This window comes from Silene latifolia, chromosome 6, assembly GCF_048544455.1.
Source record: "Silene latifolia isolate original U9 population chromosome 6, ASM4854445v1, whole genome shotgun sequence".
Classification (NCBI taxonomy): domain Eukaryota; kingdom Viridiplantae; phylum Streptophyta; class Magnoliopsida; order Caryophyllales; family Caryophyllaceae; genus Silene; species Silene latifolia.
Genome location: NC_133531.1, coordinates 111,963,134 through 112,023,830, shown reverse-complemented (window position 1 = coordinate 112,023,830; position 60,697 = coordinate 111,963,134). Strand labels below are relative to the sequence as shown.

Here is a 60,697-nt window from a genome sequence, read left to right as displayed (position 1 = left end):
TTGGTAGATGTTTCCTTTTGTTATTAAGACTTAGTTGGATTTGTATGGTTGGCCATAAGGCCGGATTTCATATTCTAACTTTTGCAGGATATTAGGAGTCGGGGAGTCGTCCCGACTCAATTTTATATGATAAATATGCACATGGGTGTTAACTCGTAATAGGTTGTATGAGGAATTGGCCTGTAGGTACTCGACAGAGTACCCCGTACTCTATCGAGTAGCTACAGGATGGAATGAGAAAAAGTTTCTGATCTGTAGGCCACTCGATCGAGTAGCCAAGACACTCGATCGAGTAGCATGGCACTCGATCGAGTACCGCTACTTACTCGATCGAGTGGCACTGTTACAGGAGGTTTTTGAAAAATAAAAATGTTCAATTGTTTTATAATTACGAGTTTAATGTTTAAAGTAGTTGTGAGTACGTAATAACACCTTTGAACCGTTAATTTCATATGTTACAAGTCATGATTGAAGTTTTATAAGCGTATCTGTCACAATTAGTAAGCCGGTAATCATTTCTTGTTACTTTTATTTTGTATACGCCTCATTACGATCTATTTATCGGAATTTTAGCTTCTCGTACGTTTGTGCATACCATATTAATGTGTGTTATCAACGGTGACTAGTTATTCCGGTGGCGTGTGTATGATTTTAATTTAACGAGTGTACAATTAGTGAGTAATGTCCATAATAATGTGGTTCTCTTTCATGTTTTGATGCCCATAATGAGTAATACGTGTTGATATTTGGGTGGTGAACTTCGGGGACGAAGTTCCTTTTTAGAGGGGAAGAGTAATGTCGCGAAATAAAAAGGCTGTTTTTGAATAATGCTTTGTTTATTTATAATGTTGTCGGTATTATGTTTTGCTTGATTATAAAGTCATTGGTAGTTGTTTAGAATGTTGTTGGTATCATGTGTTAAAAAAAAAAAACGACTTACTTTCTTTCTTTAATGCTTCAAAGTGTGTGTGATCATATTTGAATCATGTTGCCAAGTAACATGGTGGCACTAGTGGTACCACATGGAAATTAATATGAAACATGTTCTCGATTGACAGTTCGATAGTTGTTATTGTATGTTGGAAGATCGTGAGCGACGATTCGCATCACGAGTCGGACGCTTTATATATATGTAAGATAACGGTCGACTGTGATAAAGGTTGCATAATAGTGGCAAGAATCGTTAGGTATAAATGTGGTCGGTGATGATGATGACATGAGGGGGAATGGTATTTTCAAGAGGTAATGGTTTGACCGGGAAGTTTGGTAAGGTTGTGTTGGTTCCGTGTCGTGAGCGGGAGAGGTGAGTTGAACTTCGGGGACGAAGTTCTTTTTAAGGGGGGAAGACTGTAATACCCGCCCTTTTTAGGACCCTTTGACCATCATTGACTGTCCTCGGGAACGGGAGTAATCTTAGAAAAGTATGCCAAAACCCGTTTGAGCTGCGTGTTAGGAGTGGTACTCGATAGAGTAGAGGCTACTCGATCGAGTAGCTAGGGCACTCGATCGAGTAGGGGGCCACTCGATCGAGTAGGTTGGGTACTCGATCGAGTGCCTGGTTTTCAGCGAGGGTTTTATATCGCGTTTTGTTAAATCCGCAAATCACTTCCGCCACTTTCCTCCTATCCTTCAGTCGCCTCTTTCCCTTCCCTTCACCTCAAAACCTCCATGGAAGCCTTTGTGAAGATCCTTGTGCCTTAGAAGAGCGTCCCTTGAGTCGGGTAGCGGTCTTTTGCCTTGTCTCTCCCTAATAGGTATGTCATAATCATCATCCGTGCCTTTGTTTCCATAGTTAGGGTTTTGCTTGTAGTAATAGATATTTGCATGATGCTAATAGGCTTTGCTTGTGCGCTGGATGCTGTGTTGGTCGGAAGGGATTGGTTGCGGATGCGTAAAGGTAGGTTCGCCTACTCAGTTGCTGTAGATCGTCTAGTGTGTCGGTCGTTGTTATAGTATTGTGGTTGCTTGACATAGTAATTGTATTGCGTTGTGGTTGTGGTCGCGATCGTTGTTGATGGTTCTCGAGGTGCGTCCTCGGCTGAGTGGGGTCACTTGCGGGAGTGATCTCACGCCCCAGTTTCGCCCTTCGTGGAACCCGCCACGGAAGGGGATGTGCACATTAATGAGCAGGGTTATCGCTCGTATGATGAGCGGGGCTTAGGTGGGAACGGCTGCGGTCCCCCACTGGCAGGGCTGGTCCAGTGGACAGTCAGTGGTAGATTTGGTTGGATTGTTATGATTATGGTTGAGACCGATGTCCTTGTTTGTGTTGTTGTTTGTAGTTGCCGTTGCCTTACCTTATCTCAGTACTGACCTTGTGTGGTTGTTTGTTTGTTATGTGTCTGCCGTGATCCCTTATGGTGAGCAGTCGGTCTTAGCAGGTGTTGGTGTTGATGATAGCTGGAGTCCGGGCAGGGATGAGTCTTCATGATATACGATGGTCATAGCGAGTAGTCTTTGAGTTGTACCTTGTATTGTATTTTGGTTTGAATCACTTGTAATATAACTTAATAGTTCTTTTATTGACGTTTGATAATCACTTTCCTCGGGTAACCGGGATGGTAACGCCCTTATATGCTAATGAAGGCCTAGTTAAGGCTCCTCTGAATATCGGGGTGTTACAACGTGAGGTCTAAAAGTCAATGTAGGTGGAGGTTGGCCGTCGACGGTGGCCAGAAAACAGGAAAATCGAAGCCCTAGTCGCAAACACCAGCCGCGTTTTTGCCCTAAATCGCGAAAAAAAAAAGGAAACAAGAAAACGCAGCAAAGCAGCACCAATACCAATGAACCGCCGGCGAGAAAGGGCCGATGGTGGTGGCAGCAGCACGCCGGGATGGTGGCAGCAGAACTCCGGTGAAGCAATTCGCCTGATTGGTCGCCTGATTGGTCGCCTCGAGTCGATTATTATTATTATTATTATTATTATTATTATTATTATTATTAATTATTAATTATTAATATTAGTATTAGTATTATTATATATTAGTGGTTCTCATGGTTCTCATCATCCTAGTGGTTCTCATATATGTACATATATATATATATATATATAGGCGGGATCCGGTGAGTCCACCTAAATATTTGAGTCCATGAGTCCATCCACAATATCACGCGTAAGGCAAAAGAATATCACGCTGAATATTGTGAGAAAAATGGCGCTTAAACTTCTAAAACCAAACAAAACCGTTCACTTTTTTAAAACTGTTTTCTCTCTAAAAATCACACCAAAACAAATACTCCCTCAAAAATCTCACTAAAAATCCGCAAAAATTTAAAAATTCAAAGACGATATCAACTTGATATCAATAATATAGATTGATCGTTCAATCCTTTGCATAATATCGTTGAATTTGAAATTAGGTTGAAAAATCGTCGAGGTACGCTCTAATCAGTTTCTATTACATTTTTGCGATTTTTGTTCATCTTTTTGCGATTTTAATTTGATTATACATATTGATTTTGTTCTTAATTACTGCAAATTGAGTTCAATTATATGATAAAAATAGCATTTAAGCACAAATTTTCGACTTGTTAATGAGTTTAAATGCTTACTTTCAAGTTGTTGTTGTATATTTATACAATGTCTTAGTTGTTAATGAGTTTAAACAGTATTCCGTGGATAACATGGATGCATTGAACAAAAAACTATGATCGATTGTAGTTGTAGAGGATTATTAGTTGTTTTGTTTGTTTCAATCGCGAAAAATAGGGTTAGCTATTGTTCAATGTGAAATTTAGTGTTAACCAAGTAAATTTGGACTTGTAAATGAGGAATGTCTCGTTTTTGTTGATACTATTAAGAGTAGGTAGTGATACTATTTAAATTGGATAGTTGTAGATGATTATTAGTTGTTTTGTTTGTTTCAATTGCGAAAAATAGGAATGTCTCGTTTTCTGTTGATACTATTAAGAGTAGGTAGTGATACTATTAAGAGTAGGTAGTGATACTATTGTTCAATGTGAAATCTAGTGTTGACCAGTAAATTTGGACTTGTTAATGAGGAAAGTCTCGTTCTCTGTTGATACTATTAAGTGTGATACTATTAAGAGTAGGTAGTGATACTATTTAATTTTGATAGTTTAGGTCAACTGAGAAACATTTCTTTAACCAAAGTGATATCTTTGTCTGACATGAGGTGTGACACTGTTAAGAATTGGTAGTGATACTATACTATAACTTGATACTGTTGTTTATATGATCTTATACTATTAACCACAGAATGTGATACTAATAAAATTTTAAATGCAGATTGTTACTAGCAAGAAAATGGAACTCGGCGATTCTGAGATGAACCTAACATAACCATTAGCGAAAAGAGGCCAATAGCAAAGCAATTCGTAATGTTGAAGAAACAACATTAAAGCAGTATAAACGTAGGAAAACAAAGAATAACAAGGAAAACAATACTATGGAGCTGGTAGAACAAAAAACGAACAAAGAGGTCGCAATTCAAGAAGTTGAGAAGACTAAACTACACAAAAAGAAGGGAACAGAATTTGGACTAAGTGTAGGCCAAAAAAATTGGTTGAGTTGATTAAGAACTTAAATGAAGAACAAATGTAAACGCTGTAAGGGATATTGGATTTGGAGGTTTGTTAATGTTAAAGGTAACTCAACTACCACATGGAATCCTGAATCGGGTCTTGAAAGCTTATGACTGTTCTAGCAATATGTTTAGAACAAAAAAGTTGGATTTTTCGCTTTCAAAGCATGATGTCCATGACATGTTTCTACTACCTAGGACAGGTGATAAAGTAACCACCACAAAAGGGGGAATGCCACTACTCTGATTGACACCAAAATGAAAAATGATTGGAGGATGAAGTTTGGTGTGAAAGGTACTTCTGCTCCAATTAATGTGAAGGATGTGCATGATAGATTGATGGCGTGAAACCGAGGCTGGTGATGAGTTTAAGAGAATGTTTGTTCTCTATAGCGTGTCTATTTTCCTAGCGCCAAATACAAATAAAACCCTAGATTTAAAACTTGTTAAGTACATTGCGGATGTGAATAAAATTAGAGACTATGATTGGTGTGACTATGTCTTTGAAGAGATGACTGCTAGTATTAAGGGATGGAAAGAAAAAAAGAAGTCGAATATCACCGGTTGCCTACTAGTGATTATGCTAGCCTACTTCCATAGGTTCAATTTTAAGGGCAATGCTATGAAATACACTCTACCGCTAATCCAACATTGGGATGATCAGACTCTGGCATCAAGAGTTGAAGATGAGAGACAAACAGCAATATTGGGGAATGCACCAATTTCGAAAATTGAGTACCCAATCTGTTTATCACATCAAGGTCAGGAGACAATACAACATTCCTATGTATATTTATGATTAAGTACTCAAGCTGTGAGTATGTTTCTTTGAGTCTTTGATGAAGATAAAATTTCGATTGCTAACAAGAGATGATTAATTTTTCGGAAGAACCGGAAATGAGACTTACACAAACCTCTCGAGAAAGATGATGGTGAAGTGAACCTGAAGCAAAAAGAGGGCTACATCATGATTAAGCTGCCTAAAGGAGTTGAAACTGATAAAGAAATCAAAGCAAGAGCAATGGATGTAAGTACTAATGTCTTTTTGTTGTCCTTACAGTTACATCTATTCCTTTTCTTCTTACTTTGATATTGTTTTGAACACATTGTGATACTTTTGTTTACCCAAGTTGATATTGTTTTACCATAATCTAAAAACTGCCAAGGAGACTAAATTTTGTTAATGATAATGATATTTTATCAAACTGTGATATTGTTCATTTAATCGTGATATTTATGGTGGCTATTTGTGATATTTTTTCATAATAGCAACCAATTGTAATGCTTATGATATTGATTCACAGTAAGACAAATAGAGTGATATTGTGACACATAAAGTGTGATATTGTAAAACAATATCACATGGGACACGTGATATTGTTTTAAGGAGCCACTTTGAATTTGAATTGAGATATGGTGAGACATTTCTACTTTTATCATTGATATTGTTATGTGTTATGTATGATATTGTTAGCAGTTAGTATTGATATTGTTCTTAAAAACAATTCTTAAATTCAACTGTGATATTGTGCATACTATTGTCTGATATTGTTACTTCTTAATTGTGATATTTTTTCATAATAGCAACCAATTGTAATGCTTATGATATTGATTCACAGTAAGACAAATAGAGTGATATTGTGACACATAAAGTGTGATATTGTAAAACAATATCACATGGGACACGTGATATTGTTTTAAGGAGCCACTGAATTTGAATTCACATATGGTGAGACATTTCTACTTTTATCATTGATATTGTTAAGTGTTATGTATGATATTGTTAGCAAGATTACTATTGATATTGTTCTTAAAAACAATTCTTAAATTCAACTGTGATATTGTGCATACTATTGTCTGATATTGTTACTTCTTAATTGTGATATTGTCTCCCAAAAAATGAAAATGAATCACTTTTTTTCCCTAACATCTACAAGCAAGTGTAATGTTGTGATATTATTAAAGAATAATGGTGATATTTTTTCAATAAATTATGATATTCTTTGTGATTAAATATTTAATACTCTTGTTTAATATTTTTATTATGTCATTTGGCAGAGTGCTCATGAAGCTTATCTGCGTATAAAGAGGGACAACGAGTTGTTCTTTTCAAGATTTGTACATAACATGAAGAAGTTCATCAAAACGAAACCCAACAATTCAATAGATGAAAGAACTACTTCTACCCAAACTCACGCCACAAAAGACTGTAGTAAAGATGTTGAAATCGAAAAAGAAGTCAAGACAACACGATAATTGTGATACATCGGAGAAGCAAGAACAAGATACTCCCAATACACAAACTTTGCCTTTCATGAAAGATATTGGATATCATGCCTTTATGGATGGGTTGGTAGCAAGGTCTTATGAAAGGGCGAAAGCAAGAGAAGGGCTTCCCTCGTTTGATGTACTAACTGACATGTTAAAAATTCAAGACGCGGAATTGAACAAAAAATATGGAGGATGTACAGATCAAGATCTTCAAATCGTGAAGTGATCACGAGGAAGAAGGTGAAGAAATTATTGATATTACAAACTTGGATACTGATGATGATGGAAAAAAAGATGATGAGGATTATGATATGTATTCAAATTTGAATGACATAGTAGACAATATTGTTTTTGGAGGAGGACGAGCTAGAGAGGATATGAATCGTGTTACAACTCCTAGAGCGCAAAGACGAAAACAGATAATGAAACCATTAATGAAGAGACAAATGTGTTGACTCAGTTGAATGAAAACATTAATTTGGAAACAAATGAAGGTTTGGGAGTTATGAAGACAGTCCAAGAGGCACACAATGAGGTGGGTAATAGTGGTTCAACAAATCAGGAGGACATTGAAAGAGAGGCTGGAAAAAATAACGAGAATGTTGAAGATGAGGTTATCAATAAGGAGGTAGATATTGCTACAGGGAAAAAAGCAGAGAAGGAGAAGGACAAACAGGTTACAAATGTTGTGACTCAATTGGAGGAGGTTCTTCCAAATGTTGATTTTGGAGTAACACAGCCTGTTGAAGACAAAACAAATGAAGACGTTCATCATGATACAACATATCAGCATTGTGTTGAAAAAGAGGCCGAGAAAGAGAAGGCCAATGAGGTTCAAGAAGTGACGACTCAATTGCACGAGGTCGTTAATCGTTCAATTCAGGGAAGGGAGTTGAAAAAGATGTTGTGATTGATAAGGAGCCTGTTAAAACAGTTGTTGTGGTTGATAAAATGAATGAGGATAGTAATGTGGTGACTAAATTAAAGGAAACTGGAACAAATGCTGGTTTAGATGCAGCAGGGAAGGAAAGTATCATTGAATATTTGTTGCACTCGAATGAGTACTGCTTCACCGATATGGTACCTCACAATTTGGGGTGTACTTTTCAAAGTGTGGTTTGCAGTCAAAGATGATATCCTTGTACCAGAATCGATGTTGAAGCAGCAATTTATTTGAACCTGTCTTGAAGAATCGGAAGGACGTCATGGATTATTGCTTCCTTACGGACCATACATTCAGCAATTTGTAAGTCACTCTTTAAACAATTTTTTAAATGTAAGACATGACTTAATTTGCACCATATTAGTACTTTAAAAAAATAACTAATATGCTAATATTTTTGCAAAATGGAATAGAGAAATTGTCTGCAACTTTGGAACTTTCCATTGTATACAAAGGGAAGATATTGAGTCCTTGTTGCCTAACACGAAGATAGAAGCAATGGTAATTGAAGCATGGGCAATATTGCTCAATGAGTTCCAAATTGCTCAAAAGGGAAACGACAAATTGACAAGAATTTTCTATGGCATTGCCCACTCGGTATGGAAACACACACACATTTATCATCTTTTAAATTAGGTATTGTAGAATGTGTTTTATGGAGACTAATAAGATGCCCTTATGAACAACAGGGTGATATAGAAAAAATCTTAAAATTCGATGAAGATAATATTGATGAATTGGCAAAACTTAAGCAAAAAAAGATATGATACATGGGACACGTGGTCACTCTTTTTAAGGAGCCGCTGAATTTGAATTCAGATATGGTGAGACTTTCTACTCTTATCAGTGATATTGTTATGTTTTATGTATGATATTGTTAGCGATTACTAATGATATTGTTCTTAAAAACAATTCTTAAATTGAACTGTGATATTGTGCATACTATTGTGTGATATTGTTACTTCTTAATTGTGATATTGTCTCCCAAAAAATGAAAATGAATCACTTTTTTTTCCCTAATATTTGACAGTGTGATATTATTATGTACAATGGTTGACATTGTTTTATAGCTTCTTAAAAATAACAACAATCGATAGGGATTTAAAAATCTGTTAACATTGATATTGTTTTAGTACAGAGACTACGATATTGTTGGATACATGGTTGATATTATTTTACAACATAAAAAAACTTCGAGGGACAAAAATATTATTAAGAATGATATTGTCTAGTATGTACTGTGATATTTTTATTCAGATTTTTGTTAAATTGTTTCCTAATATTATTTTCATCTAAAGGTGTTCATACCTTTGGTCTACGAAGAGCACTACGTCCAGTATCTGTGTTGATTTGAAGAGGCAGAAAATGTTCTATTTGGACAACAGAGAGTATGATGAATTCCAAGACGAGGAGCACGTACACATGGCTCATATGGCTGTAAGTACAATATTGAAAACAAAGAACTAATGGTATAATGGTTTTGTTCGATAAGCTTGAAATTGAAAAGTTGTTTACATTAATCATATACAGGCGACTCTTTATGGTGACTACCTCAACAAGAAAGGTATTGAAAGTGGGCTAAAGGTGAAGGACTACGAAATGAATAATGTGAAGTTTCATTGGCAATCGAAAGAGTTGAACCTGGACTGTGGACTATTCATGATGTTTCACATGATGTTCTTTGTTGGTGAGCCTTTCGATTGTGAACTAAGCGATGCAAACATGAGACAGTTATACAGGGGAGAGGTGGCAGCAACGCTCGTATTGAGTGATTTGAATAAAGATAGGAGTCAGGTCTGGAAGAGAGTTACGACCTTTACTGCCACAAAAGGTATACTTTGTTAACTAAGTTCTTTGGCAAAAAGACAAAGAGGGAAAAACAAAGCAAGAGAGAAAAAGGTGGGAAAAACAAGGTTCAGACCCCGCTATCAAAGATAAAAGGTTATATTTTTAAACACCGACTTCTACATTGAAATTTTTTATTATTATTATAAATACAAAATATGTATTAAATATCGTAATATTAAACGTTTCTAGCTACCGGAGAAGATGGTTCCGCCGTTGTCGTTGGTAGCGGTAAAAGGGGAAATCCGATGGCCTTGGATGCACGTTGAATCGTGGTGTGGCTGATCCTAAATTTGAGTTCGTCTCAAGATTTATGAAGTTAAACAAGTCATTTGTGTGCAAACATGTTGACTACGAGGAAAGAAGTGATTGACTATCGCCTATTGAGGACCCCGCTATCAAAAATAAAAGGTACTTTAAAACATATATTTTTTCGCAACTTTTTTTATTAATGGTCTGATAATATTTGCAATGATATCTAAGTTTGACAAAAGAATTACAAAAGGTGATATTGTTGCTAGTGTCATGTGATATTGTACGTTAATGGGTTTGATATTGTTTTAGAGTAGAAACTGGTATAAAAGCATGATATTGTATATAATCAAGTGTCACATAAAAGAAAGATGTTGTTCTGATTTTTGTACACTTTTTTTTGATATTGTTGTGGTACATAGTGTGATATTGTTACATACACAGTATGATATTTTTAAATTGATTCTGAAAAATAAGTAGGGCTTTTAAATTTATAAATGTTGTCAGTGACATGTGATATTTTTTTTAAATGATTGTGATATTGTTTCAAATTAGACACCTTTTAAATAAGTGATATTTTCTAGTATTGGGGTGATATTGTCTACAATCAAGTATGATCTTCTGATAGTGGTTCAGAAGGGCACCGATATTATTTAGCGTGGACTCGTGATATTATTTAGTGTGGACTGGTGTGATATTTTTTATCCGGATCACCTTTTAAATATGTGATATTGTTTAATTTTGATATTGGTTATCAATGTCACAGTTCATCTGACAATTTTTGAACATTGGTGTTAATGTTTTGAGCAGTGAGGTTGTTGCCAAGTTCAGTGATGATCAATACCTTGCAAGACAGGATATATTGTCGTTGCTTCCAATCGTACATGTCAACAACAATGTGATTGAATGTTGGTCACTAATTCTGAATCACATTGAGCACACAGAACCCTGTGAAACAAGTTTATTGTTTTTTGGAATTCGACACATGGTAAGCTGACATTCTGTTTTGATTTATAAATATTCACGCTTTGATTAAAAATATCAGTTATTTAAAATGTGATATTGTTGGGGTACATAGTGTGATATTATTGCATACACAAATTGATATTGTTTAATTGATGCTGAAATTAGATAGGGATTTAAAATTGATAAATGTTGCCAGCGACAAGTGATATTGTTTTTAAATGATTGTGATATTGTATCAAAGTACACACCTTTTAAATAAGTGATATTTTTTAGTATTGGGATGATATTGTCTACAATCAAGTATAATGTTCTGATATTCGTTCACATCCTTACTGATATTATTTACCATGGACTGTGATATTTTTTTAGTATGCACTGTGATATTGTTTATCAGGGTCACACTTCAGGAACTGTGATATAGCAAACGTAAAAGTGATATTGTTTATACATATTCACGTTCTGATTAGAATGTAGTAAATCTTAAATGTAAACGATTTCTTAACTTATATATATACATATATATACACTACAGGAATCAATAGTAGATGTTACTAAAGGCAAAGAAGCGAAGAGGGAAAAGATATTCGAAGAATGGGACAAATTCATAAGAAGAAACACAGTTCCATGTAACATGGAAGCATATTTGGTTTTTATTCCGATGGTGTTGCAAGAACACTACTTCTGTGTTTGTGTAAATTTCAAAACCGAGACGATTGAAGTGTTAGACAATACAGAGTACGACAACTGGGAGCAGACTGAAATATACAAGGCTGCAGATTCGGTGGTATGGTTTATTGATATTCTTGCTAGTGACATGTCATACAATTGTCTGATATTGTGGCTAGGATAGGTTGAGTGTATACAGTAAATGAATATGATTCTTTGACAAAATAATGCCTAATAGTATAACTAATTATTGTAGGCCTATCACATGAGTGATTTCCTAGCAGGGAAAAATGTTGACAGAGCGCATAACGTAATAGATTTTGATGTTGTCAACACGAGTTTCAATTGGCAAAAGAAAGAAGCAAACAATACTGAATCGGGAAACTTCTTAATGATGCACATGATTCGCTATGAGGGGCAGTTGTTTGAAGCTGATTTGCAGTCAAAAGTGCAGAGGCGCTACTACTGGTTAGAAATAGCAGCGGCATTACTTTTAGCTGACATAAATAACATGAGGACAGCGCTGATTGGGAAAGTTAAAGAATTTACAAATGGGGAAAGGGAGAGCTTTTAAATAGATTGAAGGAAATGAGGAAGAATAACGAAGATGCAAAAGGCAAGGGCAATAAGATAAAAGCCAAAGATAATGTTGTTGAGAAGGACAATACTGTGGAACAAGAAATAACAAAGGCAGAAGGTCCGCCAAAAGAGAAGCCCAATGTTCAAACAAAAGCCAAGGAGGATGCTACTAGAATGCCAACAATTAACACAGAATTACCCATTCTTCGCAAATCTCCAATCAAAAGGTAAAAACCAAAAACCCGACTTGTACATTTCTGATATACAATCATAGCATTACGTTTCTGCTTTTATTTGAAACAGACACAAAGGTAAAAATTTCACATAGAACCATAACATGGCATTTCTGTTTTTACAAAGCTACCGAATCCAAACAAGATGGTGAAGATGATGCAGAAAAACCCCAATCCAAGACAAACGATCAAGACAATCGCAAACCCTAATAATAGAGGAAGAGGGAGAGGTAGAGGTAGAGGAAGAGGACAAAAGTAGGGCTAGGAATGTATTGCTGGTAGGACAGACATGTGATATTGTTCCAGAAGTTGTGTGATATTGTTGTAGGTACAATGGTAGGAAATAGAACTTTTTTTTTTATCAACTCTTAGTAAACTGTGATATTGTTTCAGGAGTTGGGTGATACTTTGCTTAAGTTGTGGTGATATTAGTTCTCAGTAATAATAAAAGCAGTCAAGCTTCTTAAAATCTTTTTCTCTTTGATATTGTTTTGGTACCCAGTGTGATATTGTTCCGCAAACATGTTGATATTGTGGTATTTATTCTCTAAAATAAATCAGGGGGTAGGGTTTGAAAATTCCTGTTTAGTTGGATAAGTTGTGATATTATTGCACTCACTGGTTGATATTATTGCACTCACTGGTTGATATTGTCTAGTATGTACTGTGATATTTCAAGGGTTTGACAAAGTATAACTTCTTTTTGTTCAACTTCTGGAAAACTGTGATATTCTTTCAAGGGTTGTATGATATTATGTTTTAGTTCTTGTGATATTAATCCTCAGGAACAACAACAGTGGCTAAGGATATAAAAATCCTTTTGTTGTTTGATATTGTTGGGGTACATATTGTCATATTTTTGAGTACACGTGTTGACATTGTTTGAAAATTGTGATATTATTGCACTCAGTGGTTGATATTGTCTAGTATGTACTGTGATATTTCAATCATATTTTTGTAATATTGTTTCCTAAAAACATCCAATTGTAGTGGTAATATTTATGAATACTGGTGATATTGTTTCACTTGAAATGTGATATTCCTTAGAAGTATTGTACAATATAATACAATATAATAAAATACGTATACAAGCAAGTGTAATGTTGTGATATTGTTTAACTATTATGATGATATTGTTTTTGTATCAACTGTGATAAACCTTCAAATGAGGTGGGATAGTATTTAATAATGGAAACAAAACGACATTAGTAATTATGCGGTTTTTACAACGTTGATACCCAAAATGGAAAGAATACAAAATTGATGCCATTTGGAATGACATACAAGTAAAAATTGAATAGTATAAACAATGAAAATTCGATTTCGAAAGTTGATGATGTTAAATAAACTTCCTCAAAGATGCAGAAGCCCTTAATCACTATCAACAAGTGAAGAAATCTGCAAAACAAACGGACAAAAACAGTGACATAACGTTAGTAAGAAGTTTGACAAAGTATAACTTCTTTTTATCAACTTCGTAATCGTGATATTGTTTCAAGGGTTGAATGATATTATGTTTTAGTTGTTGTGATATTAATACTCAGGAACAACAAAAAGTGGGCTAAGGATATAAAAAACCTTTTGTTGTTTGATATTGTTGGGGTACATCTTCGTGATATTTTTGAATACACGTGTTGATATTGTTTGGTTGATTCTGAAAATAGATAGGGATTTAAAATTGATAAATGTTGCCAGTGACAAGTGATATTGTTATTAAATTATTGTGATATTGTTTCAAAGTAGACACCTTTTAATATTGGGATGATATTGGTTAACAAGGTGCGATATTATTTACCATGGAATGTGATATTTTTAGCGTGGACTCGATATTGTTTATCGGGTCACACTTCAAAGAATCGTGGTATAGCAAACGTAAAACTGGTATAATAAAAGGTGTAAGACAAATTACTTACATCGGATTCATGATCAAACGAGTGTTGTGATGTATCAACAAATTTGGATTAGGCAATTCCGCTTATCATGATGTGCCATTTGTTTACAATTATTGCAAAATCTTTTCGGCTTTTGTGCCTTTGCAAAGATCGATCTTTCTTGGACATCAACCTCTTGCCAGTACCCTTGTTTTTTGATTGAACAGGAGGTAGTATACGGACCTCAGATGAAGACTTAACCCCAAGGAGCATCTCCAACTCTTGGTGTTTAGTCAATTTTTCAAAGATCGACTTGAAATTTTGTCGAAATGTCTTCAGTAATGAAGTCAATTCATTTATGTGATTTTCAGGCAGAGATTTGAGCAGTGTTAATGTTGAGTAGAATTCAGACCAGACAGTCGAAATCTGAAGCTTAGTGACATCCGACGAAGTAAAATCATCCAACAATTGACCGTGAGCATCATACAAGGGCATTTTTTTAGTGTTCTTTGTCCACCTACTGAGAAGATACTTATCAGGTATCTTTTTGATCCCTTTACCTGATAAAATCCAGATGATGTGTTTACATATGTAGCCCTTCCTCTCAAACAGCTTGCAGGAACATGTTGCATCAAATGTTGAAGGATTAAATGCGACAGTGTAACTCTTATTGAAGATAGAATCTTCAACTTCTAGGAACCTTGTACTGCCCTCCCTTGAAGAATCACCAGCACTACATGAGTTTAGAGAATCAACGCACTGCTGTTGGAATTCATAAAAGAGAGCGTGCGTATAAACAGTCGATGCATGAACCTCAAGGCTAAGAAGGGTTTTGGTTTGAGGTAGGGAGTGATCACTATCTCTGTCAAGAGATTTTTGGGTGTAGCGTTGCTGATCCATAGCACTTTGAAAGCGCATCCAAAACTCAACAAGTGTGCCATGAGGATTCTCAAACCGCTTAAAGAAGTTGTTTGCGCTCTCAGAGCGTTGCGTTGTTCTTAAAAGACAACCAAGAGGAATATCACGATAATACGCCGGAATCCAACGTTGCCATATGGAAAACAGATATTGCAACCATGTATTATCTTCCAATTGAAACTCACTGATCAACGAACACCACCTTTCTTCGAAGTCGAAGGCTCTAACTCGAATCCCAAACAATGAACTCGACGAGTGACGAAGTCGATTTCTTTGGTCAATGTCGTGCCTACCTTTTCGGTAATTTCTTCATAATATGCCACATGCAATAGCGATGGGCGTGAATGAAAAGCGGAAAGCAGGACTGCAATTTTCATAGCAGGACATTGATCGGTAAAAAAGCAATGGGGTTCCTTCCCACCCATACAATCTAAAAATTTTGTGAAAATCCATTTAAAATTCTGGTCATTCTCCCTAGACATAAGCGAAGCACCAAAAGTGACGGACTTCTTGTGATGATCAACACCAGTGAAGGGAGCAAAGATCATGTCGTACTTATTAGTTGAATAGGTTGGGTCAAAAGTCACCGCCTCACCGTATAGAGCGTAATTACGACGTGCTGCTGCATCAGCCCAAAATACACGAAACAAACACTTATTTCGATCAATATCATAGGCAAAATAAAAACCTTCCGGGTTTCATGAAGGTGTTCCAACCGGTCTACAAACATTTGAGCATCCTTAAGACCTATAAAACACTTGATTTCCCTTCCAAAATTCTTAAACTCGGTCAAAGAAGCTCCAATATTTTCATAGCCGTCAACATATTCCTTGACGGACCTGAAAGTAGAGGTTGGGCCAATATTAACCTTGCAATTATCAACGATGGTTTGTTTATGTTGCAAAGCAAGGTTCCTACATTTTTTCTGAAATTCTCTATACTTGAGTGGAGAAAGACGGTGGTTATGGGCAGCATGAAACTGATCAACAACAAAGAGTGGCACTTGAACTTGGTCAATTTCTTTAATAACAAATCTAAAGAAAATCCTAGCTTTACAACCAATCCTAGTAACCTTAGTCTTCTTCGGATTAGAGGCCTTGACCATTGGCTCCTCCTCCTCACCAGTAATGGGTAATATTGTCGGCTTAGATAAATGATTCCAAGATCCAAATTCATATTAACTTGGGGCACGGTGTGCCGAAATACCCCTCATCAATATAACTCGGTGGATTAACTCTTTAATCGATTCTACTTTTAGATCTCTTGGTCGATAAAATTACATTAATATTTATCTTTAGCCCGAAACACATCCGGAAATCGTCGTGAATACTTTCGTTGAGTTCAACCCAAATTTCGAATAAATGTGTCCGTGATCCAAACCTATATCAACTTAGGGCACGGTGTGCCGAAATACCCTTCATTAACATAAATTCGGTGGATAGACATTTATCACCCCACTTCACCAACGTAACAAGGTTTGTCTTACGGTAAAGCCGGCTCAACTCCCTTGCGAAACTGGTACTTCATGGGTTTCTAATTTTTGGTAAGGCTAAGTCTCAATTGTTTATTTTTAGCGAGAGGTCATGTCAATTTATTATCTATCACGTTTTAAGTGAACTAAAGCGGTGAACTACGATAATTATAATTGACACGGTCGATATACTCGATAAAAAGATGATGCATGTTTTAGTTATTGCGATTTAGCGATGCATGCGACATATAAATAAAATGCAAAGCATAAATTAAATCCTAGTATGGCCTTCCTAAAATAGAAAATCTTATTAACTATTACATATTCGGAAACCAACTCCATTGGTCCCTTGAACTTCGGTTATGGCACGCATCTCGAGGTAACACCGTCTTTATGTATCGCCTTCTTGAAGAAATCCGTCTTTATGGAACTCCGGAATAAATAAATTTCATAATAAATTACATAATTTCCTATTATACATTGTAATTAAAATAAAATAAATCTATTAAATTACAAAACGGTGATACGAGATCACAATAAATTACAACCGAATCGATATTCCCATACATTTCGGGTAATATCAATTAAAAATTAAGGCCATACTAAGTAAAAATTACATAATTCAAAAATTACATAAAATAAAATTATGACAATCATAAATAAAATGCAGCATTATAATATGTATGAACATGCCCAATTTTATGCTAAATCGCCTTTAAGGAGCCAATATCGTATATTACACGGTTTTTACGGATTTGCGTGATTCAACGTTTTATAATCACAAAAATTACATAAATTCATATTTATGCACAAGTTAATTACCCTAACCAACTTAGGACTCAAAATTAGTCTCCACTAACTATTTGACCATAATTAACTCATAATTTCTAAAATTGTTCATTAATGGACCTAAAATTACAATAAAAATGCTATAAACTTCAAATAAATCACAAAAATTTCAAATAAATTTAAAATTTAAAATTTAAACTCATGAACATTCTGGAAAAAATATCATGACACTCATAGTGTTCAAAAACTTGGGTTAAAAATTTCGAAAGTTATCGGGAAAAACAATGTTGCGGTTTATCGGATTTATCAATAAAAATCATAAAAACATGAGAAAAATTATATTCATCAACTTTTCAATTTTAGATCTGAAAAAGATAATAAAATGCAACATGTGATGTTTTTCCTTAGTCATGAAGTATGTTTTAGCAATTTTTCACTAATTAAGTCACTATTTATGCTATTTTTCATCAAAAATCCATAAATCATGCATGAAGACTTCATTATAGCCTATTATTTTACACACATCTTGTAAAATTGCATGTGACAACATACTAAATTTCTATGACCATATTCTAAATATTTCTCATATTAACCTATTTTTCATTTAAATTCGATTTTTAACATGAAAAATCCATATTTCGAGCATAAAAACTCATAAAATTATGAAAATTTCCAGATCATCTAAAAATAATATGTGAAATCATATACAAAAACCACTGGAAAATTCGAAGTTTAGCTAATTTTCGTCCAAAAATGACATTTTTATCATAAAAATCACATTTTAATGCCAATATTATATATAAATTGAACAATAAAATCCATAAATTAAACCAAAATATCCTAAAATATTTTAGGACCAGAAACTTTAACATGCATAACAAATTTCGTGATATTTCATAATAAACACAAATTTATAAGTTTTGTTTGTTAATCATATAACTCGGAAAAACAATAACCGATTTGCATGGAAACAACCTTGTGCTCTTGATACCGCTTGTTAGAAATCTAGATCTCATTATACAACATATTCTTATATGTTTCAAATTTATTTAGTCATAAAATAAATTGTAGATCTTATGCATGCAAACTAAAAGATAAGAGAAGAAATCATGTTCCTTACTATAATAACTTCGGTCATCATATGGGCACCAACAAGATCTCCTTCTTGTTAGTTCTTGAGCTTTCCATTAATTGATGAACATTCATGACTTCAAATTAGAAGCCCTCCAATTAGTAGCACCCAAAACTATCCCTTAAATCCACAAACTAACATGTACTAGATGTTTGTCATGTAGTTTACCTTAAAATCTATTACTAATACTCATATACTACTTCTAGTATTATTAGTGTTTGATTTAAACAAATTTGATTCACAAAAAGAATTTTTATGAAGAACAAGAGAGAGAAGGGAGGTATTTTCATAAAAATGTAAGAATGAATAATTAGAGGAAAAATCCTCTCTTATTTTGCCTCACAAAACCGGTGGCCTCAAGTGTCCATAGACCATAATTATTTTTCTTTTTGTCTTCACAAGACAAATAGGTGTAAGGCTTTGTCATGGTCAAGTCACTATCAAGTGTCATAGATAAATGAATAAGACAAATGAACAAGACAAAATTTCTAAAGCCTTGTCCACCAATTTCGGTTTATGTAGTGTAATATTGAGTCCATTTTATTTTTGTCAATTGTACAATTGTATGTCATGAGACATGTGACATGTCTTATGTCATGTTTTAATTTAAAATGCATATTTAACTAATTAAATATCATTTAGAAATTAAATAAATCACATTTAACAATTGACTAGTAATATAAAATTACTTTCTCATAAAATGGTCATTTAATTACTAGTTAGTATAATTCACAATATCTTGTAATTATAACTAACTTATCATTCTCATCTCGCGTGTTTCGCAAACACCGATTAATATTAGTAATATAACTTCTTAAATTACTAAATAAAATCTTATTTAATCACATTATAATAAGATGTCACTTTTCTCTCTTATGATAATAATTTGTTCAATTTTAAGGAATTAATTAATCTGTATCGATATACAATTAATTAACCTTTTCAATTAAGGGAATCGTCCTTTAGGTGTGACCTCAAGGGATCAATCGATCACCACTGTCGCACGACAGTAATGTCAAACTCTAGCCAGCCAATCATTACCGATATGTGTGGACCAGTTGACTATATATATATGTATCATCCCTTCCGTATTCTTGAAATGAGATTTAATAATGATATTTAAATCATGTGACCGCACTATTATTGAGGACACATTTCCCAACAAAATCAACTCAAAATTCAAATCCCAACTCCAACAAAAAGTCAAACACAAAAAAACAAACCTCACACAATACTTCTATGCTAAGTATACCCGGTATACTTGGTGGTCAAGTACAATCATATCCTACAAAACCTAGGTTAGAACAAACCACAAATCCAAATGCGTGATAGAGACAAGACAACTCGAAGACCCGCGGACATGCACGCGCCTCTTCAAACAGCTTTTACAGCCACGTCTGTAACACCCCCATACTCCAAGTGACTTACCAGGACCACTTAAGGCATGGGAATGCTACCATCTCGGTTACCCGAGGCAATGAATATCAAATTGACCATAAAGAAACATACTTTAATAAATAAGTTTAAAGCGATACAAGTTCAAATCCCAAAACTGATAAAGTAAAATACAAATGTTCCTCAAAACTGTCAAACCAACTAAATCAATGTAAAAGAATGTTTTGACACAGTGGAAGACTTCTAAACAGCTCGTGATGACTCAACCCAACTATCCCATGCGCATCAACTCATACCTACTCAATAATTGCTCACCATCCCCGAATGGATCACCACAGTTTTTAAAATAATTTAAACGGGGTCAGTACTGATTACACAAAACAACACAGCTGCAATAAAAGCAATACTATAATCCAATCCAGCCAAACCAATCTCCATCATATCACCACACATCTGACTACACACTAAAGTGTGTAGTCCTGCTAGAGTACTCATCGCAACAAGTATTCCACACCGCCAGTGGGGGACCGCAGCCGTTCCCACCTAAGCCCCGCTCATCTCATCCGAGCGATAAACCCAAGTTCCTTGTACACATCCCTTCTATGGCAGGTTCCACAGAAGGCGAATAAAGGGCGTGAAGCCACTCCTGCAAGTGACTCCACTCAGCTGAGGACGCACCTCGCAAACCACCGACAATTATACGACAATCACATTATACTATCAACAATCACCAATTGCAAATCTAATACCAATATAATATACAACAACCAACTATCAACCATTCTATGTAAACGATACTGAGTAGGAAAACCTTATCTGGAATAGCAATCACACGAGACCGTCACAGCAGTTAATCAATAACTTTCTTCTACGAATCCTCCTCATATAACACATAATCACATAATTACCACCTAATCATCATAGTACACCCAAATCCCCCAATTCTACCCAATTAGGGTTTAAACAAACTTATCAATACATCATAAAAATTATACTATAAGCTTACCCTCGACCCAACGATCGCAACGGCGTAAAGAACGAGATAATCCGGCAAACCAAGCCTTGGGATTTGCTAATAATGCGATGAAAGCGAACTACATAACTCTTTTCTTTTCTTTGAAAGGTTAAAAAGTGATTAAGCAAAGTGACAGAAGCCCATTTATATTAATCTCGCATTATTAACAAGACCCGGCTAAACAACCCGTAACACGCACTTACTCGATCGAGTTCCCCTTACTCGATCGAGTGTCACACGTACTCGATCGAGTACCTATCAGGTCAGCTACTGTTTTGCGTAAAAACATACTTACTCGACAGAGTAAGTCCCACTCGATAGAGTACCCATAGACATAGAAAACCGTTGTATTACAGTCTTCCCTCCTTAAAAAGAAATTCGTCCCCGAAGTTCAACCCATACACAAAAACAAAACATACTATATCCACTCCGACACAACAACATAACCAAAACTCAAAACAAAACTCAAGACAAAACTCAAAACAAAACTCCCAACCAACACCCAAACCGACTCAAAACAACTACTAACTGTATAAAAACCAACATAAAGCATATAAAAACCTTATGCGACCATCTCCTACCCCCCTAAAAGAAACATGGTTACGTCCCCGTAACCACACATACCTGATCAAAAATAGACTGGTACCGTTCCCTCATAGCCTCCTCCGCCTCCCAAGTAGCCTCCTCAACCTCATGGTTAGACCAAAGAACCTTAAGCAACATTGTTTCACCATGTCTAGTTTTCCGAACCTTGTGATCAAAAATCTGTTTTGGCACCTCAAGATAAGACAAGGACTCATCCAACTCTATGTTCTCAACCTCTAACACATGTGAAGGATCGCTCACATACTTCCGTAACTGAGACACATGAAACACATTATGCACTCTATCCAAAGCAGCTGGCAACGCTAACCGGTAAGCAACCTCACCCACACGATCCAAAATCTCATATGGTCCGATAAACTTCTGGCTCAGTTTCCCTTTCTTACCAAATCTCATGACCCCACGCATAGGAGACACTTTCAAAAGAACCGTGTCCCCAACATGAAACTCTATGTCACGACGATGTAAGTCCGCATAACTCTTTTGTCGATCCTGGACCGCTTTCATCTTTTGCCTGATCAACTTAACCTGTTCTACCATCCCCTGTACCATTTGTGGTCCTAAAACCACTGCCTCAGCTCTATCATCCCAGTAAATCGGACTCCTACACCTCCTACCATAAAAAGCCTCAAACGGTGCCATCCCTATACTCGTGTGATAGTTGTTGTTATAAGAAAACTCAATAAGGTCCAATCTATCCTCCCAGCTACCACCAAAATCCATCACACAAGCTCGCAGCATATCCTCCAAGGTCTTGATGGTCCTCTCTGTCTGACCATCTGACGCAGGATGAAAAGTTATACTCATCTTCAAGGTAGTTCCCATCGACTTCCGCAACTCTCTCCAAAACCGTGATATGAACCGCGCATCTCTATCTGACACTATATCCTTAGGAACCCCATGCAAACGAACCACATGCTTCCTATAGGCCAAAGCTAATTGTATCTTGTTCCAAGTATCTTTCATCAGAACAAAGTGAGCTGACTTAGTCAAACGGTCAACTAATACCCATATCATGTTATTACCCTGTTGACTCCTCAGCAGACCCACTATAAAATCCATAGAGATAGACCCCCATGTCCACTCAGGTACCACAAGAGACTGAATCTTACCTTGTGGTCGTCGCTGCTCTCCCTTAACCCTCTGACATGTCAAACATCGAGCCACAAACTCAGTTATTTACTTCTTCATCCCAGGCCACCTGAAAGTCTTCTTCAAATCTTTATATAACTTGTCACCGCCAGGATGTACCGAATATGGTGTGCAATGAGCCTCTGTCATGATCACCTTTTTCAACTCCTCATCACTAGGAACACACCATCTCCCATCAAATCTCACACTGCCATCTATATGAATAGAGAATCGAGACATTGTCCCTTTCTCTACTCCAGCTCTCCACTCCTCAATCTTAGGATCCAAAGCATATTTCCTGCGAATGTCATCATAAAGATATGGCTCCACTATCATAATCCTCGATCAGCTCCATTCATCTCTTCTGTCTCATGTTCAACTCCTTTTGAGTGAAAATGTACTTGAGACTCTTGTGATCTAAAAACACCTTAAAGGTCTGATCGGAGCCATTTGGTGTTCACAATTAAGCATATGTGGTCGTTGGTCAATGGTCGATACAAAACACAATTTATACTTCACAAACAACTCTACAATTAGTAAAGAGGCAAGTAAAGGTCGGATCCCAAGGGACGGGTATTGAAATGAAGATTCTATTGTAACTAGTGGTGTCTAGGGGTGTCACAAATTGGGTTGATGTAGAAGGTTACTAAACTAAGATAGCAATGAAAATAAACTAACAAGATAAATAAAATGAGGGTGTAAACAATTGATTAAAAGCACTAGGGTGTCATGGGTTCATAGGGGAATCATGGGATATGATCATACAAACATGTTCTCAAATTATAAGCAAGCAATTATTGTTGTGATGGATCGAGTTGGGTTATATCTTACAATCCTAGGAAAGTTTGGGTCCCGGAGCCGAATCTCTTGGATTGTACAACACCTACAAGTCGACTTAATCTTCCCTACTTAACACATGCATGGTCTAACAAGACTCGAGTTGGGTTATGTCTTACAAGTCAAGTTGAAAGGATAGAAGATGATAGTAAATGCAAGGATTCATAGGCTTAGCATTTCATCAAATATAACATGTGCATGCATTAAGATCAAAACAAGCAAGCAAATAAGATATGAAAGCATATTAATTTAAGCATGAATCATTCCCCATGTTGGTTTCCCCTAATCACCCATTAAACCCTAGCTAAGAGACTACTCACTCATTATCATATTGATCATGCTAGAAAGGTTGTCAATCATACTAACATAATGAAACATGATGAATAAATGAAAGTAATTAGCAATAATTAAAAAGGGATTAAGAGATTATACCTACTAATGATTCCAATAATAAAGCAAAAATAATAGAAGTACTTGAATCCTAGATTGAGAGGTTGTCAATCTCCCAATAATAACCCAAATAATCTTCAATTACCCAAAATAAAGTAAGAACAAGAGAGAGATTAAGGAACTAAAACTTGGATTAAAACTTGATTAATATTTGATTACAATATTGAAGAGAGATTTGATTGATATTAACTACACTAATTATTGATAAGAAGAACATGCTCCTCTAATTAGACTAATGGGGTATTTATAGTGAAAATTAGGGAGGATGCATTAGGGTTAACTAAGGGCTAAACTAGTAATTACACTTTTAAGTTGAGCAAGGAGCCTCCGGGATTGTCCGAGAGAAGGGCTTCTCCATTTCGTAGCTTGAAGAACGAATCGTGTCTTTGTGGCCGTGATCCGTGCGGCCGGGAGTCGGGACGGCCGGATCTGGGATGGACAATCCGAGCGGATCAAGGAACAAGACGCACGGACTGGGCATGGGCAATCCGAGCGGATTCCTGGTGAGGACGCTCGGATCGGGCGAGGACGGACGGATTCTCTACAATCCGTTCGGATTGTAGCTCAGCAACTTTCCTTCTTCTTTTTCTTCCCTTTTCTTCATGAATTCCTTGGGGATTTCCTTGGGGACTCAAGGATCCTTTTCTCAACAATGCTCTTCTACTATGCTATGTACAAAGGCCTTCTAGTCTTGTCTCTCCTTGATGCTTGGTCATTGAATATGATCAATTTAGCCTTGTTTTGCCATGAAAATGCAAGATTCTTACTCCTTTCCTACCAAGGGATCAAAATCTCAAAGAATATGCAAAACAAAGAACTAAAGATAAGAAATGACCCAAATAGGCACTAAAAAGCATAGAAACAATGGTAATTCGGGGGCTAAATATGCGCCAATTATGGTCGCATCAAATATCCCCAAACCGAACCTTTGCTCGTCCCGAGTAAAGAGGTGACAAAGACTAGGACCAAAACTAACCTAACCTAATAATAATAGCCGATATGAGACAATTAGCGGGTCTCACTCCGCCCCTTCAACTCACAACAAGACAACCATGAGGTAGGATGCCTTCTTGCAAGGCAAGGTGGGTCTTGCCAAAATGGCGACACATCCAAACATTAAGCACACAAAATCAAGTAATGGATGCATCTACAAAAAGAATAGCCACTTTCCTCATCTAAGTGGCGGAAATTATCTACAAGGGAAGCAATTCAAGGGTACACAATCCTTCATAGATGCAATTTGTTCAAACTACTAAGCCTAGAAGGATACCAATAAATCACCTCCAAAAGGTGTCAAGCTAGGGTACCTTTGTCCTCAATCGTTAAATGCTTTTGTCAAGAATAGACTCCTATGGTGTTAGAAACACTGGAGGATCGCTGAATTCCCCTTCTTGCCTAGACAAGAAGAAGGGTCGTCCCCTCTCTACCATGCACAAAAATGGATACGATGGATAAAGGGATCGATAGATGTTTGAGTTTCATTTTGGGAGTTTGCTTTTGTTTTTGTTTTCCCCCCAAATTTCTTTGGCATTTGACTTTTTGAGAACACTTTCTTGCCATTTCTTTTTGATTTTTGGCATTTCAATACTTGACAACTTTTTGCATTTTCTTTTTGAACATTTTCAAAGTCACCCCAATTAGTAACGAGGGTGCCTTATTTTTGAAGCTTTAGGAGTTCTATTTTTGCTCCTCTTTTCTTTTGATGCATTTTTGCAAACTTTCTTTCACTTTTCATTTCATTGAACTCAAATTGATTTCTTTTTGTTTTGTGCCCATTCCCTTTGATGACAAAAATGTATGGTAGAATATGGATGAATGATAGAAGTATGCATGGTTTCAAGGGTCACCTTGGAATAAACGGTAGCCAAGGAGTTATCACACCACAAGGTACTCTTGACTAGGCCTTAAACCATGGGTCAAAGGATACTAGCATGACACATCCTAGGGTGTTTTACAAGCATTCTAACAAACAAAGTCTTAAGAATAAAAAGCATCTACTAGGGCCTATATACACTTGTCAAGCTTCCCAAATAGACGGTTTCGCAAAATTTTTCTAACATGCAAACTACATGCCATGATGCAACTAGCATATATACATCCTAATGCAAATGATTCTACCAACTAATATGCCATATAAACTAAATGCAATCCTAAGTTCACATTGTTTTACCGCATCAATCAAAATAAAGCCACATAGTCATTAACATAAAGAGGAGAAAGGAGATTGGAAAGATCATACCATGCGGTCTTCAATATCCTCATGTCTCGGATGTGGCGTAGTCAATCAAAGTGGACAAGGATGAAACAAACACAATATATACAAGACAATATATACAAAGGAAATGAACTTGTTTTTGGTTTTTTCAATTTTTCAAATTTTTATGATTTTTGAATAAAAGTTAAGTGTTAGAATTCCCATACCCACACTAATATGGGCATTGTCCTCAATGGCCAAAATGATGGAAATTATGCAAAGAATGATGCATGATTTCTATACTAAATGCAATTCTACACTAAGCTATACTACATGATGCATGGTTTTTGTTATGACGGAGAGGATAATTTAAATTACCTCCCGTTGCGTATGCATTAACTTCCCCAAACCAAGCAAGACACTATTGCTAATGTCAAAGCATGGGGGAGTTCATGCACATGCTATGCTATGCATGAGACTAGATTGTCATTTTGGATTTTACAAAAGTGGGAACAATAAAGAACACCTCAAAGGAACCGAGGTGTGAGTCCTTTGATGTTGCTAGGACTAAACCAACAATGATCAAAGTTAAATAAAATACAAATAAACAAGATGCAAAGTTCTTTTCATGAAAAATAAAGATAAAGAGGAGAGATTTTAGAAAACTTCACTTGAACTAAAGTGGGTGCCTCTTGCCCGCTCCACCTAGTGATGAAGTAATCTCCTAGAAATCGGCATCATCTCCTTCAATATCGGTATCCCAAATATCCCTAGAAGCATCACTTAAACTTGGATCCATGAATTCATCTTCTTCTTCACTCTCAAGCTTCACCGTATCACCTCCACAAGAGTCGCCGCTCTCCTCCCCTTTGCGACCGTTTGCCCCTTCATTGGCCTTGTCCGAGTTAGGAAAGAGCAACTCCATTTGAGCCCATGAAGGAAAAGCTCCTTCTTCACTTATCCGTCCCTTTTGAACCATGTCGTGGTATTGAGGGTAAAGAGCATAATAGTTGTCCACCTTGGTTTCATATTGACGGTAGTGCAAGTCTTGCAAGATTCCCGTGACAAAGTCGTCACGGGGGAGGATGAAGGGATTCGGATGGTTGTAAGGTTGGTAGGGAAAGGGGTAGGGAGGCACCTTTATCTTTTCACCTTGAGTTTGTTGTTCTTGTTGTTGTGGTGGAGGAGCTTGTGGGGGTGGAGCTTGCCTTTCTTGACTTTGAATGAGGTAAGAGGGTATTGGGGACAAGCTTCCTCTCCTTGGGGAGACTCGAGGTAGGTCGGCCATCGGAAGGTAGATAGGATCACTTCCTTTTGTCAACCATTTGATCCTTTTATCAACCCCCTCAAGGGTTATCCAATGGTGTTGGACAACAAGGAGGTCTTCATTAATTCTCATTCCTCCCGAGAGTGGAGTGTACTCATTGTTCTCATTGAACCTAGGATTAAAGTGCTTTGCAAGTCTTGTTATGAGTCCACCATTCACTATATGCTTTTTCCCATCATCATCACCATTTCGGAATTTCGCCCACTTTTCTAGCAAGACTAGAGGTGCATTGAGATGATACCCGTCTCTTCCTTGAATGTTTAGATAGGATTCCATGAACATGAGGTCCATTTGATTCACAATAGCAGGGTCTCGGCGGGCGAAGAGGGTACCCGAGAGAAATCGGTATGTGAGCCTCAAGATTGGGTTTTGGATGTGAAAAGCAAGACACTCTTTGGTAAGAATGAAGTCCCGGCCCGTCATGGCCCTCCACAAGGGTGCGACACTATACTTCTTGGGTCTTGATGTTCGGGTAGGCGAGACATCAAGACCGAACACTCTCGCAAATTCCACAAGGGTCATTGTTCTAGAGACATTTTCCAACCTAAACTCTATGCTAATCACTTTGTTTGAAGTGATAATCTTTAAGCAACTCAAGAATTCGAGCACAAGAGACCGATAGGTGGGTTCAAACATGCGAAAGAGTGTTGAAAGACCAAAAACCTCAAATAAAGCCTCCACTTGGTGAAAGATTCCAAGTTTTCTCAAAGTATCATGACAAAGGAATTTAGTAGGAAGAATATTCTTACTTAAGAGTCGATGGAAGACCAAACGCTGCACATCATCAAGGAATTCCACATTCGAGAAGTCGTCGAGCCTTGTGAGGTCTACAATTTCCACATGCTCCCTTCTAATGGTGTTGAGATGTGAGGTAGAGGAACTTCCCACCATCCTAGGTCTTCTTGCATTTCTAAAGGAGGATCTTCTAGGTGCCATCCTTGAGTTCTTTTGATTTGGGTTATTTTGTTTGAAGATTTGCTAAGGTTGTTCTTTGTTGATTGAGAATTGGAAACCCTAGAAAATTTGGGGGTTTTTGATTTTGAGGGTGAAGAGAGTGATTTGGAATATGTATGGGAGTTACAAGGGGGTGAGTTTTATAGGGTGAGTGGAAGGAGTAGTGATGTGTCATTATATGGGTGGTGGGGTGTAATTTAATTGAGAAAAGTCGGGTCGAGGAACGGGCAGAGAGACGAGCGGATTCGAAAGCCGAGACGCTCGGATTCTCCTCTCACGGACGGGCGGATTCCGGGCAAGACGCCCGGATTCCGCCTCGAGCAAAATCCCGAATTTTTCTCGCCTCAAGACGAGCGTCCCGAGCATAAGACGCTCGGATTCATCAGGGTCGGGGACGGGCGTCTTCTTGAGAAGACGGGCGGATTCTTCGACAGAGATTTTTCTTTGAAATGCTCAGGGGAAAAGACGGGCGTCTTTCCACTAATCCGGCCGGATTCTCTCAGACGGGCGTCTTTTTCCTTAGGACGCTCGGATTCTTCTTCAGTCCAGAAACCTTCAATTTCTCAACACAGCTGGACGCGCGGTTTCTCCCTTGGACGTCCGTATTCGCCGGGACGTCCGGATCTCCGGAGAGACGCACGGATTCTTCTGCGAGTGTTGACTTTTTCTCCTTTCTTTCAATGCATCCCCACACTTAGGAATTTTCTCCTTCCTTCATTCAAAAACTCATTAGTAACCCTCCCTCACTTGCGCTCATGAAAAGAATTTATGCTTATTAAACAAATGCAATTAAATGATAAATACAAGTTAGAGGGTTAGTATATTTACAAATGGCGGTTTAGGGAGGACTCCACCAAACTCTCATTCTTGATGAGATGTCAAGGAGAAAGAGGACCGAGGTAGGTAGCCTCGACCTCTCCAACAAATGCTCCTTCATAGTATGGCTTCAATCTTTGACCATTTACCTTGAACTTGCTTCCATCTTCCGCCTTGAGTTCGAAATCTCCATACTTTCCAACTTCGGTTATCACATAGGGACCCATCCATCTAGAGTTCAATTTTCCCGGAAAGAGTCGGTAGCGGGAATTGAATAGAAGGACTTTGTCTCCCTTGTGCAAGGCCTTTTGTCGAATTCTCTTATCATGAAGCAATTTTGTTCTTTCTTTGTAAATCTTTGCATTCTCATAAGATTGTAGTCGGAATTCCTCCAACTCTTGGATTTGGATCATCCTCTTTTGACCGCTCAATTTGAGATCAAGATTGAGTGCTCGGATTGCCCAATAAGCTTTGTATTCCAATTCGATTGGCAAATGACATGCTTTTCCATATACAAGCTTGTAGGGGAGGCACCAATGGGAGTCTTATAGGCCGTCCTATAAGCCCAAAGAGCATCATCAAGCTTTGTGCTCCAATCTTTCCGAGTCTTGTTCACAACTTTTTCAAGGATTTGCTTGATCTCTCTATTTGAAATTTCCACTTGACCGCTTGTTTGAGGATGATATCCCAAGCCGGTTCGATGTTGAACACCATATTTGGTCAAAAGGGATGCAAGCTTCTTTTCATGGAAATGTGTTCCTCCATCACTAATGATAGCTCTAGGAACCCCAAATCTTGGGAAAATTATCTTCTTGAAAAGCTTGGTGACCGTTTTTGCATCATCATTTGGGGTGGCAATTGCCTCCACCCACTTTGAAACATAATCTACGGCCACAAGGATGTACTTGTTCCCGTTAGATGTCACAAAGGGGCCTTGGTAGTCAATTCCCCAAACATCGAAAATCTCCACCTCTAGAATGCCCCTTTGCGGCATTTCGTTTCTCCAAGATATATTCCCCGTTCTTTGACAAGCATCACAATGAATGATGAATTCTCTTGTATCTTGAAACATTGTGGGCCAATAGAAACCCGATTGGAGGATTTTCGCAACGGTTCTTCTTGCTCCATGGTGCCCACCGTAGGGTGATGAATGACATCCTTCCAAGATTCCTTGGATTTCCCATTGAGGGATGCATCTCCGGTAGAGCCCATCACTACACTCCTTGTAGAGGTTTGGATCATCCCAAAAGTACCTCTTCACTTCGAATAGGAATCTCTTCCTTTGGTTGTGGTTCAAGTTAGGAGGGAGCACTTTTCCAACAATATAGTTAGCATAATCGGCAAACCATGGGGTGATGTGCCTTTCAAGTTGAGTTTGAATAGCCATTAAGATATCGTCGGGGAATGAGTCATTGATCGGTGTTTCTCCATTCTCATCATGAAACCGGATCCTTGACAAATGATCCGCCACTACATTCTCGGCTCCTTTCTTGTCTCTTATTTCTAAGTCAAATTCTTGAAGTAGCAAAATCCATCTTAACAACCTTGGTTTTGCCTCCTTCTTTATCAAGAGATGTCGAAGAGCACGGTGATCCGAAAATACAATCACCTTGGATCCAAGTAAGTAGGACCGAAATTTATCCAAAGCATATACAATGGCAAGAAGTTCCTTTTCGGTCGTGTCATAATTCACTTGAGAAGGGTCGAGGGTTTTGCTTATGTAATAGATGGCATGAAGAGCTCTCCCTACCCGTTGGCCAAGTACCGCTCCAACGGCGTAGTTGCTAGCGTCACACATAATCTCAAAAGGTAACTCCCAATTTGGGGGTTGGATGATTGGTGCCGAGATCAATGCTTCGTTGATTCTATTAAAAGCTTCAACACACTCGTCAAGAATTGGAATTGGGCATCCTTAAGCAAAAGTTGAGTGAGGGGTTTTGCTATTTTAGAAAAATCTTTTATGAAACGACGGTAAAAACCTGCGTGACCGAGAAAACTTCTCACCCCTCTAACATTCACGGGAGGTGGGAGTTTCTCTATCACCTCAACTTTAGCTTTATCTACCTCGATGCCTTTTTCCGAAATCAAATGACCCAAAACAATTCCTTCATTAACCATGAAATGACACTTTTCCCAATTTAAAACAAGACTAACATCTTCACATTTTTGCAATACAAGAGAAAGATTATGCAAGCATGAGTCAAAGTCCTTTCCATAAACACTAAAATCATCCATAAAAACTTCCATTATGGTCTCTAGATAATCGGAGAAGACACTCATCATGCATCTTTGGAAAGTAGCGGGGGCATTACATAATCCAAAAGGCATTCTTCTATATGCAAAAGTGCCATAAGGGCACGTGAAGGTGGTCTTATGTTGGTCATCCGGGTGTATAGGGATTTGGAAGAATCCCGAATACCCGTCAAGGTAACAAAAGAATTTGTTAGAGGCTAACCTCTCAAGCATTTGGTCAATGAATGGTAAGGGAAGTGATCTTTTCTTGTTGCGGAGTTCAATTTACGGTAGTCAATGCACATACGCCAACCGGTGATCATTCTTGTGGGTATTAATTCATTCTTTTCATTTGTCACTACCGTAGTACCTCCTTTCTTAGGTACCACTTGGACGGGGCTAACCCACAAAGAATCCGATATGGGATATATGATTCCCGCATCAAGTAATTTCATGACTTCTCCTTTGACAACTTCTTGCATGTGGGGTTCAATCTTCTTTGGGGTTGAATGGTAGGTCTATGGTCGTCCTCTAGATGAATCCTATGCATGCAAAAGTTGGGACTAATTCCCTTAAGGTCATCTAGACTATAACCTATAGCCTTCTCATGTTGTTTCAACACATTAAGCAATTTACCCAATTGGTCATCATCAAGTCTATCATTAACAATCACGGGTTTGGTCTTTGATTCATCAAGGTAAGCATATTTCAAATTTGGGGGAAGGGGTTTCAAAGTAGGAGTTTGTACCTCACTTTCCTCCTTTGGAGTGTCATTGAGAATTTGCTCCATCTCCATTAGACATTCCATTCTCATGACATATTCTTCTTCACTTTCATTAACCTCATCATATTCAAATTCCATGATGGGTTCCTCTTGCTCTTGAGTTTGTAGAATATCTTCTAGGATAGATTGCTCATCCTCTATGGGTTGACATGCTTCCACTAGAATATTATGCACCAACTCGGATTGTGCATGAGTGAGTTCTTTGTTAGCTAGAGCGGCCTCAAAGAGATCCACCTCCAACTCCCAATACATGCTCTTAGCCTTACTTGCTTCTAAGGCCTCTAATGCTTGCATGGGATCCTTGAAGTAAGGGATACTCAAATGGTCCTCTACAAAACAATCTATGAAATCCATTCTCGCAAAATATCAAACAACTAGAAAACAATTAGAACAAACCTTGAGGAGTTTTACTTCCCCAAGGTGAAAAAGACACAACTAAAAACAATAAAAGAAATCTTAAATCAATTAAACACCGTCCCCGGCAACGGCGCCATTTTTGATCGGAGCCATTTGGTGTTCACAATTAAGCATATGTGGTCGTTGGTCAATGGTCGATACAAAACACAATTTATACTTCACAAACAACTCTACAATTAGTAAAGAGGCAAGTAAAGGTCGGATCCCAAGGACGGGTATTGAAATGAAGATTCTATTGTAACTAGTGGTGTCTAGGGGTGTCACAAATTGGGTTGATGTAGAAGGTTACTAAACTAAGATAGCAATGAAAATAAACTAACAAGATAAATAAAATGAGGGTGTAAACAATTGATTAAAAGCACTAGGGTGTCATGGGTTCATAGGGGAATCATGGGATATGATCATACAAACATGTTCTCAAATTATAAGCAAGCAATTATTGTTGTGATGGATCGAGTTGGGTTATATCTTACAATCCTAGGAAAGTTTGGGTCCCGGAGCCGAATCTCTTGGATTGTACAACACCTACAAGTCGACTTAATCTTCCCTACTTAACACATGCATGGTCTAACAAGACTCGAGTTGGGTTATGTCTTACAAGTCAAGTTGAAAGGATAGAAGATGATAGTAAATGCAAGGATTCATAGGCTTAGCATTTCATCAAATATAACATGTGCATGCATTAAGATCAAAACAAGCAAGCAAATAAGATATGAAAGCATATTAATTTAAGCATGAATCATTCCCCATGTTGGTTTCCCTAATCACCCATTAAACCCTAGCTAAGAGACTACTCACTCATTATCATATTGATCATGCTAGAAAGGTTGTCAATCATACTAACATAATGAAACATGATGAATAAATGAAAGTAATTAGCAATAATTAAAAAGGGATTAAGAGATTATACCTACTAATGATTCCAATAATAAAGCAAAAATAATAGAAGTACTTGAATCCTAGATTGAGAGGTTGTCAATCTCCCAATAATAACCCAAATAATCTTCAATTACCCAAAATAAAGTAAGAACAAGAGAGAGATTAAGGAACTAAAACTTGGATTAAAACTTGATTAATATTTGATTACAATATTGAAGAGAGATTTGATTGATATTAACTACACTAATTATTGATAAGAAGAACATGCTCCTCTAATTAGACTAATGGGGTATTTATAGTGAAAATTAGGGAGGATGCATTAGGGTTAACTAAGGGCTAAACTAGTAATTACACTTTTAAGTTGAGCAAGGAGCCTCCGGGATTGTCCGAGAGAAGGGCTTCTCCATTTCGTAGCTTGAAGAACGAAATCGTGTCTTTGTCTTTGTGATCCGTGCGGCCGGGAGTCGGGACGGCCGGATGGGATGGACAATCCGAGCGGATCAAGGAACAAGACGCACGGACTGGGCATGGGCAATCCGAGCGGATTCCTGGTGAGGACGCTCGGATTGGCGAGGACGGACGGATTCTCTACAATCCGTTCGGATTGTAGCTCACAGACTTTCCTTCTTCTTTTTCTTCCCTTTTCTTCATGAATTCCTTGGGGATTTCCTTGGGGACTCAAGGATCCTTTTCTCAACAATGCTCTTCTACTATGCTATGTACAAAGGCCTTCTAGTCTTGTCTCTCCTTGATGCTTGGTCATTGAATATGATCAATTTAGCCTTGTTTTGCCATGAAAATGCAAGATTCTTACTCCTTTCCTACCAAGGGATCAAAATCTCAAAGAATATGCAAAACAAAGAACTAAAGATAAGAAATGACCCAAATAGGCACTAAAAAGCATAGAAACAATGGTAATTCGGGGGCTAAATATGCGCCAATTATGGTCGCATCAAGGTCGCCCCATAAAGATAGTGCCTCTAGATCTTGAGAGCAAACACAACTGCACCCAACTCCATATCATGTGTCGGGTAGTTCTCCTCATAAGGCTTCAATTGCCTAGAAGCATAGGCAATCACTTTCCCGTTCTGCATCAACACACATCCCAAACCGTTCTTTGAAACATCTGTATATACCTCAAAGTTCTCACACCCTTCAAGTAATGCTAAGACTGAAGTTGTGATCAAACGCTCCTTTAATATTTGGAACGCCTTCTCACAACTTTAATCCAACAAAACCTGTTCTATTTCCTCATCAACGCTGTCATAGGTCTGGCTATCTTGGAAAAGTCTTTCACAAACCGACGGTAGTACCCTGCCAAACCCAAGAAACTCCTGATCTCTGCCATATTCTTCGGTGCTTCCCACCGAGTAACTGCCTCTATCTAGGCCGGATCCACAGCTACACCCTTCTTTGAAATCACATGCCCCAGAAAAGCAACTTCCTCAAACCAAACCTCACACATAGACAACTTTTCATACAGCTGATTGTCTCGCAAAGTCTGCAACACTAACCTCAAATGCTCCTCATGTTCCTCCTTAGTCTTAGAATAGACTAAGATATCATCGATAAAGACCACCACAAACTGATCCAAAAACTGACTAAAGACTCGGTTCATCAAGTCCATAAACACTGCAGGGGCATTAGATAACCCAAACGGCATCACTACATACTCATAGTGACCATACCTCGATGTAAATGTTGTCTTCGGTATGTCCTCATCCCGAATCTTCACCTGATGGTATCCCGACCTCAAATCAATCTTAGAAAAGACCGCTGCCCCGTTCAACTGATCAAACAAATTATCTATCCTTGGCAAAGGATACCTGTTCTTCACGGTAACCCTGTTCAGCTCTATGTACTCGATACACAACCTCAAACTCCCATCTTTCTTTTCACAAACAAGACTAGTGCTCCCCACGGTGATACACTAGGTCTAATGTATCCCCTCTCAATCAAATCATCCAGCTGTTTCTTCAGCTCCTCCAACTCCTTAGGACCCATGCGGTACGGGGCCTTATAGATTGGTCCCGTCCCTAGTTTCAACTCCACACTGAAATCTATCTCCCTCTTTGGTGGTAAACCTGGTATCTCATCTGGAAAAACATCTGGAAACTCTCCCACCACTAGTATCTGCTCAACTGTCGGACTCACCATACTATGGTCTCTCACATGGCATAAGATCAACAGACACCCCTTCCTCAGATAAGACTTCATGGTCACTGCTGCAATCAACTTGACTTTGGGTTTGACAACAAACCCACGATAAGACACACTAACTCCCTTAGGACTCTCAAAAAGAATCTCTTTTGATGACAGTCTATTCTAGCCTTGTACTTACCCAACCAGTCCATACCAACTATCATCTCAAAACTATCCAAGGGAAACTCTAACAAGTCCACTGGTAGGTCAACCTGCCCAACTATCATAGACACGCCCCTATACAACCTTCTACAAGATACAGACACACCCGAAGGTATAAAAACTTCCTCTTTTACAGAGTCAAACGCTCTCAAACCCTAAAGCTTAGCATGACTCGATGATACAAACGACTGTGACGCCCCCGAATTAAACAAAACAAAGGTAAAGACTCTATTAACAAGAAAAGTACCCGTGATAACGTGAGCATCCTCCTCAGCTGCTTTCTTCTCCAACATGAAAAGCTTACTACTGGTCTTCTGTCCACCTCCCTGGACAGTAATAGCAGAAGTAGACGGCTTAGCAGCCGACCCCAGGTGGTTGTTCGTCGCCGGTCTTTCATATGAATTACCGCCATTGCGGTTAGCCCCACCGTTGTTGTTCTGACCACCCTGATTATTCCACGACCCAGTCGGCCTGTTACTAGCATAACTCTGAGGCGGACCCTGAGAGAAACTCCCATATGACTGCCTCTAAAAACCCCTGCTACCTACACTGGTACACTCATGTCTCTTGTGGCCCACACCACCACAGTTAAAGCAAGATAAACCCTAGCTGCTACTACCACCACCACGGCCACGCCCGTAAGAAGCTCCACCACTAAACCCTTATCCTGAAGAGTAAGCTCTCACCTAGTTATGGCCGCCCCTCTTGTAACTAGACTGACCACCACCCTCACTCTCGGCCTTCCTCTTCTCAGAAGCTCTCTCTCTATTCTCCTTAGTCATCTTTACCAACCCCTTCTCAAACCTTAACGCCAAGTTCTCTTGGTTTAACCTCATATCCTCTGCATACCTAGACTTCTCGTTGAACTTGGGATAATACTCAGCCACTGTCATATCAGAAGTCATCTTGAAGTCATCAAACTCCTCCCTCAATTTACTACGCACATGTTACGGCACAAACTCGCGTCGCATAGCCCTCTTAAACTCACCCCAAGGTATAGCAGATATCCCCTGTTTCACATACAAGTCCAAGGCACTCTCCATAACCTTGTCCCACCACTCTCCAGCCGCATCCCTCAAGTAGAACGCATCTTGTTCCACTCTAAAATCCTCATGACAATGAACCACATTAAGTATGTTCTCCATCTCTCTGTGCCAATTATCAAGCAAAATTGGCGCACCTGTGCCCATGTACTCCTTTGGGTTAAACCTTGCAATGTTTATACTCATCTTGGCAAAATCCACACCCGCCTCTTTATCTTTCCCGAACTTCTTTAGAGCCTCGGTAAGAGCATCTTGGTGCTCCAGCATCTTAACTATCTCATCAACGCTCATGTTTTCAACGCTAGCATACAACGCGATTCTCTTTGGCGGCATCTTGACACTATATAAGAAAAGGTAAACATAAACACACATCCCATATCTCAAACATGTATACGACCTGTACTGAACTTACTCGATCAAGCCTCATAAACCACTCGATCGAATTTAGGCCACTCGATCGACTTGCCCACTTACTCGATCGAGTCCCTCTACTCCAGAACCTGACCAAAAGGCATCCAAACGTCACTCGATCGATCCACACTCTTACTCGATCGAGCTGACCCCCACTCGATCGAGTGCCCCTATCTACTCGATAGAGTGCCCAAAAAAGTACATTGTCCGGAAACGTAAAACAACCCACTCGATCGAGTTACACCCACTCAATCGAGTCACTCACCTACTCGATCGAGTGCCCCCCACTCGATCGAGTCATGCTGACTCGTATGCTACCCGCATGCGTATCTCAACACTTCTAACCAACTGTATTTGTGATATATATATATATATATATATATATATATATATATATATATATATATATCACAAACAACACCCTACTCCACATGTTTCTAACAATGTCATGTTATAAATCATTCATCATACAATCCCGCTATTCAATCAACATACATATTCATACTACTCATCATCTTTCACCACCACATGCTCCATCCTCCACATGCATTCATCCACCAATTCACATTCTATATAAACACGCAACATACTTAAACAAACACGTAATGTTCCCAAGACACACCCCATTGTGACCGGTTCAAAGTTGTAGGACGAGATCGCGACTTTAGGACGTCTCTTAAGTGGTCCTAGTAAGGCACTTGGAGTATGGGGGTGTTACAAAGTGGTATCAGAGCGACGATTTTGGAACCTGTAACTAATGAACCCAATGAACTTAGGGAGTCAAAATAAAATGAACCAGAGTAGGAGTTGTTAGGAGCTAATGCAAAGACTTGGATACTACCATCTCGGTTACCCGGGGTAATGAATATCAAATAGACCATAAAGAAACATACTTTAATAAATAAGTTTAAAGCGATACAAGTTCAAATCCCAAAACTGATAAAGTAAAATACAAATGTTCCTCAAAACTGTCAAACCAACTAAATCAATGTAAAAGAATGTTTTGACACATCGGAAGACTTCTAAACAGCTCGTGATGACTCAACCCAGCTATCCCATGCGCATCAACTCATACCTACTCAATAACTGCTCATCATCCCCGAATGTATCACCACAATTTTTAAAATAATTTAAACGGGGTCAGTACTGATTACACAAAACAACACAACTGCAATAAAAGCAATACTATAATCCAATCCAACCAAACCAATCTTCATCATATCACAACACACCTGACTACACACTACAGTGTGTAGTCCTGCCAGAGTACTCATCGCAACAAGTATTCCACACCGCCAGTGGGGGACCGCAGCCGTTCCCACCTAGGCCCCGCTCATCTCATCTGAGCGATAAACCCAAGTTCCTAAATGTGCACATCCCTTCTGTGGCGGGTTCCACATAAGGCAAATAAAGGGCGTGAAGCCACTCCCGCAAGTGACTCCACTCAGCCAAGGACGCACCTCGCAAACCACAAACAATTATACGACAATCACATTATAGTATCAACAATCACCAATTCCAAATCCAATACCAATATGATATACAACAACAACAACCAACTATCAACCATTCCATGTAAACAATACTGAGTAGGGAAACCTTACCTGGAATAGCAATCACACGAGACCGTCACAGCAGCTAATCAATAACTTTCTTCTACAAATCCTCCTCCTATAACACATAATCACATAATTACTACCTAATCATCATAATACACCCAAATCACCCAATTCTACCCAATTAGGGTTTAAACAAACTTATCAAAACATTATAAAATTATACAAGAAGCTTACCCTCGACACAGCGATCACAACGGCGTAAAGAACGAGACAATCCGACAAACCAAGCCTTGAGATTTGCTAATAATGCGGTGAAAGAGAACTACATAACTCTTTTCTTTTCTTTGAATGGTTAAAAAGTGATTAAGCAAATTGACGGAAGCCCTTTTATATTAATCTCGCATTATTAACAAAACCCGGCTAAACAACCCGTAATACGCACTTACTCGATCGAGTAAGTTACTTACTCGATCGAGTGCCCCTTACTCGATCGAGTGTCACACGTACTTGATCGAGTACCCATCAGGTAAGCTACTGTTTTGCGTAAAAACATACTTACTTGACAGAGTAAGTCCCACTCGATAGAGTACCCATAGACATAGAAAACCGTAGTATTACAATGTCGCCCAAAACGCACAACACCACACAAATCCTCTATAAATACCCCTCAAATGCCACCATTTGAAGGTACGCGTGTAATACTACGGTTTTCTCTGCTGTTGGGTACTCTATCGAGTAAGGCTTACTCTGTTGAGTAAGTGAGTTTTGGTTACAAAACAGTGTTCTATCTGATGAGTACTCGATCGAGTAGGGGCCACTCGATCGAGTAAGTCACTTACTCGATTGAGTAAGTTGGTTTTACGGGTTATTTTGCCGGGTTTTGATAACAACGTGAGAATGATATAAAAACATAATCAGTCAGTTTATTTTCACTTTTACCCTACTTTAACTTTCACAAAGATAAAAATAAGTTACGTTGCTTCTCATATCTCTCATTGCTATCAAATCCCAAGGCTTGTGTGTGGATATGGGCCACCCGCGGCGTGCGCGGAAGTGCTTGAATAAGCGTGCATTTGTGGAGTTGCCACCAATTTTAATGGGAAATTGGAATCGTTCGAATACCTCATGCCATGTCAAGACACAAAGTAGTGACATGAACACTAAGAACTCGTTACCCTTAGCATTCTATGTCTAAAATGACTCTCGTGGATGTCAATGAACACGGATTTTCACAGAGATCTTGAGTAAGGGGTGAGGGTACATATTAGGAAGTTCTTTTACTGAATACCTAATCCCGCCCGCCTCGATAGCGACCTCTACTAATGATTAGGGAAATTATTTATATTTGATATGATGTCGATTATATGCATGCAATGCAACATCGACAGATTAATCCTAGCATGTGAATTAAACTATGTCGGTGAACACATAATTTAGCAAATATTTGAGGTCGAAGTTGGGATTTGGAATTGATTACATGTGAAAACATACGTAACAACGAATAAATAAATTACAATAATTAAATAACAATTAAATTACAATAATTACAACTCTCATCTGATTTACGTCAAAAATACACTTAAAACGGAATTTCGAAAATGAAAATAGAGGAAACAAATGAAAGGTTAGAAATTAAAGTAATAAAATAGGTCAGATTAGCGGCGATATTACGATTATTAGTTAATTAAACACGTAATTAGAAGCTACGTCGAAGCGAGAAAGAGTTCAGGGACAAAAATCACCTCTGAATAAGTGCAACATCTGCTGCGTCCTCTGGAAGAGGCGCAGCTCCTCTTGCGTCTGTTCTTGAGTTGAGCTCTGTCTGTGAAGTCAGAACCGGGGTCTGTTAATGTTCATTGGTAAATTTAAGATCAATTACTGATTGGGAACTCGAGTAAAAGTGATTTAGCATGTTATATACATCTGGAACCGTCATAAAAGCGACAAAAACAGGTTAAAACGAATTAAAACAAGTTAGATTTTATTTACGGTGTCGGAATTAATTTATTACTAAACCTGGATTTAAGACGATGGGAAAAAAAACAGAAATGAAAGGTATGTACAAAATACGAATCCCAGAAACTTGACAAGGACAAATCAAGTTCCTAAAATCTGAGTTTGATTTAGTGACGAAAACCCGCAAATATCGAATTATAAGAGATTTAAGTCTAAATAAAACGCTATGATTAGAAGGGAATTATTAAAAGAAGTTTATGTACTGAAAGATGAAAGAAAATAAGACGAAAGGGACAGAACAACGGAAACTCGAGGAAGAAGAAGAAGAAGAGCATGCGCAGCAAGCGGCCTCTAGAAGAGGCGCAGCATATGCTGTGACTCTTCGAAGAGGCGCAGCTGCTGCTGCGTTTCTTCTCGACGTTAAATCTCCACTGTTTTGTAAATACGGTTTTGAAAGGTAGTTTTTAAAATCGGTTTTGAATTTACTTTTGACTTAAACCTTACATTAATTGGTACAAAAGTGAAGAAATAAATTAAAAGTGGGATTTACACCCTCAGACTTACATGTTTGACGGAACGAGATTTACTAAGTTAACGTTAGTGAAGAAATAAATTAAAAGAGTTTTGGAATGAAACAAAGTTTGCAAAGAAATCACGGAAATATTCCGTAAACAGCCAAAAAGGGCTGGAGAAGAGGCGCAGCAGCTGCTGTGGTTCTTCCAAAAGGCACAGCATCTGCTGCGTCATTTCTCCAGAGGTTTCCTCCTCCGGAAGAAAGATTTCCGCTTCTTTTATGGAATTGCGGTAGATCTATACTTCCTTATTCCGTAAAATATAATATACGGAAGATATTTTACCAAAAGATATAAAATTTGATTGGGAATAAATATCTAGAATATTCTAGAACATTCCGACTCGGCATTTTAAATGGTTTCTTAGAAAATGAAGCGGTTTTTGACCCAAACTCCAAATGAACTCTAATTACTGTCAAAACGACCGTATCGGTGCGTAGATGATGACCAAGGGGTACACTCGAGTGTTTGAGTGATCACCTGATGATAAACTTACGGATTGTCATAAATCGTTGCGTGTACCAAACATGCGGCCCAATCATCACTGGGTGGTTGGCAGAAGGAGTAGAAATGAGGTATCTACAGAGCTCCCACTTTGACTGAGGCTTGGACAAGGCGAAAGTCAAAGTATAGCCATCAGGTCAATCGAATATTACAACCTGATGACTATGGCGACGTAAGGCGGCTCAAGGGGGGTGAACCAAGGACCTGTCGTCGGGAACATTTTAGATTTTGTCGACTATCGGGGAGTATCGTAAGTCTATTAGACTACATAAGGAAGCATGCCAGCCATAAGAAGAAACCATACCTGGGACATCCCTAGGTGAAACGGGACTGAAGGCGCTTCGGCGAAACTCTTGGTCTGAAGATAACTTGGTGTCCGAAGGCATTAGGATTATGAGGGTCAGCAGGACGTTGGGAGAAACTGCTGGAGAATCTGCTTGCGTAGGTCTCAAGCGAACTCTGTTTCTGAGAAATTCGTGGGCTGTGAATGGCAACGAAATCTCACTTGGGGAATATATAATGCCTTGATTGTCAACAGCAACACTGCAAAATATAGCTGGAGGAGTATATATTGACGACTAGGAACATCTTGATCATCATGAGCAACACTACAAAATATTGCTGGGAGAATATATGTATGACTCCGTCGGGGTTGAATCATTCTTGGGGGGATCTGCTTGTGTCTGTTCTCAAACAAACTCTGCTTCTCGAGAAGTACATTGGCTATAATGAACTCTCGCTGGGAATATAAATATATTGACAAAGGTACATCTTAAACACCGTCGAGGAACAATGAAGAGACTTGACTGATAGTGGCGCGTCCTAAGCACCGCTGGAAATCCACTCGGTTGTTGCAAGTGAAATCCTGATAATAAAAGATGAGCTTGTGAACTATGTTCAAAGGATCATTGCTGGAAAATAAAATATTGTGACGGTTTTACAATCTGTAAAAAAAACGCGGGCCTGCACAAAAAGAATGCCCAAGAGAGCTAAGTGTATGATATAAGATGTCGGGGAAGAGGCACACAAAACTTGGGCCCACAAATAACAAACTTGTAACGAACTTTCAAATTTTGAGCTTAAGACTCGCTGGGGAATAGGCGCAGCAAAAGCTGCGGCTTTTGGAAAGGGCGCGGCGAGTGCTGCATCTTTTCTTGGGCTTGTCCATGTCTGGGTAAAAACTCGATTAAACCGTGTTTTATTTTCATAAAAACAAAACACAACCTTTCTTAAATTCTCTCAAATTCCCACAAATCTTGCCAAAACTAGATCGAATTATGCCATAAACCATGACTAATTTAGGTATGTATCTTATTCTTGCTTTAATTTGCGTTTTTTACTTGAATTTGGTCGAAAAAACTAGGATTTCACCTTCCCGTATTTCGAAAATTTGGGACTTTTGCCTCAAACGGATTTGTCTTACAAAATTGACATTAGAAATGGGTAATTGGAAATGTTAGGAACATAACCATGTATTCTTTTTTAGTTTTCGTCAAGTATTGAGCATTTGGGCGAAAAATGAGACGGGTTCTCGCTGTTTCGAAATTGCTTCAAAAATGACCTTAGGATTGTCCATTTTTGATGAAACTCGGTGTTTTGAAATCCTTGTGTAACGGGTAAACTTGCTACCATGTCCAATTTTCAATTTGTGACAACTCTTTCAGGACACTTTTTAGGGCATAATCGCTATTGTAGCAAAATGCTGCCGAAATTTCGACTCAAACCCGCAACTAGGCTTGAAGTTGAATTTGAATTGCCCCAACCTACCACATGTATGGTCGGGTTTTGAAAGATATGGCTAAAGATGGCGAAAAAAACACTTTTAATGTTCAAAAATGCTTGAAACGGCTTCAAAGAGGCTTGTCATGGCTTGACATGGCCTTGTTTGTCTTGACTTTGCAGGCGACGTGCCTTATACATCAGGGAGTGTCCCCATGGACGTGGACTTCGACCCTTCTCGTGCTCTCGTAGTGGGAGAGAGACAGGTTGGGGAGGTCATGCGGAAGGCCAACGTGGGGCGAGGAGCTCGCCAGCTCGAGGGTGCACCAGAGTGGGCCGAGAAATGGGATGGCAGACATCTCATTTGGGCGGCAGAGAGCCGCCTGTCTTACAGGACGGCGAGGAGTTTGGTAAGATCTGAGCTAGTTATTTCCTATTACTTCTCCTGTTTATTTGCCGTTTTATTTCTCATTTGTCTTATGCTAAAGATAGCTTTTGAATTGAATTGATACAGGAGGCCAGGAACTTGAGGTCCTTTTCTGGCTACATGACGATGATGGATGCCTTCGAGAAGCTGTCGAAGGAGGAGAAGGCCATCATAGAGCTGGGAGCCTTTGGGGCTTTGGTAGGAGCTTTGAGGGCGATCAGGGAAAAGAAGATTAGAGCTAACCTTAGCCTGATTCGAGCTTTCCTTGATCGGTACTGGGACACGACCTCGAATTTCCATATGCCTTTTGCAGAGGTCGGGGTCTCTTTGGAGGACTACAGCATGATCTCGGGTCTGCCGTGTGGAGATGAGCCCTTGGTGTGGTCGTTAACGGCCATGAGAGCAGACTCGGCCGAGGCGAGGAAGCTGATCGGCTGGAACCTAGCGGCGAGTGCTGCTAGTGTTCCCGGGTTGGTACCGAGATCCTACATCAGGGACTACTTTGCAGGTAGGGTCCCGGCGAGGGTGAGGATAGATGGGCGGATGGTGCTTCCACCTCCTTGTACTACTGAGCAGAGGGCTCGTCTGTGGTTATGGTGGTTCTTGTCTTCGATTTACCTCGGAGACAAGGGGGAGAGGCTGTCGACCTAGCTTCTTCGCTTTCTTGCTGACCTGAGCAGCCTGGGTCGTTGGGACTGGGTTACTCCTACCTTTGTGGTCCACACCCGTTATATGAGGGCCATGGTACGTCCGGAGCTGATGGAGAAGGGGACTTCTCCTGCCACTGTTGGTCCTGGACTCCTGTTGGAGGTATGAACCTTTCCTTTGAATTATGAAAGATCATTATTTCTTCATTTCTTTATTGCCATTATTATCTTGGTAGAAAATAATTATTATTCTGTCTGCAGGCGTGGGTGTACTCCTACTTTCCTAGATTTACGCCCAAGAGGACGGAGCCCGAGTCGAGGGCGTACCCTGTCGTGAGTAACTGGGTGGTGTGCCATAGGAAGAGCCAGCGCTCATCTTACGACGTTTGTCGGAGGGGCATGAATGCCCTGACGTTGGACATCGTAAGTGCCTTCAATCCTTATTTGATTAATTTTCCTTTTCTGTCTTTTACTTAAAAGTGATCATAGGAATGACCCCTTCCCGTTTAGAACCGATCATAGGAATGACGCCTCGTTTTCTTATTTTATTGGGTGCCTAGATCTTGGGAGAGCTGCCCTTGGGCTTCAGCTTTTGTGGCTAAGGTCCTTCGTCCCAGGAGCTCGAGTTGGTTGTTGTTGAAGACGCCCATGGGACCTGTGTGGTACTTGGGCGAGCGTTTGACTCGGCAGTGCTCTCGTGACACTTTTACGGTCCTCATCGATCCTCCACGGATGATGTTTAGGGAGCCTTCTGCGACTAAGAGAGAGGTTGACTTGGCTGACGCGGGTGGTGACGCCATCCCTCTTCCTGGCGAGGAGTACTCCGAGTTCGTCCATTGGAGTTTGGCGTACTGGCCGATCGTGGTAAGCATTTTTACCTTTTTACTTGTTTTTGACTTGATTCGATGAATGACGAACGATCATCAAATAAAGATTCATTTGAACTTTGTAGGAGATCGAGGTGGCGGGCGTTGAGCCCCCAGCTTAGCCAGAGACTATGGAGTACACTGACACGGCGGACATGACGACGATCTCGAAGATCCGCGACTTCGGCGAGGAGGTGACAGACGCTGGCTTGGAGGAGTGGCAGCACGTCGTGAGGAGGGTGAGCCCCAAGCTTTGGCTGTCTCTATTATTTTTATTGCATCGGAATGCATTTGCTCCTTTTTTGAACTTTCTTTGTAGTCGAATGCAGGTGGCACCGTCCAGGCATGTAGAGTTGTGGAGGATGGCTAACCGGCTGCGAGCTACGGCCATCGAGGCACTCGTAGGTGGCCCGGGACGACAAGCATGAACCTCCCTTTCCCTTCCTTATTTATTTATTTTTGACATTTCGAGTTTTGTTGCAACGAAATGTTACTCCACTTTATTGAAATGAGGCATTTCTCCATTTTTCATAGAGAGAGCGTAACCTGAAGCGCGAGCTGGCGCAGTCCTGGGAGGAGACGGCTCATTTGTTGAGAGAGCTTGAGGCCATGGACACCGAGATTGCCGCTCTTGAGGCAACCGTAGCTTAGCTGAGGGGTCGCCAGGATTAGCCGTCATTTTTGTTGTTTTGTATATCTGTACATTTTGGACTTTTCGGACTTTGTTTTGTGCGAGAGCCCCTAGTTTGATGTATATACTATGTTTTAGTTGTGTATATAATGGCCTGAGCGCCTTTGCTGCTGGGTGTTTGTTGTTCCTGCAGGTTAGCTTTAAAAAACAGATTTGGCAGGTGACGGTTTGTGCCGTCATGCTGCCGAAATTTACATAGAACTTACAAGCAAAACACATAGTCATATAGGTGGCCTAAATTGGCGCAAAATGAAAAAAAAAAGTAAAAAAAAAGTGGCCGAAAATGAGCAAAAAATGACAAAAAATGCCCGAAAATGAGCAAAAATGCCCAGAAATGAGCAATAAATGAGTAAAATGACCGGGCGGTAGGGAGGGCTACCCCCTAAAAAAGAAAATTAAAAGAAATGTCTAAGTGTGAAATGTATTGAAAAGAGGAGTGAAATGATTCCCTTAAAATAAAGAAATGAAAATAAGTGTGCGCGTTTTGGCGATAATGTCGATTTTGCCTCGAAAAGCGAACCCGAAAGGGTTAGGAAACATAAAACTTCGTAATTTAGTCGAAATTACCAAATTAGGTTTCTATAGGAACAGGAAACTTTAGCTAAAAGCAAAATAGGAAAGATCCATGGCTGCCAACACGGAAAAAGGACCTGGGGAAGAGGCGCAGCATGAGCTGCGTCATTTCCCCAGGTTGTCAGTTCTCGACAGAAATTAGGAAACAGCGAATAATATAAATAGAGGCTTCAGTTGAGCTTTTGTTCACACAATTCCTTCTTCTTTCCTTTCGTCAATTACATAAAGCTCACATGTCCTCTCGAAAAATTTCCAAAAAATTATGGATGCCTTTGAAAACCGTCTGAGGGAATGGACGAATGTGTTTACAAATATTGAGAAACACGACATGAGTGCTTTCAATTTAGGATCGATCATAAGTCTCAAGTTAGTGAAAGTGGTGAAGCTCTTTTTGGATGTTTGTCTTGAGTATTGGGACCCAAATTTTCACGTATTCGCCTTTCCGGGAGGCGAAATTTGTCCTTTTCCTGAAGAAATAGATGCTATTGGAGGATGAGATCCAGAAAATGTACCGGCTATACCTTCTAGCTCTCAAGGCTTTAAAAATAAATTCAGGAATTTGCTTGGATTGACCAAGGCTGAGGTGGACCGTCTTGTGACATCAAAAGGTGTCCATATGTTTGACTTTGTTGATCGATTTATAAATAGGAGGACCCTACCATTTCCTATGCTGCGAGGCGCAGGGCCTTCGGGTTTTGTCTACTTCATTTCTATGTCCTTCAAGGGCATGCTGATAAGGAGATGAGGGGTGATCCTCATTTTCTGAGCGTAGTAAAGCAAATAGAGTTGCGCAGGAGCCCAGCATGCCTAGTCTTAGGGGAGACCATCCTTGGTTTGGATAATAGAAAGGCCAACCACGAGCTTCCTTGTCTGGGAAGTCCCGTCATTCTGCAGGTAAGAATCCAATTTCATATTCGACCATTTTTTTTTCTTCGGTCGATATAAGGGTATTAATTCTCGTCCCCTTTTTGAAGGTTTGGCTGATGTAACGGCTGCGGCTAATCGAGCCCCCAGTTAATGTGAAAGGATATCATGCTCGATCAGTTGCAATGAGAACTAGGCTATACATGGTGGACTTCACTCGGGTATGCAACTACTGGGAAAACAAGTTGAAGAGTGAAGGTGGCCCCTTGATCCGATGGATTGTGCCATGGTGGCACCTCAGGTCAGTTACTGGAGTTTCATCTTTTGATCCGACACGGTCAGTTTGTGTCCCTGGCTTGGAATTCATGGTTTGCATTTTTCCTGAGAGATTGATGAGGCAAGTGGGCCTTAGGCAGAAAATTCTGAAGCTGGATACCGTTCCTCAAACTGTCTTGGCACATACTTCGGAGTCTTGTCGAGAGTGGGTAAATCGGTGAGCCCAGAGGAACATGTGGTTCATACCGGTTCCTGTTGGCTCCTTATGGGTATCTGACTCATACTTGCAATGGAGAAAGGCTAGTACTCCTGAAGAGCGTGAAAAGCCGAGGAAGCACGAGCTCGTGGATTATAAGATCCGCGAAGTAGCAAAGGAGAACCAAAAGTATTTGACTGAGGAGGAAGAAGAGGCCGGATTCCGAGTCGTTCGTCCGTTGAAGAAGCCGAAAACTGCCACTTCCGAGAAGATGGGGATGAATTGAAATGGTAAAGCTAGACCGCGAGAAAGACCGTTGGTGATTAGGTCGGAGATAACGCAAGAGCGCCCGGCTCGTGGTCGAGACAAGAAATATGACAAGGGTGACAAAGGCAAAGGGAAAATGGAAGAATAGCCTTAGTCATTTATTGTAGTATTATTTATTATTATTTGGGTTGTAATAAACGGCGGGTTTTTAGAATCTAGCCTAGCATTTATTTTCAGCATTGTTATTTTATATGTATTTGGCATATTATTACTATTTATGGAACAATGAATAAAAGATTTATTAGTTAAGAAACTGTTATGATTTTTCTTTTACTTATCCTTCTCGAATTTTAAATGCAAATGCAATTGTCCTTCTATTTACATTTGAAAATAATGGGTTGTATCCTGTGAAGGATTGCCTACGTATTCATTAAGAAAATGAAATCAAACCCTATGCGTAGTTCGAGTAAATGTAAAAGAATAATTGTTTGAAGCAAGAGCTTGTAATGAACTTTAGAAAAAAAAAGATAAGCATGTGCTTTACTTACTCCTAAGGAAAGTACAATTCAATTTTGATGATGTGAGGATGACAAAATGTCGAAATGCAAGAGAAAAACGACGTAAGCTTTCTTTCAGCGGGCCAAGGGCCATTTTTATTTCAGTCGCAAGAGCAGCACATGCGTGTTACACGAGACATGTTTTTGTCCTATGCTAAGGGTAGTATCGTTTCAGTTGGTCTAGGTTGGTTGGTTTAGCAAATTCATTCCCATATAGGTCTGTAATCCTAACCGCACCCCTTGAGAGTATGGACTTGACTAAGAAAGGTTCAGCCTAGTTAGGTTTAAACTTTCCTCGTGGATTAACAGGTAGGAGAGCTCTGACTGATTTGAGTACCAAATCTCCTTCTTTGATATTCCTGGGCTTAACCCATTTATTAATGGCTCGTTTGATACGCGCCTGATATGTCTGCACATTATGTAATGCGCGCAACCTTTGTTCATCCAAGAGGATGAGTTCCTCATATCTTTCTCTATTCCATTCAACTTCTGGGATTTGGCTTTCGACCAAAATGCGTAGGGATGGGATTTCTAATTCAACTGGTTACACCGCTTCCATGCCGTAAGTTAAAAAGAAAGGAGTAGCCCCAGTGGGCGACCTAACTGATGTGTGATATCCCCATAGCACAAAAGGTATTTTGCTTGGCCAATCTCGATAATTGTCGATCATTTTCTTGAGAATCATGACGACATTCTTGTTAGCTGATTCTACCGCGCCGTTAGTTTGGGGTCTATATGGCGAGGAATGGTGATGTTTGATTTTGTATTTGGCTAGCAATTGTGCAGCTTCGGCCTGGAAATGAGACTCGTTGTCACTGATGATTTCATGCGGGTAACCATATCGACGGATGATATTGGTTTGTATGAAGTTTGCCACATGTTTAGCTGTAAGACCAGTGTAGGATGCTGCTTCGACCCATTTAGTAAAATAGTAGACAACTACCAAAATGAAATAGTGACCTCCTATTCCAGCTGGAGTGATTATCCCAATGATGTTTATTCCCCAAGCGGAAAATGGCCAAGGAGATGTCATGGTGTAAAGCATTGAAGGAGGGACATGTTGCACATTTCCGAATATTTGGCAATTGTGACAATGCCTAACATATTTGATTCAATCTGACTCCATTGTCGTCCAATAATACCCAAGATGCGTAATATTATTTGCCATCATGGGCTCACTCATATGAGGACCGCATTCTTCATCATGGACTTCTTCCATAATTTTCTGTGCATGTGAACGATCAAGGCAACGCAAGACGACACCAAGAGGTGTCCTTTTGTACAACTCACCCTGCATTAGGATGTATTCAGAGTCAAGTACGCGTATGGCATTTTGTCCCCTCTTGTGCATATCTGGAGGGTATGTACCATTAAGTTTGAAATTTAGAATGGCTTGGAACCAAGGTTCCTCTGGGCTTTCTTCTTCATCTGTAAGGAGGTGTATGTAGGCTCGTTCTGACCGTCGTTCGATGCATAAAGGCATTTCAACCATGTTGTCTGGAATATTAATCAAAGATGTAAGTTTTGCAAGAGCATCTGAAAATTGATTCTCTTCACGAGGTAGGTGTAGATAAGTGACTTGATCGAAGAAATGGGCGATTTGATCTATCCTAGCCTGATAGGGTGCTAGACTTTCACTTCGCATTTTCCAAGATCCTGTAACTTGGTTAATGATCAAGAATGAGTCTCCGTGAACTCGAAGATTCTTAATGCCTAAGCTCACTGCTGCTTGTAGACCAATGAGGCAAGCTTCATACTCTGCTGCATTATTTGTCACCTCGAAGTCGAGTTTGACAGAAAGTGGTGTATGCTCGCTTTCAGGAGAAATGAGCAAAACTCATATTCCAAATCCTCTTAAATTCGATGCCCCATCAAAATAAAGATCCCAATAGTCTATACTGATCTGTAGGATGTCCTCATCTAGAAATGATCACGTGTCTATTTCTTGGGTATCGATGATAAGATTATCAGCGAAGAATTCAGCAACGGCGTGCCCCTTTATGACTTTCAAAGGTACGTACTTGAGATCGAACTCTGAGAGCATTAAGGTCCATCTTGCCAAACGTCCGTTGAGGACGGGTTTCTCGAAGAGGTATTTGACAGGATCCATTTTAGAATACACCTTGACAGAATAGCTAAGCATGTAGTGGCGTAGCTTCTTTGTTGCCCACACAAGAGCCGGGCATGTCTTTTCGAGAGGTGTATACTTACACTCATACTCCAAGAACTTCTTACTAAGGTAGGAGATAGCTCTTTCTTCTTTTCCAATGGTCTGTGCGAGCATAGCCCCCATGGCTGTTTCGGTGACTGTGAGGTATAAACCAAGAGGTTGATCTCGTTGGGGAGGCATTAGCACTGGTGGTTTGGCCAATATTTCTTTAATCCTGTCGAACACCTTTTGACAGTCGTCATCCCATTTGGTATGATCTATTTTCTCTAGCTTTTTAAAAATAGGTTTGCAGATCATACTAAGCTTCGATATGAATCGGCTTATATACTGCACTTTGCCTAGAAATCCTCTAACCTCCTTTTCTATTTGGGGTTGTGGCATTTTGATTAAAGCTTTGATCTTGGATGGATCAATTTATATCCCTCTCTGGCTGACTATATATCCTAGAAGTTTGCATGATGTGACTCCGAACGCACATTTCTGAGGATTGAGCCTCATGTTGTACTTGCGCAGTCTTAGGAAGAATTTGCAAAGGTTATCGATGTGCCCCTTTCTATCCTTGGATTTAACAATCATATCATCTACATATACTTCTACTTATTTATGCATCATGTCATGTAATAAGGTGGTCGCAGTGCATTGGTATGTAGCTCCAGCATTGATTAGCCCGAACGGCATAACAGTATAACTATATGTGCCTCACTAAGTGACGAAGGCTGTCTTATGCATATCTTCTATGGCCATTTTGATATGGTTATACCCCGCAAACCCATCCATGAAGGATAACAACGCGTGATCTGCTGTATTATCTACCAATATGTCGATGTGTGGTAGAGGGAAGTCGTCTTTGGGACTCGCTTTGTTCAAGACTCTGAAATAAACACAAACCCAGATTCGCCCATCCTTTTGGGGTACGGGGACTATGTTAGCCACCCAGTCTGAATACTCGAAAACTTTGATGAACCCGGCTTTGAATTGCTTATCGACTTCTTCTTGATCTTAAGAGCCCACTCGGTCCTCATCCGACGGAGCTTCTGTTTTACAGGTTTGAAACCTGGTTTGATTGGAATGCGATGTTCTGCAATATCCCTGTCGATCCCTAGTATGTCCTTGTAAAACCAAGTGAAAACGTCTTTGAAATCGTGTAGGATGTCGATGAAATTGGCCCTTTCAGTTGGGTCTAAGGTCGTCCTTATCCTAAGTTCTTAGGGTTCTAGTCTGGTTCCTACATTGATGGGTTCGGTGTTTTCTATAACTGGTTCCCCTTCCCCCTCTTGTAGTATCTCTTTTATTATATAGGGAGGTAATTCGACTGAGTCTGGGTTAGAGTCATCCTCATTATCATCGTAAATAGAATTGCATTCAGAAAAACACAAGGAGTAAGCAGAATCAGATTTATTCATATTAAATTTTGAAAAGAGTTGAAACAAAGAAGCCATCTGTTCAGTAGTCAGTGGCGGTAAAGGGACAGCTGTTGGGACATTTCCCAAGCTGCTGTTACTATGTGATGCTATGCTAGGAGAAACAATGGGGTGGGGAGTGACTATAGAAGAAGACTCTCTAGCGACTTCTCTAGACTCAGACTCTGATTCCGACTCTGACTCGAATTCATCGTCTCTGGGTTCCCTACTTTGAACATCTCTCCTTCTCCAGTAGTGACCTTGAAGAGCTTTCCTTGGTTGTTGGTCCATTTGATTGACTTTCTCCATCCTTTCGGCTGATTTGAGCTGGTTTTAGTAATTAGCGCTCTTGGGTTGAAATGGTCATCTTGAAGTATCATGGTAATGATCTCATCCTGCGCTGCTCTGGCGAATCGGTCTTCTCCAAACAGAAGGCTAACGGCTTGTTTGGCTAGACAAGGTGTTTGACGAGTTTTGACGGTAGGAACCGTTTCTAAAGGGATGAAGTAGCAATCGTGGAAGACCTCGATTCCAGATATTTGTGTTCCCATATAATGCTAAGGTTCGGGAAATCCGTGAAAGTATTCATGACTCCCCTCCCTGACGAAATATCCATTTAGGGTAGGGAGATAGGATCGCATTTGGATTCCTTTGTCTTTACGGTCTTGGAACTGAGTAAGCATTTCTAAGGCTTATGCTTTCGTGGGCTTGTATCCCAAACCTAATGGTATCCTTTAAGAATTTCATTCCTTATAAGGTGCGAAGGTATTGTTCTTTGCAGGGTTTATTGGCAATCCTGGGAAGTATCCCTGGGACTTGAGTATGTGGTTGACCACTAAATTGGAGTATGGGTTGAAGTATAAAAGTGCTAGCTCGCTCTCTATAAGATTTATGCTTTGAAATCCCCCAAGATCGTATACTGGGTCTGTGACTACTTGGTTGCTTGACATTTTCTCTATCAAGGCCTTGATAAGTGACGAAGTGATCGTCACTACTTTGCCATCTGGAGGAATCTTGATCTTTGGTGCAAGGTGGATGACTGGATGTTACCGCATTAGAAGCGTGAATCCAGGGCCTTCCTAGAAGTATATTGAAGGACGCCTCGATGTCCACTATCTGAAAATTAACCTTTCGCTCGATTGGCCATGTGGCTATAGTAAGGTTAACTAGCCCTACTACTTTACGTCGTGTTCTATCGTATGCTCGAACACCTTGGTTAGTAGGAGTCCAATCTGATTCTTTGATGCCCAACTTGTATGTTGTCTTCAGTGGTATGACGTTGACTGCGGAGCCATCATCTACCAAAGTCATTGGTACGTTCTTTTTTAACCATATGAATGTAATGTATAGAGCGAGGTTATGACTAGCGCCGAAAGGAGGCAAATCCTCATTTGAAAAAGTAACTGGGTTACTTAGCTTGACTGAGTCTTGGAAGACTAGGTTGACTACGTCATCAGGTGTAGAATCTTGCGCTACGTTCAGTTTAGCCGATGCTTGCAGTAAAGCTTGACGATGGGGAAATGAACTCGCAACTAGTTGCCAGGCTGAAAGATCATCCTTTGTCTTTTGTAGTTGTTTTAGTAAATGGTCAGCGGATGTATCTTCGCCATCATTTGGTGTGATGACATTGGTGTTAGTAGCTGCACCATTAACATTAGGACCGTTTTGAGAGACATTTTGATATGGACGTCCTGAGCGAGTAAGGTGGTCTATATCTTGACCTTCGCTAGCCTTGACTATATCCTCATTGACCTTGACTAGATAGTGTTCCGTGAGGTATTCCTCTTCATCGTCGTCTGCCCATATTCTGTTGACGATACTGAGCTCTCTCAACCTAATGATTTCAGCTTCCAGACTGATTATTTGCTCGACTAGATTGTCGACTACTGTGATGACCTCTTGCATCGTAGATTCTTGAGATAGAGTTGAAGTGAGTGGCATGTTTCCCTTAGGTATAGTGCTTGGATTGCGTAGGGATGCCACTACGGTCTCTAGCTCTGAAACTAGCCTACTTACACTCTTTTCCCATGCGATAAAATCAGCAATGGTAGGAGAGATGGTGGAATAACCTCTCTCATTTTCTAGTGCATAAATCTCGTCCTCGACTGGAGAAACAAGGGGTGAACAATCCAAGGTGGATTCTTCATCTGTGATTGTTAGAACTCCAAGAGGATTCTGAGTATTGTTAGGCTTGCTTGCGGGGGGTATGGGTAAACGACCATCTTCAATCATATCCTGAATGACATGTTTCAATTTGAAGCATTTCTCCGTATCGTGTCCCTTGCCTCTGTGATATTCGCAGTATGCTTTCTCATCCCATAATTTAGACTTCTTCTCTGGGTTAGGTGTAGGTCCTATGGGTTGGAGCTTACCTTGTTTCATCATTCTTTTCAGAGCAGTGGAATATGATTCACCAACATAGGTAAATTTCCTCTGTAGGTTATTCTTCTTAGCAGATGATTCGACAAGGTTAACCTCATCGGTCTTGCTAGTGGAGCCATAAGAACGACTCGTTGAACCCTGATATCCGCGACCTACCATTTTTTACAAGAGTCCTTTACGGATGTTGTCTTCAATTCTCATTCCTAGCACAGTCAAATCTTTGAAAGACTTTATGTTTTGGTACCTCAAATGGTTCGCATAAACGGGTCTCAAATTATCCACGAACTTTTCTACAAGAGTGGCTTCGTCTGGGCGTTCAACCAGTTGTGTGCTAGTCTTTCTCCACCTACTTAGGAAGTCGGTGAAGCCTTCTTTCTCATTTTGGGTAAGAACCTCTAGAGTGCGCATATTGACTTGAATTTCAGCGTTATCTGCGTACTGTTTGGTGAACTCAATTGCAGCATCATCCCAAGTAGCAATCTTCTTGTGTTCCAAGGAGTAGAACCATTGTTTAGGGATAGTATCGAGAGATGAAGGAAAGAACCTTAAGAACATCTCTGGTTTAATGCCTTTGATAGACATGTAATCTTTTAAAGCACGAATGTGGTTCAAAGGGTTTTCATGCCCCTTGAGCTTTGGAATGTCAGTCATGTTGAAGTTAGTTGGTAATTGAGCTTTTACTGCCTCATACTTGCGATTATTTTCCCTGTAGATGTCATCTCCCTTGAGGTACACTAACTGCTCCTCCAAGTATTGGAGTCGCTTTTCAGCTTCAGTGAGACCTGGAGTGGTTTCTGGTTGTTCAACAAAAGGTGGAAGGTTATCATGTACGACCATGTCGGGAATGTCATTCTCTGCAAGAGGAAGTCTAGTTTCTACAGCAACAATTCGGCCTTCAATAGCATTGAGGCGAGCATAAGCTTGGTCTTGGCTTGTTTGTAGACGAATGAGCGCGGCTAGGATTTGATCATTACCATTCACGGGTTGCTCGGATCGACCATTAACGGTTCCTTGACTAGTTCCCACCATTTTGGAACTGGGGATAAGAAATCGACGACGAATCAAAACACGATCGACCATTTTCGCACACTTACTCAAGAAAAGACTTGACTCGTGAAGTGGGTGTGTGCCACTTTGTCAAGTAAGGTTTGAAAAGGACAAATCTTAAAATGTTGGTCCTAGACAACTGTAGTGTAGTTGTAGGAGTGCTGACTCGAAGTGAAGTTTGAAATGGGTTTGAGGCCCGAATTTTGACTCGACATTTGGACAGAGTTTCGGCTCATTTTGCACTATTTTAGGCCATTTCGAAAGTGTTTACATTTTGAAAGGATTTTATTTTACAAAATTCCGTCATAGTTTCGTTTACAAAACGGTGATCACGTATATGATTCAAATATACATATGGGTATTATAACGGTATGCTGAGTGCATTTAAAGGGTTTTGGTTTAGAAGGGTGGGTTGCTATACCAAGCAATCAAACCCTGGTCTGTGGAGAGGTCTGTGCCAAACATGAGTAAGGTCGGTTTCTAGTCCATTCCCTCGAGTAGTGAAAGCTCTTGATACAAACATGAATAAGCACCATGATATGGTTGACGTCAATCACTATCCATCTTTAGGCCTAGATAAGATTTTGGACCGTCCAAACGGGACGATTGGTCGAATGGGTTGGGTTAAGCCTAGAAAAGCCAAATAAAACGACCTAAGAAGGTCGAGTAATGAGAACCGACAACTGTCTCGTATAAACTATTCGCTAACCTTGTTTAAGTTTAACCCTGGGTAACACGTAAGTGTATCATCCCCAGCGGAGTCGCCAAACTATTTACATGGGCCACCCGCGGCACGCGCAGAAGCGCTTGAATAAGTGTGCATTTGTGGAGTCGCCACCAATTTTTATGGGAAATTGGAACCATTCGAATACCTCGTGCCATGTCAAGACACAAAGTAGTGACATGAACACTAAGAACTCGTTACCCTTAGCATTCCATGTCTAGAGTGACTCTCGTGGATGCCAATGAACACGGATGTTCACAGAGATCTTGAGTAAGGGGTGAGGGTAAGTATTACGAAGTTCTTTTACTGAACACCTAATCCCGCCCTCCTCGATAGCGGCCCTTACTAATGATTAGGGAAATTATTTATATTTGATATGCTGTCGATTATATGCATGCAATGCAACATCCACAGATTAATCCTAGCATGTGAATTAAACTATGTCGGTGAACACATAATTTAGCAAATATTTGAGGTCGAAATTAGGATTTGGAATTGATTACATGTGAAAACATACGTAACAACGAATAAATGAATTACAATAATTAAATTACAATAATTACAACTCTCATCTGATTTACGTCAAAAATACACTTAAAACGGAATTTCGAAGATGAAAATAGAGGGGAAAAAATGAAAGGTTAGAAATTAAAGTAATAAAATAGGTCATATTAGGGGCGATATTACGATTATTAGTTAATTAAACATGTAATTAGAAGCTACGTCCAAGCGAGAAAGAGTTCAGGGACAGAAATCACCTCAGAACAGGCGCAGCATCTGCTGCGTCCTCTGGAAGAGGCGCAGCTCCTCCTGCGTCTGTTCTTGAGTTGAGCTCTTTCTGTGAAGTCAGAACCGCGGTCTGTTAATGTTCATTGGTAAATTTAAGATCAATTATTGATTGGGAACTCGAGTAAAAGTGATTTAGAAGGTTATATACATCTGGAACCGTCATAAAAGCGACAAAAACAGATTAAAACGAATTAAAACAAGTTAGATTTTATTTACGGTGTCGGAATTAATTTATTACTAAACCTGGATTTAAGGCGGTGGGAAAACAAAACAGAACAGATTATGAAAGGTATGTACAAAATACGAATCCCAGAAACTTGACATGGACAAATCGAGTTCCTAAAATCCGAGTTAGAGTTTATGTACTGAAAGATGAAAGAAAATAAGGCGAAAGGGACAGAACAACGGAAACTCGAGGAAGAAGAAGAAGAAGAAGAGCAGGAGCAGCAAGCAGCCTCCGTAAGAGGCGCAGCATATGTTGCGACTCTTCGAAGAGGCGCAGCTGCTGCTGCGTTTCTTCTCGACGTTAAATCTCCACTGTTTTGTAAATACGGTTTTGAAAGGTAGTTTTTAAAATCGGTTTTGAATTTACTTTTGACGTAAACCTTACATTAATTGGTACAAAAGTAAAGAAATAAATTAAAAGTGGGATTTACACCCTCGGGCTTACATGTTTGACGGAACGAGATTGACTAAGTTAACGTTAGTGATTGCTCGACTCGAATGTATGTAGAAAGTGCCCTCGTTAGAGGATTTGAAATTAATTGATTGATTAATGTGTAGTGGTCAAATTGGTCAGTCTATGCAGCGTGACTGGTACTCAGAATGATCTGAGCTTACGTGGTCAATTGATCAAGCACGTAGACGTCACAAGCTTAGAGCAAGGTCTAGAATGCAAAGAGAGAAGAGAAGGGCGGACACTCGCGTGAATAATATGGAAACCGGAGGTCTCTATTTATACCAAAATATGTGAAAGAGTTTTGGAATGACACAAACTTTGGAAATAAATCACGAAAATATTCCGTAAACAGCCAAAAAAGGCTGGAGAAGAGGCGCAGCATCTGCTGCGTCATTTCTCCAAAGGTTTCCTCCTCCGGAAGAAAGATTTCCGCGTTTCTGTTATGGAATTGCGGTAGATCTATACTTCCTTTTTCCATAAAATATAATATACGGTATTTCACCAGAAGATATAAAATTTGATTGGGAATAAATATCTAGAATATTCTAGAACATTCCGACTCGACATTTTAAACGGTTTCTTAGAAAATGAAGCGATTTTTGACCCGGACTCCAAATGAAATCTAATTACTATCAAAACGACCGTATCGGTGCGTAGATGACGGCCAAGGGGTAGACTCGAGTGTTTGAGCTATCACCTAATGATAAACTTACGGATTGTCATAAATCGTTTCGTGTGCCAAACATGCGGTTCAATCATCACTGGGTGGTTGGCGGAAGCAGTAGAAATGAGGTATCTACATTGTGTCATCGAAATCCAGAATTCTTTACGCCGTTGAGACCGTCGCGTTGTGGGTAAGATCCTAGTATAGTTTTTATGTTGTTTCAATGATTTTGGTTGAAACCCTAATTGGGTAGATTGGGGGCTTTGAGTGTATTATTGGGTTAGATGATGATTGTATGATTGTGTGTTTGGTAGGAGGTGATTTCGTAGAGGAACGTTTCTGATTCGCTGATTGTGACGATATTGGTGATTGCTTTTCCAGGTAGGATTTCCTACTCAGTTATTGGTTACATGTGTATTAGATAGTTGGTTGATTGTTGATCGTTGATTGTTGTTATTGATCTATATCGTATTGAATTGGTAATTGTTGATGTTGTAGTTGGTTGTGTTGTTTGTCTGTGGTTCGCGAGGTACGCCCTCGGCTGAGTGGAGTTACTTGTGGGAGTGGCTTCACTCCCTTGATTCGCTCCTTGTGGAACCCGCCACAAGAGGGGATGTGCACATTAAGGAACATGGGTTTGAACTCGGTATTGCTGAGCGAGGCTTAGGTGGGAACGACTGCGGTCCCCCACTGGCGGTGTGGATTACTGGTTACGGGCGTAATCTTGCAGGACTAGACCTTCAGGCTAGTCAGGTGATTGGTGATGTGACGGAGTTGGATGAGTGTATGTATTGTTGATATTACTTTATCTTATATTATGTAATCAGTAACTGGCCCCGTTTAATTTCATTAAAAACTGTGGTGATCCATTCAGGGATGGTGAGCAGGTATTGAGCAGGTATGACATGGACGCGCAAGGGATAGCTGGGATTGAGTCACCACGTGTCACTTAGAGTCTTCCGCTGTGTTATCAAACTTTATATTTCGTTTAGTTGGTTTTGGTATTTGGAATAGTTGTATTTCATTTGACCGTTTTGGTTTTGGTTATGTATCGCACTAAACTCATTTAATAAAGTACATTATTTATGGTCGTTTTGATAGACATTGCCTTAGGTAACCGAGATGTTAGCACTTCCATGTATTAGGTGGTCTTGGTAAGGCACCTTGGTGTATAGGGGTGTTACAACGCAAGAGTTCGCCCCCTCTTTTCTCCCTTAACATTATAGACCTCGACTTCTTGAGTCAACAACCGACATGTATTTTCGACCTACCGATTGAAAATACGAGCCTTACAAGTTGTTTGGTACCGTCATCGTGCATTAAATCACTTGACTTACCACTTCGACATACTAAACCATCACTAAATCAAAGCAACACTCCATATTTTACAAAAATGGTTTTAAATCGAGTTTTCCGACTCACGAGTTTTTACACTTTGTCGATTTCTCATCAAGCAACCTAGCATGTAAGTATGAGGGTATAATTAATCCTCTTCATTCATGTTCTTTTTATCTGTTTTCATGACTTTAACATGATAAAACATGCATAACATGATCCAAAATACGGATTGGTCGAGCCAAAATCGAGTTTTGACTGGAGACAGAGGCTGGTAGTCGCCACTACCAACCCCGCGCCTCTTTAGGCATCCCCTGTCAGAACAGTTCGTCTTTCCTCCATTTCATTTCTTATTTTCGTCTTTCCTCCATTTCATTTCTTATTTGCAATCAGTTTTTACCATTTCAAATATTTCAAATCATTTTTATGATGAGCATTTTTAACCCTGAATTATATTCACCCTTGGCTCTTCATGTCAAGACGGTTTAACCCGTGACTTGG

The 60,697-nt window shown here is 39.4% G+C and overlaps 1 protein-coding gene across 1 annotated transcript; it reads right to left on the bottom strand.

Annotated features, from left to right (window-relative positions):
- Positions 1-13,670: 13,670 nt before the first annotated feature.
- LOC141588488 (uncharacterized) lies at positions 13,671-37,254 on the bottom strand. Its single transcript, XM_074409928.1, has 7 exons — positions 37,003-37,254; positions 36,867-36,888; positions 36,667-36,764; positions 15,777-16,232; positions 15,382-15,452; positions 14,300-15,272; positions 13,671-13,697 (listed from the first exon to the last, which is right to left on the bottom strand). The coding sequence occupies exons 1-7, from the start codon at positions 37,252-37,254 to the stop codon at positions 13,671-13,673; spliced, it is 1,899 nt and encodes a 632-aa protein (XP_074266029.1).
- Positions 37,255-60,697: the final 23,443 nt, after the last annotated feature.

Bases quoted from the DNA above. Each gene is read 5' to 3' on its own strand.
- LOC141588488 (XM_074409928.1), bottom strand. From the start codon at position 37,254: ATGCCGCCAAAGAGAATCGCGTTGTATGCTAGCGTTGAAAACATGAGC. The intron at 16,233-36,666 runs GTAAAGATGACT...CATTTATCTAAG, and splicing joins TAAGGTTTGAGAAGGGGTTG to CCGACAATATTACCCATTAC. The intron at 13,698-14,299 runs GTAAACAAATGG...TTTGTTTTGCAG, and splicing joins GAAAAGATTTTGCAATAATT to ATTTCTTCACTTGTTGATAG.